At 43.1% G+C, this 72,089-nt stretch overlaps 1 protein-coding gene across 5 annotated transcripts; it reads right to left on the bottom strand.

Moving 5' to 3' along the window:
- Positions 1-13,432: 13,432 nt before the first annotated feature.
- On the bottom strand, positions 13,433-71,593 carry LOC137620236 (SAP30-binding protein-like). Of its 5 annotated transcripts, none has more exons than XM_068350475.1 (8): positions 66,149-66,308; positions 45,777-45,996; positions 43,616-43,703; positions 39,859-39,980; positions 25,731-25,883; positions 24,796-24,915; positions 22,828-22,904; positions 13,709-13,845 (listed from the first exon to the last, which is right to left on the bottom strand). In XM_068350475.1, exons 2-7 carry the CDS (start codon positions 45,972-45,974, stop codon positions 22,854-22,856), a joined length of 732 nt encoding a protein of 243 aa, XP_068206576.1. In that variant the 5' UTR covers positions 45,975-45,996; positions 66,149-66,308; the 3' UTR covers positions 13,709-13,845; positions 22,828-22,853. The 5 variants fall into 5 exon arrangements, with proteins under 5 accessions (XP_068206574.1, XP_068206573.1, XP_068206575.1 ...); XM_068350476.1 differs by having other exon boundaries at positions 24,805-24,915; XM_068350473.1 differs by lacking the exons at positions 22,828-22,904; positions 66,149-66,308 and adding an exon at positions 71,571-71,593 and having other exon boundaries at positions 13,433-13,845.
- Positions 71,594-72,089: the final 496 nt, after the last annotated feature.

The following is a 72,089-nucleotide window of genomic DNA, read 5'->3' as shown; positions in this document are numbered from 1 at the left end:
GCCGCCATATTGATTGTTCGTCACCGATGCGCGCCATTTCCTCATTCCTTCCGGCGTTTCTGTCAGCCTTCATGATACAATAAGAAAGGGAGGGGCCCAACAGGCCAGAATAGAGAATCAGGGCGGGTCCATCAGGACGTCATGGCTATCTCACCCAAAAATAGATTTTTCGCTTCGCTCAAAATCCGTTTTTGGGGCTCAAGCCATGATGTCCTGATGGAGGTGTACCAGAGAATTATTCTATCGTGGATTTTTCCCATTTTAGTAGTGCCTTCGACTTCTAAACAATATTCCTTTGGTCTGATGACCTTAGAGACCGTGACATCTCCGTTACGTCACTACCAATGGCATATACTATGACATGGCTTCCTGCCCCCCCGGCAGGGAAGTCATATTTGGACGAAAGGAACATCTTGAAGTAACCTGATGAAGAGGACTCACCTGTAGACGAAGATCTTGCCGGTCTCGCAGACAGATTAGGAAAGTTAAGTGATTGTGTTGGAACAAATATTTCACTTTTCTTTAGGCGAGTATACATCAGATAAGAGCAATATTATAACATGGATTATAATAATGTTCAAAATTAGGGGTAATAAAACTCTCTAACAGTAATCTATTTCATATAGTAGGGCGAAATAAGATGCATATGGTAGCGAAATTTCTATTTCATTCAATAAAATATTTGAGTTAATATGAAATAAGATAAATAAATTTCAATAAAATTTAGTTAACAAACATAGACTAAAGACTACATAAGAAATGGGTGTGGAATCTGAAAAGGAAGAACTTGCCATTACACACAAAAGTTCCAAGGGACTATAAGGTCTTTTAAAGTCTTAAATACACTTCATGTCCAAATAAACATGTGGCACACGTGTTCAAGTCAATGTTACTTCACCATGTAGAAGAACAGTCCGTCGTGGCACTTAAAATCACTATGTTTCGCACTAAGGTCAACACAGGCACCCATTGAGTTAGAGTCCCGAAATAACTCACTGTTCTGCGCAACACTAGGCAGCAGGCTTTAACACACTACCTGCTGCCACCACATATCGCTTCAGTTCGTGCACCTGCTTCGCTTAGTGTTTGAAAAACACTTCTGAGGATTTCCAGCCTGTGAAGGATCGAAGGCTTTTGAAATCCATTGCTTGAAAGAAATTTAGGGAAGAGGCAACTTTCCTGGGATCATGACCTGCGGGTGTACTGTCAGGATCCGCTCTGCGAATAAAGTAGGTGATCTTCGCCCTTAGTTGTTTGAGTGACAAATCAGATCCCGATGTTTTTCCTTTAAAGAGCTGTCCTCCACCAAAGTCTGAAGTTCTTCGAAGATAGACCTTTAGACTCTCCACTGGGCATAGAGAGACATCTTCCTTCAGAGGGCAGATTCTCCAGGGACCCCACCTCTTAGTGGGGAGTTCGTTCTTAGCGAGAAACGTTGGGTCAGGGAAGAGGGTAAGTTCCCCTATTTCGGCGAACTGTATCTGGCCCTCTTCTCTAGATAAAGCCACTATTTCACTGACTCGGGCTCCCGAGGCGAGAGCAAAAAGGAAAATCACTTTCTGAGTCAAGTCTTTCAGAGGGAAAGACTCATTGTCCAAACTAGAGGCAAAATGGAGCACCTTATCAAGAGACCAGGAGATGGGTCTCGGTGGAGGTGCAGGACGGAGTCTAGCACATGCCTTTGGAAGCTTGTTAAAGATGTCGTTGGACAGGTCTATCTGGAAGGCGTAAAGTAATGGTCTTGTCAAGGCCGATTTGCAAGTGGAAATCGTGTTGGCTGCTAAGCCTTGTCCATGAAGGTGAATGAAGAAGGACAGACAAAAATCTATAGAGATTTCTGTAGGATTTTTAGCCTTGACGAAGGACACCCACTTTTTCCAGGATGACTCATATTGCCTTCTGGTAGACTTAGTTTTGTATTCCTCTAGGAAGTCTAAACATTTCTTCGAAATCCCAAACCTCTTCTTCACGGCTAGGGAGAGAAAATCACGAGATGAAGGTCTCGGGTTTTCCTTGATGAAGCGAAGACAGTCGATTTCTGAACCTGCTGGGAGAGAACTGGGTCTGGCAGAGGGATCAGCTTGGGCTGTAGCTCCAAGACTAGAGGGAACCAGTTGCTCCCGGGCCACTTGGGTGCCACTAGGGCTGCTGTTCCCTTGAAGGTTCTCAGCTTGGTGAGGACTTTCAGCAGAAGGTTGGGTGGAGGGAACAAGTAAATCTTGGACCATCTGTTCCAGTCCAGGGACATGGCGTCCTCCGCTTCCGCTCTGGGGTCCTCGTATGGGGCCACGAAAAGAGGAAGTTGCTTGTTGTCGCTCGTTGCGAGGCGGTCGATCTGCAGTTCCGGGACTTGACGGGAGATGAAGGAGAATGATCTTGCGTCTAGGGACCATTCCGACTCTATTGGGCTTGTCCTTGATAGAGCGTCCGCTGTCACATTGCGGAATCCTTGTAGGTGAACTGCTGAGAGGTGCCATCTCTTCTTGTCCGCTAGGCTGAAGATAGGCAATAGCACTTGGTTGAGTTGGGGCGATCTTGAGCCCTGACGGTTGAGACATCTGACCACAACGGCGCTGTCCAGAGTTAGACGGATGTGGATCGAAGGACGTGGGGACAGTTTCTTCAGAGTAAGAAGAACCGCTATGGCCTCCAAGATGTTGATGTGAAACGTCTTGAATAGGGGAGACCATGTTCCTTGAAATTTTCGCTGATGGGAGTGACCCCCCATCCTTCCAGCGAAGCATCCGTGTGGATGGTGACCGACGGAGGTGGTGGTTGAAGAGGAACTGATCTTTTCAGGTTCTTTCCCTCTGACCATGGCTTTAGGAGTGAGCGAAGCCTGGTTGGTAGAGGTCTCTTGAGATCTCTTCGAGCGATGGATGCGTTTCTTCTCCAGACTCCCGATGCATCTTTTAGCTGTGCCCGTAACACTGGGTCTGTCACTGAGGCGAACTGGAGGGAGCCGAGCACTTGTTCCTGTTGTCACTTTGAAATCCGTTTGGATTTTAGGAGTCTCTTGACAGATCCCGCTATTTCCTTCCTTTTCTTCAGAGGGATGGAAAGACGGTGTGACTGAAGGTTCCAATGGATTCCCAGCCATTGAAACTTCTGAGCTGGAGACAGTCGAGACTTTTTGGTGTTGATTTTGAAACCCAGATGTTCCAGGAACTGGGTCACCTTTCTGCAAGCACGCGAGCATTCTTCTGAGGATGCTGCCCAAACCAGCCAATCGTCTAGGTAAGCCATCACCTGGACGCCTTGAAGGCGTAGCTGTTGGACGATCGTGTCTGCGAGCTTCGTGAAGATTCTTGGAGCTACGTTGAGTCCGAAGGGCATGGGCCTGAAAGCGTACCGCCTTCTTTGAAGCTTGACTCCTAGGTAGAAGGGCATGGGCCTGAAAGCGTACCGCCTTCTTTGAAGCTTGAATCCTAGGTAGAAGGAAGCCTGGTGATTCATTGGAATGTGCCAGTAGGCGTCCGCCAGGTCTATTGAGACCGTGTAAGCCTTGTGAGGTAGTAGGGCTCTTATATGTTGAAGAGCCAGCATCTTGAATTTGTTGTTCGCTATGAACTTGTTGAGAGGGGACAAGTCCAGAATGACTCTGAGTTTGTTGGAGTCCTTCTTGGGAAGACAGAACAGTCTTCCCTGGAACCTGGAGGACTTTACCTTCTTGTTCAAGAGTTCTAGGACGTATTCTTCCAGGACGGGGGTGGAGTGTTGGAAGAATTGGTGGAAGGTTGGAGGTGGTGTTACCCAGCTCCAACCTAGTTCCTTCTTGATGATGCTGTGGGCCCAAGGATCGAAGGTCCAACGATCCTGGAAGTGGCGTAGTCTTCCTCCCACCGGAAGCATTTCATTGCTTCTGGTTTCCCGAGGATTTACCACCTCGGCCGCCTGCTTCCCTCCCTCCTCTCCCCTCTAGATGGACGTCGAGAGGAGTCTTTGCCGGAACCTCTACCTTTGGGGCGAAAGGTAGTAGATTGCCTTTCATAGGCTGGTGTAAAGACTGGTGATTGAGCCACCACCGGCTGAGGGACCAACTGAAAGGTCTGTTGTGGCTGAGCCACCAACTGGGGAGTAGCGGGTGCCGGAAACTGGGGTTTAGCCTGACGCTGTTGGGGTCGGGGCTTGTTGGACTTCTTCTTAGGTTGGGGGCCTTCATCCAGAGAAGATTTCCTCTTTCGGGACATGCCCCACTTGTTGAGAAGGTTCCGGTTCTCAGTGGCGGCTCTGTCAACGATCTCTTTCACGAGGTCGTTAGGAAAGAGATATTTGCCCCAAATGTTGGAGGAAATCAGTTTCCGGGGTTCGTGTTGGTGGCATCCGCAAACACAAATTCTCTACAGGTTCTCCGGGCCTTGATGAAGCTATAGATGTCCTTCGTCAAGGTGGCAAGGTGGGTCTTTGCAAGAACCATGTAGAAGCCTGGGACCCGAATGTCCCCGGCCATTGTCTCAAGCTGTACCTGAAGAGACAGAGAGGCAGCCAGCCTCTCTTTTGTGTCCCGACGCAGAAGGTATTCGGTGAGCTTGGGGAGGTTTTTGTTAAACTGACGTCCCGCAACATCAGCTTCCAACTTTCCTTTCCGAAAGTTAACTGAATATCTTTCCAGCTTTTGTCATCGGGAGGGAGGGCGAGGGAGAGAGGCCTACATTCCTCCAATGTAGGGCAGGGTTTTCCTTCCTCCTCCGCCTTCAACACTGCCAGCAGGGCCTTTTTGGAGAAAGGAAAGACCATGGTGGTAGGAGCAAGAAAGGACGGGTGCTTCTTGCTTAGGGCCGGCACCTTGGAGTTGGTGTAGCCCCTGCTCTTGAGGCAGTCGGCTAGAAGAGCTTGGGCCTTAGTATGGTCAAATACTATGACCTCCTTAGGCTCGGTCTCCCCCTTGGAGACTGGTTCGGATTTGAGACGGACGTAACAGTCCGGGTAGGCTTCAAAGCTAGGCCAGAACTCCACCTCTTCAAGGGGGACGGCGCCTAGCTTAGGGTTGATGACAATTCGTATGGTTGTAATGGACATGTGTTCTGCATGCCACCAAGGGTCTGTCACTGAGCAAGAGTGAAGAGCCTTGACGCTGATCTTCTTCGACGTCTGTTTCCATACGCATAATCTCCCTCTTAAGATCCGCATGCCCCTGGCGGAATTTCTCATCCAGGAGTGCCACTAGAGCTTGGAGGGTATCCTGGGTGCCCACCACTGCAGGTACTGGAGTGGCGGAGGTAGAGGGGACTGGTTCCGAAATGGCACCGGAAGAAACAGAAGGGACGCGGGTGACCTCACCCTCGGAGTCAGGAGTCTCCACTTGGTCTTCCTCTTCTTGACCCTCAGCCATCAGAGTCCTTTCGGTATTCTCCGACACATCCGACATCTCCACTTCGTCAATATGACAGTCTTGGAGAGCGTCCGAAACGTCCGGTTCGACCGACAGTTGGACGCAGGGGATCTCAGGCTTGGGAATGACGGCATCCGCAGATGCCTTAGGAAAGATTAAGGCTCTCATCCTTTCGTTTGGGAGATAAGGCTCCGTGGCGTTCTTTTGGAAACCACGCACCCACTTGCGTAGTTTCTCTCGGGCGATGTCCCTGGCCTCCGCTGACGGAGGGTTATCGAACACCTCATCGAGCAGGTTCTTGCATACAGTGCAGACCTGCGGGTCCCAATAACGAAGGTTGCCTTTGGAGATCGAACAGCCGGCGTGGGTTCGGCACGCCAGGTGGCCGTAGAAATCGGGGCGACGAACGCTGCAGAAGGCACTCTCACACCGTATGTACTCCTCCTGTAAAAGAAAGAGGCAAATGAGTCTTTGGAAGTCAATAACAGTATGACTTACAGTAATCTTAGATTAGTATTAAAGTTATCAAACTTATAAGATTCCTTTTCATGTATAAGCTTAGGATAGATAAGCTAGAAAAGAGGCAGGAAGGACACATACTTGTGCAACCCGCCCAGCCAATTGCCGTGACCCCACACCGTAACTAATTCTAGGAGCTCTTCATGAGCCCTAGGAGGAGGAAGAAACATCCACATTGGATGAGCCAAGCTTAGGCTTCCTCCGAGGAATTAGATACAGTGAGAGGGGGAGCTGAATTCATTCAGTATAGAAGAAAAAGGAGGGATAGATCTAATCCCCCTTATTCAGGTTAGGTCCCGGCAAGAGACTGCGCATGGATGCACAGAATATGCTGGAAAATTTTTACTGTACAACTATACACCATAGTTTTCAGTCTATTGTATATATTATACCATAGATGTACTGGCCATTATCCGTAGCTGCACAATAATCACTACCGGCACTGGGCCGGCAGGGGGAAGGAGTGACTGTCCACTGTATAGCCAAAATGGATGGCGCCGGCAAATCTCCATCAAGGGGAGACCCTTCCAAGTCATCAGTCTATGTGGCAGAGAGAGGGCGACACCTTTTTGTGATGGCAGATCACCGGCAAGTCGGCGGCCCCCGGCAGCCGGCAAGTGACCGGCAAAGGTATACAGACACTGACATCATTCAATGAGACAGATAGGATACCGAAGATACTGACGGCTGTCGCCGGCAGAGTGGAGGCGGCAGTGGACCGACACTGAGAGAGAGAGAGGGATAGGATAGGAGGAGAGAGAGGGAAGGGTAGTACTCGACACCCATACCCCTTCTTCCTCCGGAAGGAGTGTTCAAATGAAAGGGAGAGGGTGGCAACCTTTCATCCAGTCGCAACAGAGCCAGCAGTCGTGCTATCCCATAGTTCGACTATATGCGGGAAGCGTAGCAGTTCGGACTAACCAACGAAAGGACCAAGCCAAACCCACAACCCGCCGGCACGCGGTGGAGTTGTAGGATAGCAGACAGGAATGTGATGGCTAAGCCAACACAAAGGGATAGAGGGGGAGGGGTAAGGGTCCTGAGGGGGAGTGTAAGGGGAAGGCGTAGCTCCCACCGGCACTCCCAGGGGTGGGGATTCTGTTCAGGGCTAGCCTATCTAGGTAGGAAGAATCCATTCTCCAGCCTAGGGTAGGTTAGCACAGAGAAGGTACAGCACTAGTGTCCTGTCCTAAACTATAAATAGCAGAATCCCCTTGGACTGCCTAACCTAGGCTAGGGGAGCTAGCCCCCCAAACCAGGAAAGACAGGGGTAGGACAAGTCGCTAGGCCACAGGGAGGAAGGGTCTTAACCCAACCAAGTGTGGACTAAGGGGAAGGGCAGAGTCCCTCCACCTTCACCCACCAGCAGGGACCAGAAGGAGAGTAAATTCTCCTAATGGGGAGCTGGGGGCAAACGACTAGTACTCTGAGGTTCTGTCCCGAACTCAAAGCGCATGTACTATGGCAAGGAGTGGGGAAAGAAAATCCTAGCCTAACCTTACCCGAATGTATTAGAGGTAAGGAGGGGTAGGATGTAGCCTAGGCTACCTCAGAGGGAGGGATTACCTTAGATAAGGTAACTGGGGAGGTGAGAAAGTATACAGTACAAGAGCCCTCGCGTTAGCTTAGGGGCAAGGGAGACGACTACCAAGATCATCGAAACCCCTTGTATACTTCCTAGAGGGCGTAAAAACATATGTGCAATCACTGAATCTTATATGTATAAATGCCTATATCTTCATTTGTAATTTAACACTAGGAACACTTATTATATCATGCATTAAAGTAAACAAGGATGCCTAGGCTATCAAGCCTAGGGGCTAGGCTAGCAATCTAGCATACTTCGGCTACCTGCATTCGCCGAAAATGAATACTGTTGGCATAATATAACTAATTCCTAGCAATGAAGACTAAATAACTAATGTTGAATATTAGTTATAAGACCGGGAAGGTTGTTCTGGCTAACTAAATAAAGCATGCGAGGCAAACAACAGCGTCGGCATCATGACGCCTCCGGTGGGGGCACAGCTCCGCCACAAAACACAGGATTTTAAGATAAAAAGATGTTACTTTACGGCTGGAGCTTATTTATACAATACAAGAATATGGTACTCAACTTTCCAGAAGAAGGCGAGGCAGAAGATTGCGACATTGCGAAAATACTTAGCGAACACTGGGAAAAACACCTAGTCAGAAACGCTACGTATGAAGGAATGAGGAAATGGCGCGCATCAGTGACGTCATTCAAGATGGCGGCCGGATGTTGACATTGCTGAGTACCGTAACAGTAATGAAGGAGAAGAGGTTAGTAACGGCTCCTCCCATACTTGCCACACTCCCCCTCGAAGCGTAAACGCTATGTGGGGTGCAGATAGGTATGTGGCGTGTCAAGCATACGTCCCCGGTTATTATACGATATCCTAAAGGGAAACCTTATGGGTACTCGCGCCAGAAGTTAGAATTCTGTGAAACCTTTAGTTTAATTCGCTGGGAATATCTACTGTAGTCAAATATACCCTTAGGAAGCTACTGAAGGAACCTTCCATCAGGACATCATGGCTTGCCCAAAAAATCCAATATACAGTAACCCGATTACCAAAGAAATATTGTTACCCTGCTCTAGGGCCAGTGTATCAATGTGCAGAGCATGGACTTCATAATGAGTTTAAGGGAGACCTGTAAGTTCAAGCTCATTTGACCTAGCAACACACCTACGTCATTCTGATGATCGTCAACTTTGTGTTAACACTGATTTTGGTGTCCTGTGTTCTCAAGCATTATTAAGTATCCATGGGTCTTAGGAAGTATTTATGGGTTAGTGCTTTCTTTATGGTGCTGGCATTCATCTAAATATTTTGTTTACTTTAGGTGATTCACTGGTTTGGCCAGTCACTTTTCAAGCATGTTTTTCCGTCAATTAAGTCCCTTATTCAGTTTTCCAAGTACCTTGGCCTGTCCCAATTTGTGTTTATTTAATTGTTTTTTAGTTTTTAACAGGCTACTTCGACATTATAATTATTGTTTTGATCATGAGGGCTTGCTTGCCGGCACCATTTTGTGACTCTTTACACGAGTGAACACATTGTAGGTGCAGTGATTTTTATATGGAAATCACTGCTCACAGATAAATGACCTATCTTTATATCCTTGGCAAGTCTGGTTGGAGATGAGATCCTCCACATTCATCTGTTATGGATCCTGGAACAAAGATTTCTTATGTGATGTTACTTAGATGAGGGCGGATGTGCCTGCCTTCCTACATTAGGGAGTGTCTTGTGATAAGCTTGTCTGGATAGGCGGTCCTTCACAGTGTAAAATGGCTAGGCTAGACCTTGAGGATTCTTCAGTTATAATTGAGCACCCCTCAGCCACTGCCATGGAAATGGATTTCTCAGAACCTACCAGAATAGCCGATGGCAGAACCGAGTGAAGAGTTGTCCTTTCTGCAAGTCCTGGGAGTTATTAGAAGATTAAATAAACTTGGTTAAGCCCCTCCAGCAACGTACGTAGGTAGGACGACTTCCATTGACGGTTTCTTTCCAGAACTTCACATTTCCTGACATAAGCTAGAACTGCCCTGGTCCCGTCAGGTGGAAGATGCAATTTTTCCTAATGTTGGAGACCAGTCATAGACGTGTCTCCCTTGAACTTGTTCATCTTCCAAACACAATTCAAGATGGAGACACCCAGCATAGTCCTCCAGGCAGTCAAAAGAAACGACTTCCTGCTGTCTATAGACCAAAAGGATACATACATTGAAATACAATACATCCCGAGTTCAGACAGTACTTACGGTTTGTTCTCTGAGAGGGGATTCCAGTTTCCAGTCTTTTGCTTTGGCCTGTCTATGGCACCACAAGTATTCACATGTCTCTTCCCTCTGGTGTCTTTCTGGGGGAACGCCATGCGCATCAGACTCCTGCAACGCCTGGATGACTGATTTTACCGACGGAATCGTAAGCTCAACTTTTCCACCCCGGCGACCTGCTTTTCGAGTTTGTTACAATCTTGGAACTGGGATCAATCTCGAGAAGTCAGTCCTCGAATCCCAGCGTCATCTATAGTAATTAGGCATGGAGATAGATACATTCTAAGTACGAGTAATGTATTTCCATTAAGAGACAGAATACTTTACTTCAAACAGGTTGCAGCAATGTTTTTCGAGTATGAAGGCCTGCCGCCACAACATGACAGAGGCTCTTGGGTCATCTCTCCGCTCTAGAGAAGCTAATTCCGTTTGGTCGGGTGTAACTTTAATCTGTCCAAATGGGCACTTGAATATCAATAGAGTAGTGCCAGACGTAGTTCCCCTCATATATGGTAAGAGTTCCCTAAGGTGTCAAGGATCTCTGCTGGTGTATTCAGGATGAGAACCTGTTAATTGGATCCCCATTGCAGGTCCTTGCTCCATGATTTCTACTGTGTTCAGACAAATCTCAGCAGGGGTGAGGAACAAATCTTTGAGACGGTTACATCACGTCTCAGGTCTACGGTCACAGGAAGACACCTTATTTCATACGAATTACATAGAACTAAAAGCAGCGTATCTAGCATTACTCCACTTTAGACACCCTTCAGGGTCACTTTGTAGTGTTGACTAACGACTATATGACCGTAGTGATTTATGTCAACAAGCAAGGAGGTTCAGTGTACCAGTTTCTTTGCCAACTTACTCTTAGTGGGCATGAGTTCACACAGGTCACCTCTCAGCTCATTTGATTCCAGGAAGCGGAATGTGATAGTAAACAATCCGAATCAATGAGGCAAGGTAGTCGACACAGAATGGTCTTAGAATCCTCTAGTGGCAAGGGAACTCCTGACATTGTGGGGTTCCCCAATTATCGATATGTTTGCCACCACTCGCCTAAACAACAAGATGGAAGCGTACTTCTCGCCGGTCACTGACACGTCTGGTGATGGAGGATGTGTTTCAGAATCTTTGGGAATGCCTAGACGTTTGCCTTTCCCCCATTCAATCTAATACAGGGAGTCTTGAACGAAGTCATGATATCCAGGGATCTTTGAGTAACTTTAGTCCTCCCAAAATGTCCTCATGCGGAGTGGTATCCAGATCTTTAAGTCTTCTTGTGGACATACCAAAAGATCTGTTTGGTCAGTGCTTCTACGTAGGTCACGCATTAAGAGATTCCACACAGAAGTGTCTCTTCACAGTTCGAGGTTTTCCAGTATCCTCCTCTGAGAGAATGGATATTTGAGACCGGCTGTAAAACAGGTATCCAGGTACAAGGCAAACTGGTCCCTCTTCTGTGATTGGTGTCGTGGAAGGGACATTGCTCCACTCGCGGCCACTACTTTTCCCTTGATTGCGGCCTTTTAGTTTTTTTTATGGGAGGATAAATGGTGTCGTGGAAGGAACATTGCTCCACTCATGGCCACTACTTTTCCCTTGATTGCGGCCTTTTAGTTTTTTCATGGGAGGATAAATGGTGTCGTGGAAGGGACATTGCTCCACTCGTGGCCACTACTTTTCCCTTGATTGCGGCCTTTCAGTTTTTTTATGGGAGGATAAACTTGTCTCTCAGCCTTGAGCCAGGGGTGTTGACTGGAGGGAGTTGATCTCTCCTCATTGTGCAAATTATCAGCTATGACGAGGAGCTTCAAGCAGGCTTGCCTGCCTCGGGAAATCAAACCCCCCGATTTGGAGTGTCATCAAGGTTCTTTGGTCCCTTATGAACCCTTAAGGCAAATCTCAAACAGGGATCTTACCCTTGAGACTGTTTTCCAACTAGCCTTGGTATCTTCTAAGAGAGTAAGTGATCTTCCAGATTTTCGTAATTGGTTTCACACTCCTATGTACCCGACTTTATCGCGAAAACACACATTCCATCCATTAATGACAGCCGCTTTGACTCCTTCTCCATATCCTCTTCAAGGGAAGTAACATTGTACAAGCAATACCTCTTTACTTAAAAGTACACGTCATTGTCATCTGGAAAAACCAGAATTGTACCCACTTCGTAGAGAACATGTAGCGGTGTGTAAGTTACCAGTTGCACCCCATAATTTTTGTGAGTAGAATGTATGGCCTTATTTTCCTCTCATTCATTGTCACCTCTCTTGGGATCATCAAGTATGAAATTACTGCTGGTCAGACACTTGGGTAAGCTCGCTAGTGACAGGTAGTTTTTTTACTGTGAGTAGAAGTGTTGTTCTCATGTTCTGAAAATCCTAGATCATATTACAGCCTTTGCAGACTAAAACATATCCTCTAACACAGTTGGACGTGACGCCGTACTATATACTATTTGTGCACAGCGTGATCAAGGGTGATGTGCGCTGTTTTTTGCCTTACAGACTGCACGTTCACCAGTGTCGTTTGCCAGCCAGAAGACCAGTGGGACTTGTACTCCTACCTAAGGAAGACTCCCATATTAAATGACAAAGGTTTGTTTTCCCATAGGAACATATCACAAACTTTAAAAATTATTAATTTGTATTTTTCCTAGCTATACCAACCTAAGCCCTTTAGGTTTTACTTCCCGCAGCATCCACCTCACAGGTTCCAGCCGCCCAGACAGAGAGTGGTTCCCCGCTTCAAGCCACAGCCTGTTTACCTGACACACGGGTGAGTAGGGCTTGCCAGGTCATCCAGGATTCTTCATTGGCCGTACCAGCTTGTATGCTGGAGTATACCCATATCGACTCGGGTTTATATAGCCAGGGCACCAGCCACCCGTTGAGATACTACTGCTAGAGAGTTATGGGGTCTTTTGACTAGCCAGACAGTACTACATTGGATCCTCCTCTCTGGTTACGGTTCATTTTCCCTTTGCCTACATACACACTGAATAGTCTGGCATATTCTTTACATATTCTCCTCTATCCTCATACACCTGACAACACAGATTACCAAACAATTCTTCATCACCCAAGGGGTTACTGCACTGTAATTGTTCAGTGCCACTTTCCTCTTGGTAAGGGTAGAAGAGACTCTTTAGCTATGGTAAGCAGCTCTTCTAGGAGAAGGACACTCCAAAATCAAACCACTGTTCTCTAGTCTTGGGTAGTGCCATAGCCTCTGTACCATGGCCTTTCACTGTCTTGGGTTAGAGTTCTCTTGCTTGAGGGTACACTCGAGCACACTCTCCTATCTTATTTCTCTTCCTCTTGTTTTGTTAAAGTTTTTATAGTTTATATAGGAGATATTTATTGTTGTTACTCTTCTTAGAATATTTTATTTTCCTTTTTTCCTTTCCGCACTGAGCTATTTTCCCTGTTGGAGCCCCTGGGCTTATAGCATACTGCTTTTCCAATTAGGGTTGTAGCTTAGTAAGTAATAATAATAATAATAATAATAATAGGAAAAATAATTTTTCATTCAGTATTTTAATTATTTTCACTGTCTTGTTGTCACCATACTTAAAATTCACCATGAATTTGTAATGGCAGTTTTTTATGCATATGCCTAACAAAATAGTACAATCTTATTCATTAAAGTCATGTTGCTCACCTTGATCAGATCTATCTGTATTACAATTCTATAAAGTTATCAACTAATAATTTGGCATCTTTAATACTTAAAATGAACTTCTGCATTTCTTAGCTGGATAATTAAAAACCTTCAATCTTAGAAATTTTTATATTCTTACAATTAACTCTTAGCAGAAAATATAAATCTCACATACACCACTGCATTTGTACCTAAGACCGAGGTTCAAGGCAGCCTTTTCTGTTATGCCAAGATTTGTACCAGTTTTTATTATACATTTCTAATCTAAACGGAGACGATTGAATTGCCAAAAATAATAAAGTGACAGCTTACACTATTCAATTACCTTAAATATGAGTCACTTAGTTTTCTTTAAGGATCCAAATGCATCTATTGTAGTTTTAGTACCGGATGGTACAGAAGTAAGAGTAGGAGGTGCTACCATTTGCTTTAATATAGTAGTAGAAGGTCCACCCTGATCAAATCTTGACTTGCGTTTCCTTTCTTCTTCAACAGGTTTTTTAGTACCAGAAACATAATCCACCTGTTAAAATAACTCTTCATTTTAACAATTAACAATGTAAATGAGAAAACTACAAACATGAAAAAATCATAAATTTTAAGTAATTTGTATTTTTCCTAACAGTACTTACTGCGAACTACTTTCTTAGGAGGATCTGGGATCTCCTCAATTACCGACCAAGAATTTTGCGTAGTTCCCCCTCTCTCAGTTACCTTGTCGGGGCGCTCCGGGGCGGAAGGATACTCGCCCTGGGGCGACCCGGGGGTCAGCGCGTGAGGCTGTGCTTGTTAGCTCGCCAGTAAGCGTATGTTTAAGTCCTCCTCGAACTCCTGTAAGATACTCGGGGTAAGATGGGAGGGCCATAACCCAAAAGTAGTTCGAGGCAAGTACTGTTAGGAAAAATACAAATTACTTAAAATTTGTGATTTGTTCCAACACGGAGTATTTACCTCGAACTACTTTCTTAGGAGACTTATACCTTAGGAGGCGGGAGTGGCTTACAGTTCGGAATATTCTAAACTTCCTGGGGCACACGACCTAGATAGGAGGCTAGGTCTAGATTGCCCAAGGAGAGGTAGGAGAGCAGGGGAAAGCACGCAAAAGTCTACCTTATGTACAACTCACCTTTAATTATAATCCAGACATGGTGTGCCTCAGCGTCCCACTCTCACATGGAAGGAGGATAGGGAAAAGGATGGGATATAGGGAAAAAGGGGTAGCAAGAAAGGGGGATAGTAAGGAGGAACCCGTGTCGCTTACGATTACTTCCCACGGGCTACCCGGGGCCCAAACTACTAAACTTGCTGCATAACTGAAATGACTGGTCCAATGGAGCAGGCATCCAGGGACTTGCTTGTACAATCGTTCAGGTAATGGGCTGTAAAGGTGGGCTAACAGGTGGACTGTTTAGCCCAAGTGCCCGCCCGTAAGATCTGGCCCACTGCCATGTTAGTGTCAAAGGCCAAGGATGTGCTAAGGCCCCTAATATCATGGGGTCTCGGGGTCCCAGGGACCATAGAGCCATCACTGTCGTAAGCCCTTTTTATAACCTGTCGGAGCCACAAGGATATAGTATTCTTGGAAACTGCCGTCTTGACTGGACCTGTCGAAACGAACAAACTCTTGATAGCTGGTCTGAGTTTGGACGTCCTACCGAGGTATTTCCTGATAGTCCCTATGGGGCACAAGAGCAGGTCTTCCGGGTCTTCCAAGCGCGGAATTGCTGGAATGGAGAATTCCTCGAACCTAGGGTCCGCAATTACAGGGTTCTGGGTTTTTGCCACAAAATCTGGCAAGGACTTAAACGACATGTCCTTCCAACCTTTCGAGTGAGAGACCTCGAAGGACAATCCGTGGAGCTCGCTCACCAGTTTGGCCGAGGCCAGAGCCAACAAGAAGACGGCTTTGAGGGCGAGGTCCTTGTCTAGAATGTCTTTAAGCGGTTCGAAGGGGGGCCTCGAGAGAGCCCTGAGGACCTTGGCTACATCCCACTGGGGGACTCTTGAGGAGCAGGGGTCACAAGACTGCTCAAAACTTCTAGTGAGCATGGAGATGTGGCAAGAGGTCCCTAGGTTGATGCCCTTGAGTTGGAAAACCTGACCCAGTGCCGCACGGACTCCTTTGATGGCTGGGATGGAGACTCCCAGGTCATCTCTCAAGTGCACTAGGAAGTCTGCGATATTGTGGACTGAAGCGTCTAAGGGCCGCAGATTCTGAGTGGCACACCATTTGACAAACGTTGCCCTTTTGCCTGGTACACAACGCATGAGGACTTCCGGAGAGACCCCGATATCCTGTCCGCAGTCTTGTCCTAGAAGCCTTCCCTCCTTAGCAGGCGCGTGTGTAGCCTCAGACCCTTGGGGTTTTCATGTAACCTTCGGAAGTGAGGCTGACTTAGCAGGTCTTCTCTTGCCGGTAGGAGCCACGGAGGAAGAGTGGCCAGGTCCTGAAGATCCACGAACCACTCCCTCTCCGGCCACTAGGGCGCTACCAAAGTCATCTTTGAGGAATTGGATTGCCTTAGCTTGTTGAGAACCTGCCTGATGATCCCGAAGGGGGGAAAGGCGTAGACATCGAGGTCGTCCCATGAGTGCTGGAAGGCACTCATGGGACGTGAAGAGCAGCATCTCCGGAGGGGCGGAGCCATATGGGATTCCCTTCAACGTGTGACTCCTGTCGGACCACCAGAGGAGAGTGTCCTTGGAGGAAGGGGACACCAGGACTATCTTCTGCGGGGACTCATCCACTGACCAGAGATCCTTCAGGTTCCACTGGATTGGTCTTAGCTTGAGCCTGCCATGTGGGACCAATTTCTCCAACAAGACCAGGTGACCCACTAACCTCTGCCAATCCTTGGCCCTCACCGGAGTGCCAGCTAGAAACGGTCGAATCACCTGGTCTAGGTTGTCCAACCTCTTCTGGGAGGGGAAGGCTCTCTTCAGCTGGGAGTCTGGGACTATCCCCAGGTACGTCATCCTGGTGGTGGGGATTAACTGTGACTTCTCGAGGTTGACCGTGATCCCGAGGTCCTTGCAGAACTGCAACAGAAGTGAGCCTTGATACCTTAAGTCTGCCTCTGAGGCTGAACGCAGCAACCAGTCGTCGAGGTACCTGATCAGCCTGATGCCCTGCTTGTGTGCCTAGACCGATACCAGGGCGAAGACCCTCGTGAACACTTGTGGAGCTGTCGACAGGCCGAAGCAGAGGGTCTTGAACTGAAGGGTCTGAGAACCCCACCTTACTCTGAGGAACTTCCTGCTGGAGGGGTGAACGGGAATCTGAAAGTAAGCATCCTTGAGATCCAGGGACATCATGAAATCCCCTTCTCTCAAGGCTGCCATCACCGACTTCGGCGTGTCCATCTTGAAGGGGGTCTTCTTGATGAACTTGTTCAGAGCCGAGAGGTTGGTGTCTGGCCTCCAACCTCCCGTCACCTTCTCCACCAGGAAGAGTCTGCTGTAGAAGCCCGGGGAAGGCTCCCTTGTTCAACATGGCTTCCACTTCTGCTTGCAGGGCTGCTTTCTTCTCCGAGTCTTTGGGTGCCAGCCATTCCGCCCAATGTTCGGGGATCAACGCGGGCGGATCTGACAGGAAGGGAATCCTGTATCCCCCGCTGAGAACTGTCACCGTCCACGGGTCCGCTCCGTTGTCCCGCCATGCTTGCCAATATCGTTTGAGGCATCCCCCCACCTGAGGCATAGGAAGGTGTAGGGGGCCTATCTCCTTCTAGGGAGACGGTTGGAGCGGCCTCTCCTTGACCCTGAGTATTTGGGCCTAAAGGAGGCCTGAGGTTGGGCACCACTCCTCCTGGAGGGCCGAGGAGATTGGTGCCAGGAAGAGGCGGAAGCCTCCTGCCTAGCTGGAGGCGTAGGGGGGTAGGCCCATTTGTAGAAGCTCTTCTCACAGGGGGTCGTCTTGATAATTGCTGCCTGGGCTCAGCTGTACCCTTCATCTTGCCGACCCTCTCTACCGTCTCAGCTACTGCTTGAAGGAGGAACACAGTCTCACACCAGACGGGAGAGTTCCTCAGGAACTTTGCTTCTCTCTCGGGGAGCCTACGGGGTAACCTGTTCAATACCATGTCCCTTCTCCTCAGGACCCAGTTGGCTGTCTGGGTAAGGGACTGAAAGGTAAGGAATTTCATAGCCTTGCCCCCCGAGCGGATTAGTTCTTGCAAGAGCGCCGATTTTCAGGGACTGACAGGTCATGCGAAAGTTGAAAGCCTGCTAGAGTGCACGCCCAACAGTCCAGCCAAGAAGTGACATTCACGATGTCCCGTGAGGTGTCTAACATCATGGCGGCCTCCGCTTGCGAGAAGACCACCAGTGCGTTTAGGCTTCGTTCATCTGTGTTGCCCTGGTTCAGGGTAGCGACCGCTTCCTCCAATGTGCGGGGCCCTGAGTGCCGCCCGTCTGGCACATTGAATTTCTTCTGGGTCCTAAGTTCTTCGGCCCTGCCACGAAACGGTCCACGTTCCATTCCCAGGACAACATCGGGTGCTAAAGGTAGGGTCAGAGATGGTTTCTGCTGGACAGGATTGTCAACCATCCTGCCCAGACCTGAGAGCCAAGCTTGTTCCCCTACTGGCTGAGGCTCGTCTAACCTATGGTGATGTCGGATAAGAGCTAACACCTTACGGTAAGACGAGACCTCGTCCGGAAAGCACTCGCCTGAGCCCAAAAGTTCGTCTACAATCTGTACCTCCGTGTCGGAGGCCTCATCGAACACGGAGGGATCCGTGGGAGCGGAGGCATCCCTCCCCTCCTGGTGGGGTGATGGAGCGGCTGCCTCCGTCGCGGGTAGAGCCACCGGGGTGGAGGTAGCCGTCATGGGTCTACCCCCTCCCAGGGTAACCCAGATGGCGCTGGTTGCTGGTCGAGGCAGCCGCTGCAACGAAAGGTCCTGGAGCTGAGCCGCTGGGTCTAACCAACGGAAGTTCCCGACGCACGGGTGGACCCGCTGACTTACTAGGTCGGGGCAACTGAAAGTGTGCTAACGGCCGCACCCGACGAGCGGGCGGAGCCGAAGAGACACTGAGCAAGGGTACGGAAGCGGCTCCAGCAGCCACCAAGGCAGGCACTGGAGCGGCAACCTTCTTGCTAGACTCACGACGGTGTCGGACTACTGTTATATACCTCCTCCTCGAGGAAATCCTCTTCAAGGACTTTGACCTCTTCATGGCCGAGCTAACGTGGGAGCTTGGTCTCCTCCTCCTGGAACGCTTCCTCTTCCTCCTGGAGTCCCGTCCACTGGAAATTTTTGAAGAATAGGAACTGTAGGAGGAGTAGTCGTCTGAAGAATAAGAGCTTGCTGAGTTGTCCGTTTCAATTACAAGCCTTCTAGGGGGCCTTGGTCTGGAAATCGAGGTCGAGGGCTCCATGAAGTCTGGCGGAAGCGTAGCTGATGGCGCCGGGGGTGAGCGGATAGCGGGCAGAGAGGCGAACCATCCTTCGAACTCTTCCTCCTGCCTCACGGGGGACCTGAAGGGCGTCCTAGGCGCCGTCCACACGATGGAGTCGGGGTCCGAAGAACACGTGGGCCGCCTTTTCTTTGTCCCGACCACCCCCGGAACCAGCTGAACCTGAAAAAAAACTGCCAGGGCGTGGGGGTAGGCGCTGTTTCCTGCTTCCCCCACACCGGGTCTGTTTCCTCGCAACGGACTTACCTCGTCCCCTACTCTGGGTAGGGGAAGGTGAAGGAGAACCTATCTCTGACTGCGCTGAGGGCGACGTTAGCGGCAAGATAAGGCCCGGCCCGTATTCTTAGGAGATCTCTTGGATGCCTTCTTCTTCTTTTTGGTCCACTGCAACTCCGGCCAAGACTCTCACTCAGGGCACGTGGAGGGAGGGGAGCACTTATTCCCCCGACACGAGGAGCACAACGTGTGCGGGTCGACCTCGGGCCTAAAGAACCACGCTCCACAAGACTTACCAGCTTGGGGCCCGGGATAGCGACACTGAGATTCCATAGTGGAAAGCGAACACGCAAACAACACAAGAACACAAGGGAAAGGTGAGGAACACAATGGGAACACGTGGTACACTAGGGAAGGAACATGTGGTACACAAGGTGATCGGACAGGATAAGTGAGAGAGAGCGGTGAGATGTTATCTACGCCGCGAGCTAACAAGCGCAGCCTCACACGCTGACCCCGGGTCGCCCCAGGGCGAGTATCCTTCTGCCCCGGAGTGCCCCGACAAGGTAACGGAGAGAGGGAGAGCTACCCAAAATTCTTGGTTGGTAATTGAGGAGATCCCAGGTCCTCCAAAGAAAGTAGTTCGAGGTAAGTACTCCGTGTTGGAACAACTAAAGGTTCATACATTATACAATTGTCTTTAGAGATGAATACAGAGCACCTCACGATGGTGATCTTGATACAGAAATGACTTAATTTTTAATTTTTTCATACAAGCCCATTATTTAAAAGACCTATCATGGGCACAAAATGCACTTACATCAGGATCTCCTACAAGATCACACAACCATTTTTTGCATGCGTTGATTTCACTGCTGTGAGGGGTTGGGGTTGGGGAAAGAAGCGGGAGTTTGTATTATGATTAATAAGTTATTTTAAAGAACTGATCAACACAAATTCGATTTTGTATTTATTACAGCCTAAATTCAGGCATTAAAATGAGGATTCTAGAATGCTGTTTGTTTGTACCAACTTCTTTTACAAGCTAAAGATCTTGTGGTTTTTATACTGTGGCCAAACTCAGTTTTCCAAGGCCAATCTGCATAGCTGAATGTATTTTGTCCTGGGGTTTGAATACCAACTGAAGTTCCTCTTACTTTCTATTTTTTTATTATCTTACTTCTGTTACAAATATATGTCTCAGACCTCTCCAATACTGCAAGAGATGGCACGAGAAAATTCCACCACAATCCTGTATGTTCAATGCACAGGGAATGTTGCTCAAGTTTCAACACTCACCATCTGTTTACTTGAACACTCTGCCCTATTTGATGAGCAGTTATTTTTTTCATCTGGGATTGTGCTAATGATGACAGAACCAGCACCTGTACCAATATTATTATGAGGGCTCTTCAAAGAGGTTAGCGATTGTACCGCTGGGAGATTGGCTACAGAACTGGACGAAAACATTGTAGTTTCCACATTTATTATGCTTAGTTTTTCTGTAAAAATAAAGCTACTGACAGTTGGAAGGAATAGTCAACTGGTCATAGAAGGCCTCAAAAGATGCTAGAACAACCACATCTCTATGAGGATGAAGTATTAGTTTTGTAAGGAAACTTTAATTTGTAGGTTAAAAAGTTTACCAACTATTTCCAGGACAAACTGCTTCTACAGGAAGACTTAAGAAAAAAACTCCAGGCAGATCATGAGGCCCAACTTCTTCCTAAATTACTGGAGCTGACAGTATATCCAAGATAATTTATTATCTTCCAGACACCAGTGACACAAATCTCTTTAGAGCCTTTCATTGGATTCCTTCATTTTGTGGTGGAATGGATAAGTTTCAGGCTGACTGTAAGACTTGGAAAACCTTTCTTGACATCTGATTGCTAATGCTGTCTCTTCTGATAGATAATGTGGTTTTCGGCAGTTCACCAGTTCTTATTAGGGCTGAAACCAACCATGAATAACTCTTCAATAAGGAGGCAGTCTTTTAGATACGCAATTATCTGGATAATCTTTATAACGATAGTGACGTGTATAAACATAACAAATTTTAAAAGTAATTTGTATTTTTCCTACCTATACAAATCTGAGTCCTTTGAAATAGTTAAAATGTCTTTAGAAGAATTGGAATAGTCATTGAATTCATTAAAACGGTGGTTAACGGCAGGTGGTGAGTGCAGGCGAGTAACCCTTCCCTCCACCTGTCAGAAGTACCTCAATTTTGACTTGGGCTCTGGCGCAAGGGGGATATTTAATGTGGGAAGTTCAACTTTAAAGGACTTGGGCTTAAATAGATAGGAAAAATACAAATTACTTTTAAAATTTGTTACTTGCTCCTATGCATATACAAGCCGTTTGTCCTTTAAAATAGGGAGACTCACTACAATAACTGTAGGGTTGAAAGTTCCCCCTAAAATTGCAACTGGTTTCTTTTTAATTCCCTGTTAGTGTCAATCTACCTGAACCCATATGGAAGCAAAGGAGATTTCTCCAGTAACCTCTTATCTATTCATTGTAAGGATGAATAGACTGATAGGGCCTGGATATTCTAAGAAGATTTGTACATGATCAAAAGAGGGATCCTTTTCCCTGAAGGGGTAGTAGTCTGATCCCTTCCCCTAAGGGGGATGGTAGTCCGGAATAATATACCTGGCGTATGATGGTCAATGGGTTGGTACAAATTTCACCATCCTTCCCTTTGTTTGGGGAGGATGGGAGAGATATTTCTAAATATCTGAAGAATGGAACTTAAAAGTGCAGTATACCAGCATCGAGTCAGATCCAGCAAGTAATGCTTTAACCTTTGTCCCCAAGAGAGTGGACAAACGATGGTAACAAGCCAGTCAATTTCCTTTTCATTCCAGACTTACATTTATACTCTACCATTGATAAGAAACTTCCTGTCTTGCGTAAGTTCTGGACTGACTACACAATTACTTGAACTGTTACCACAGGACTAAGCACAAAGGTGTCAAGGAACTTCTCAGTACACTCCTGCTAGTAGAAGACAGTGAAGGTGGTTTAGCATTTCCACTCCCTTGTCTAAAACACCTGGTCAACTGCAAGATACCTATTGAAGGGTAGGGTGGGACCTATACCCTTGATGTCGTGAGCTCTGGCCCTAGCTGGTACCTCGACCTTCTGAGCATTTGAGGAGTACGATTTAAACCATGTATCACAAAGCTATAGAGATCCTGTTCCCTGATACCTATTTCTTGGTCGTGTCAGTGCTAATAAAAAATCACTGACACTCGGAACTGAGTTGCCAGGTCCTCTTCAGATAGCACCGCAGACCCTTCATGGGAAACAAAAACATCTCTCAATCACCACCCAATGATTCACATAGAGGGATTGGAGGTCTAAAATCTGCGGTTGTGCACTGAGGGGCTCTAAGTTTTGGCTACAAAGCCTGGCACAAAACTAAAGGAGACATCATTCCACCATTCAGCAAGGGTAAAAGACACCTTGCACTCTCTTGCCAATGAGCTAGCAAAAAGAGTCTTGAGAATCAGATCTCTGTCTGACGATCTTCTAAAAGGTTTGAATTTGAACGGACCAAGGATGGGCAAAAATTTGGTTCCACTGATCTCAACTTGCAGTCTTAATTCCTTTGTTTGGGTATGCTCTCTTATTTCACATTTATCAGTTTTGGAGGAGTTACTGTTAGGTTTCAGCAAATGCTTTGCAAATATTTTTTAAGCCCTAACTGATGGCACTCACCCTCTACAAACAGTTACAAAACTAATCCATTACAGGGTTTGTTAGCCAGCCATTTTCCTTTCTTTATTTAAGTAATTTCTTTTCCTATCCAGCCTGATAAGAAGTTTTTCTAGTTTTAATTCGTATCTTTTAAAATTTACCTTATTTCACTGACGACATGCATGGTTTAATGAGACACGTTCTGGTTTAGTCCCATGTTCTTTCTTGGTTTATATGCCTGAAGTGAAAAAAAGAAAAAAAAAAATTACATGAGACTTTCATTTCTTATATCGGTTGCAATGTATCTATAGAAATTTTTCTACTTTGTGTTCTGGTCACAAATAGTGGGATTAAGTAGTTTATCATTAGTTGTAGTTACTTTTAATTCCTACCACACCCTATAGAGGGGTAGTGCCCTCAGTGCACCTCACACATTGTACTATAAGCACTACTCAATGGTCTTTACAGCACACCTTCGGCCCCAATGCACTAGTTTTATATTATTCTACCTTACCATCATTTCTGTTTCCTATCTTCCATCTTTAGGATTGTGGTAGCCTATTAGAAACGTCCCTACCCTGGACTGGGGTTCGAGACCTGTTCAAGCTTGAGAGTTTCTTGTAGTGTCTGTAATCTCACCATGCTTGTGAGGTAAGGTGTGGGGTTTGGGGGAGCCTATAGGTCTACCTGCTGAGTCATTGCCAGGCCCTCCCTGGTCCTGGCTAGGGTGGAAAGGGAGCTTGGGCACTGATCATATGGATATATGGTCAGTTGCTTGGGCATTGTTACTGTCCCTTGTCTCTGCCATTCATTAGTGACCTTTAAACCAACCTCTTCAAACTTTTACCAGATATACAGTTGGGAACTGAAATACTTTACAGGCCCCAGTGCTGGGATATAGTGTATATCCCATATCGTCTGTAGTTACATTTTTCAATTACATCAGTCCTAGTACTAAGAACAAAGCTTGATGCGAGACTTTTATTTCAATTGATGTTGTCAGTTACTTGAATTTTACAGGTGAGGTTTACGGTCTACCTTGACTTTCCTTATTTGAATTGAATATAGGATTTAGGCATTAAGCCAAGCACTACTTTCCTTAATGCTCCAAGAGTAATTTGAAGCACATTCAATGCCCCAGGTGGTTTGTAAACATAATATCAATCAAGAATGAATAAGGCGAGAAAAGATGCGGGAATAAATACTCATTAATCAACAGCAGAGGGCCTAAAAATTGAAGAGGAAAGGGTGCAAGCCAGCATGAACAGTAATTTAAATCCAAGGCACTTGAAGACTAGAGCACAAAAAACAATGTTTGAGAACATTGGTTATATAACCACCATGCAACAAAATGGGGCACATGAAATAAATCAGCAGTCACAAATAACAACACAGTTTTCCTAAATCAGGAATACTGTATCAAACCAGACAAAATCTCAGGTGGTTCTCCTAGCCTCAAGAAAATCTGATTGCAGCAACATTTATTCTCAATCAAGGTATCTAGTTAAGTCTCTTTATAAATTAGTTAGTGAAAGGGGCAATCATGAAGAATGCCACAGTAAAAACTGATTGGCCAGTGAACTTCATATTAATTCCCAAGCACTAGCTGCGAAGCTTCGGCCAGAATCTTTGCACTAAACCAGGCAATGTTAATTAATATTTATCACAGCTATATGAATTTTACTGATTACTCAATGCAAAATAATACCCAAAAGTGTGAATAAATTTTTAAAATATGTTATGTAAATATGTATTGTGGCCTATATGAGGGTAATGCCATGAGTTCACCTACCCTGGTGTATTGTAGACATTACCTAAAAAAAAGTTTTTCCATCATCCCTTTGGCCCTTGGCTGGAATTACCTTCATTTTCATATTTACCTTCATTCCTGTTCATATTCAACTTTATTCCTGTTTCCTTTTCATCAATCCTGTGTCCAACTTCTCAACTTTTGCTTCATACTGCAACTGGGGGGTTCTCCTCCCCTTGAATGGCTTTTTCAGTGCCCAGCATTATGTCCCAAATTCATATATCCAATTCAATACAATGTACTGTAGTCATGACTAACTTTGTGAAAACAATTTAGTTAGAACTACCGAACTTGAATTGCAACTGGGAAAATAACTAACCTTTGTTACCTTTGATTTTTCCTTGCGTTCCTTTTCTCTTTTGTCCATTTCCTCTTTCTGTACTCTTGCTAATTCGTCATAATAAGATTCCTTTCCCCAACAATGTGGATCGAACATATCCTAAAAGATAAAAAATTATCTTAAAATTCAATCATCAATAAACTTTGTATTTGGAAAATTCTAAAATAATGTTACAATATCTTTATTGTACTGTAACTGTCACATATTTCTATAATTTTGATAGTTTAGTTTAAAATGTTTAATGTTGCACAGACTGCAGTTATACTTGTTTAATAATTCATGTATCATTTTATCACTGTAGTTCATTATTTTGTAAGCTTTTTTTTTATATCTTTAAAGATGATTAATTCAAACACTGTTCCATTACCTATGAACATATTACAAGAAAGAGATGAATGAGTTACCAAGAAGCTTAAATTCCCCTACTTCAATCTAGCAATTATTATAGAAAGTGTTGGCTCACACTGGTTTGCTTTTAGCTTACATAATAATTTTTATATTTACCTTTGCAATATTTTTTTATAGTAAATATAAGTGGTTGTGTTGAATACGTTGTTAGTCATCAAGTATAAGTAGTGTTTTAGTGTAATAATTTATGAAAAATCAAATTGCTTATTCATATCATCTTACTTTGGATGAAAAATTAAAATTTACCCCCCCCCAAAAAAAAAATTAATGAAGTAATATAACTACCAATCTAGGGCATAAAAAGCTACCCTTAGTAACTCTCTTTAACATAGGCATACTGTATAATGTACTGTATGTTAAGTTTTCCTCCTTTCTTTTGAAAGAGAAAAGACAACAATTTATTTAGCAGTAAACAAACTACGCAATGTTTTACACAACTGAATTTAGATTGTTTACAAAATTAATATGAATTAGAAAAACATCTAAATTGATGTTCAACCACTTACCAGTGGATAATTACTTCCCATTTCATCTAGCTGTAGCAATTCAATAAGCTTCTCATAAATACCAGGATTTCTAAACTCCTTTTTATTTTGATACATTGCATTGTAGTCCTTATTACCATGTCGTACCTCATCCATGAGGAGTTTTACTTTTTCCTGAAAAATAAAAGATCATCATCATTATCAAGTACCCTACAGTATTACTAATTAAAAAAAATAAATAAAATAATAATTACTGGGCATTACTGAAAAAAAAAAAAATTATTTCTATAAACTTCCTTGATGCTAATATTGTTTCTCAAACAAAGGTGTTTAAATGTCAATGTGTACCCTAAAATATGTTATTTTGATTATAAAATAAATTTTTGAATATACTTACCCGGTGATTATATAGCTGCAACTCTGTTGCTCGACAGACAACTCTACGGTAAAAACTCGCCAGCGATCGCTACACAGGTTGCGGGTGTGCCCAACAGCGCCATCTGTCGACCAGATACCCAGTTCTCAATGTAAACAAAGACTCAATTTTCTCCTCGTCCCACTGCGTCTCTATTGGGGAGGAAGGGAGGGTCATTTAATTTATAATCACCGGGTAAGTATATTCAAAAATTTATTTTATAATCAAAATAACATTTTTCAATATTTAACTTAGCCGGTGATTATATAGCTGATTCACACCCAGGGGGGTGGGTAGAGACCAGCAATATATGTTTACACTTTTATGAGCTAAGAGTTTTTATTTCATTTTAGAAGTTATCAAAATAACAAAAACAAAATAAATAGGTACCTGGTAAGGAAGTCGACTTGAACAATTACTCTGCCTTTTAAGTACGTCTTCCTTACGGAGCCTCGCGATCCTCTTAGGATGCTGATCGACCCCTAGGATCTGAAGTATCAAGGGTTGCAACCCATACAACAGGACCTCATCAAAACCCCTAATCTAGGCGCTCTCAAGAAATGACTTTGACCACCCGCCAAATCAACCAGGATGCGAAAGGCTTCTTAGCCTTCCGGACAACCCAAAAAACAACAATAAAAACATTTCAAGAGAAAGATTAAAAGGGTATGGAATTAGGGAATTGTAGTGGTTGAGCCCTCACCCACTACTGCACTCGCTGCTACGAATGGTCCCAATGTGTAGCAGTCCTCGTAAAGAGACTGGACATCCTTTAGATAAAAAGACGCAAACACTGACTTGCTTCTCCAATAGGTTGCGTCCATTATACTTCGCAGAGATCTATTTTGCTTAAAGGCCACGGAAGTTGCGACAGCTCTAACTTCGTGTGTCCTCACCTTAAGCAATGCTTGGTCTTCCTCACTCAGATGTGAATGAGCTTCTCGTATTAACAGTCTGATAAAGTAGGATAAAGCATTCTTTGACATAGGCAAAGATGGTTTCTTAACTGAACACCATAAAGCTTCAGATTGGCCTCGTAAAGGTATAGTTCGCTTTAAATAGAACTTAAGAGCTCTCACAGGGTATAAGACTCTTTCTAGTTCATTGCCTACCATATTCGATAAGCTGGGAATATCGAACGATTTCGGCCAAGGTCGAGAAGGCAGCTCATTTTTGGCTAGAAAACCTAGTTGTAGCGAACATGTAGCTTTTTCTGACGAAAATCCGATGTTCTTGCTGAAGGCATGAATCTCACCGACTCTTTTAGCTGTGGCTAAGCATACCAGGAAAAGTGTCTTTAAAGTGAGATCTTTCAGGGAGGCTGATTGTAGCGGCTCAAACCTGTCTGACATGAGGAATCTTAGTACCACGTCTAAATTCCAACCAGGTGTAACCAAACGACGCTCCTTCGTGGTCTCAAAAGACTTAAGGAGGTCCTGAAGATCTTTATTGTTGGAAAGATCTAAGCCTCTATGCCGGAAGACCGATGCCAACATGCTTCTGTAGCCCTTGATAGTGGGAGCTGAAAGTGATCGTCCTTTTCTCAGGTATAAGAGAAAGTCAGCTATTTGAGCTACAGAGGTACTGGTCGAGGATACAGATACTGACTTGCACCAGTTTCGGAAGACTTCCCACTTCGATTGGTAGACTCTAAGGGTGGATGTTCTCCTTGCTCTAGCAATCGCACTGGCTGCCTCCTTCGAAAAGCCTCTAGCTCTCGAGAGTCTTTCGATAGTCTGAAGGCAGTCAGACGAAGAGCGTGGAGGCTATGGTGTACCTTCTTTACGTGTGGCTGACGTAGAAGGTCCACCCTTAGAGGAAGACTTCTGGGAACGTCTACTAGCCATCGAAGTACCTCGGTGAACCATTCTCTCGCGGGCCAGAGGGGAGCAACTAGCGTCAACCTTGTCCCTTCGTGAGAGGCGAACTTCTGCAGTACCTTGTTGACGAACGGTGGGAATGCGTATAGATCTAGATGCGACCAATCTAGGAGAAAGGCATCTATATGTATTGCTGCTGGGTCCGGGACTGGTGAGCAATATATTGGGAGCCTCTTGGTCATCGAGGTTGCAAAGAGATCTATGGTTGGTTGGCCCCAAGTGGCCCAAAGTCTCTTGCATACATCCTTGTGGAGGGTCCATTCTGTTGGAATTACTTGCCCTTTCCGACTGAGACAATCTGCCATGACATTCAAGTTGCCTTGGATGAACCTCGTTACTAGTGATATGTTTTGACCTTTTGACCAGATGAGCAGGTCCCTTGCGATCTCGTACAACGTCAGTGAGTGGGTCCCTCCTTGCTTGGAGATGTACGCCAAGGCAGTGGTGTTGTCCGAGTTCACTTCCACCACTTTGCCTCGAAGGAGAGACCTGAAGCTTTTCAAGGCCAGATGTACTGCCAGCAGCTCCTTGCAGTTGATATGCATGATCCTTTGACTCGAGTTCCACAGTCCCGAACATTCCCGACCGTCTAATGTCGCGCCCCAGCCTACGTCCGATGTGTCCGAGAAGAGAACGTGGTTGGGAGTCTGAACAGCCAGGGGAAGACCCTCTCTTAGGTTGATACTGTCCTTCCACCAAGTCAGGCAAGACTTCATCTTTTCGGAAATGGGGATCGAGACCGCTTCTAGCGTCTTGTCCTTTTTCCAGTGAAAAGCTAGATGGTATTGAAGAGGACGGAGGTGTAGTCTTCCTAATGACACAAATTGTTCCAGGGATGATAGCGTCCCTACCAGACTCATCCACTTCCTGACTGAGCATTGTTCCTTCTTCAGCATGTTCTGGATGCATAACTGGGCTTGGCTTATTCTGGGGGCCGACGGAAAAGCCCGAAAAGCTAGACTGTGAATCTCCATCCCTAAATACACAATAGTTTGGGATGGGACCAGTTGTGACTTTTCCATATTGACAAGGAGACCCAATTCCTTGGTCAGATCTAGAGTCCACTTTAGATCCTTCAGACAGCGACGACTGGAAGAAGCTCTGAGAAGCCAGTCGTCCAAATAGAGGGAGGCTCGGATGTCCGATAAATGAAGGAATTTGGCTACATTCCTCATCAGCCTCGTAAACACAAGAGGAGCTGTGCTTAGGCCAAAGCACAGGGCTTGAAACTGGTAGACAACCTTTTCGAAAACGAATCTCAGAAAAGGTTGGGAGTCCGGGTGGATGGGGACGTGGAAGTAGGCGTCCCTTAGGTCTAAAGAGACCATCCAGTCTTCCCTTCTGAATGCTGCTAAGACTGACTTTGTGGTCTCCATGGAGAACGTCTGCTTTGTGACAAAGACATTCAGAGCACTGACGTCTAGCACCGGCCTCCACCCTCCTGTCTTCTTTGACACCAAGAAGAGTCGGTTGTAGAATCCCGGAGATTGAAGGTCCGAGACTTTGACCACCGCTCCCTTCTCTAGTAAAAAAGACACTTCCCGTTTCAAGGCTCGTCTCTTGTCTTCCTCTCTGTACCTGGGAGAGAGATCGATGGGAGACGTTGCTAGAGGGGGTTTCCGTACAAAAGGGATCTTGTACCCCTCTCTGAGCAACTTCACAGATTGTGCATCTGCGCCTCTCTTCTCCCAGGTCTGCCAGAAGTTCTTGAGTCTGGCTCCCACTGCTGTCTGAAGATGCGGGCAGTCAGACTCTGCCCTTATAGGACTTGGATCCTTTCTTCTTTCCTCGTTTCCCTTCGGCACGAGCACCTCCTCTGCTGGAGGCTCTGCCACGAAAGGGCGGAATAAAACGGGACGCTGGAGTGTCCATCCTTGGTCTAGCTGACAAGGTAGGCAAAGGGGGAGCTTTGCGAGCGGAGGACGCAACAAGATCGTGAGTGTCCTTCTGCACCAAAGAAGCGGCTATTTCCTTAATCAGGGCTTCTGGAAAAAGGCACTTGGAAAGAGGAGCAAAGAGAAGCTCAGATCTCTGGCACTGTGTAACTCCAGCTGAAAGGAATGAGCATAGGTTTTCACGCTTTTTAAGGACTCCGGACACAAATGATGCAGCCAGCTCATTAGACCCATCACGTACGGCCTTGTCCATGCAGGACATAATGAGCAAGGAAGTCTCTTTCTCTGTCGGAGAGATCTTTCTGCTTAGGGCTCCTAGACACCAGTCTAAGAAGTTAAAAACTTCGAAGGCCCTAAAGATACCTTTCAAAAGGTGGTCCAGGTCCGAAGATGACCAACATATCTTTGAGCGTCTCATGGCAAGGCGGCGGGGAGAGTCTACAAGACTTGAGAAGTCGCCCTGGGCAGAGGCAGGAACTCCCAAGCCGAGAACTTCTCCCGTGGCATACCAGACGCTCGATCTAGAAGAGAGTCTAGCAGGGGGAAACGCAAAGGCTGTCTTCGCTACTCTCTTCTTGGACTGCAACCATTCTCCTATCACCCGCAAAGCTCTCTTGGACGAGCGTGCGAGGACGAGTCTAGTAAAGGCAGGAGTGGTAGACGGCATGCCTAACACAAACTCTGACGGCGGAGAACGAGGAGCCACAGAAACAAACTGGTCCGGAAACAACTCTTTGAAGATGGCCAAAACTTTTCTAAAGTCCAAAGAGGGTTGAGTAGACTTAGGCTCGTCCAAATCTGATAGTGGTTCATCTATGTGTGCAGCAACATCATCATCAGAAAGTTCCTCATCCGACAACTGATGAGGAAACGGCAACGGAGTGGGTAACGGCTGGTTCGCTGAGTCCGGTCGCACGGGTGCATGCGTGACTGAGCCGGACGCAACGTCATGGAACTGCTGCCCTGTCTGTGAGCTGGCAACAACCATGGCAGCGCGGGGACGCACAGCGTCTACTCCAGACTGTCTGGACTGATGTGGGTGCGCAGTGGAAACCACACTGGGTTGCGGAGGTTGACGCACCGCGTCAAAACAAAGCAACTCTGACGGTTGTTGAACCTCCAGAACGTCAACGGCAACCTCCGTGCGTCTCTTAACGTCAACATGCGGCTGGCTGATCACACTGGAACGCATGGGTGGAGGAACTCTCTCAACTGGTGTGCGTGAGAAGGTTACCTCAGCGTCCACAGGACGCACAACCGATCGTGTGGAAGGTTGTAGGCTAGGTACTGCACTAGCTGGTGCGGCAGCAACCTTCTCCGCACGAAAGTCCTGCATTAGAGACGTCAGTTTAGACTGCATGTCTTGCAGTAGAGACCACTTAGGGTCTACGGGAGCAGGTGCGGCGACAGACGGGGTTACTGTCCGAAGCGGTACCGCTTTGCCTCTCTTAGGCGGTGAGCAGTCATCGGATGACGGCAGCGAGTCCGAACTGACCCAGTGGCTACAACCGGGCCGTTGGACTTGCGCTGAAGGGACCGACTTGCGTTTTAACGGTCGTGAGACCTTGGTCCAAGGTTTCTTGCGAGAAACACCTTCCGAAGACGAGGTATAAATGGGCTCTCTCGTCTTATTTAGGTAGGAGCGATCTTGGGTAGATACGCCCGATACCACGGAGGGAACGTCTGTTCGCTGATTAAAGCCTCTCGAACCCATTTGTCGTACGACATTGCTTCTCCCCTGAACTTGGGAGCTTGCAAGAGGTCTCGGACTAGGAGGACGACAGGCACGAACAGACGAACCCTCAAGCGCAACACTATCCACAACACTATCACTCGGCACTTTAGCACTTCCCACTGCACTTTTGCACTTAAGCTCCTTCACATCTGCCATGAGCTGATTACAGTCACTAGCAAGGGACTCAACTCTCTCACCCAGAGCCTGGATGGCACGCATCATATCAGCCATCGATGGTTCCTGAGTGCCAGGAGGGGGGTTAGGAGCAACCACTACAGGGAAAGGAATAGGTTGTGGGGCATGGGGAGAGGATATATCAATAGAACGAGAAGAACTTCTCCTAACTCTATCTCTCTCTAGCCTACGTGTATACTTTTGAAATTCGATAAAATCGAATTCCGAAAGGCCAACGCACTCCTCACACCGATCTTCCAATTGACAGGTTTTATCCCGACAATTGGAACAAACAGTGTGAGGGTCGATAGAAGCCTTCGGAAGACGCCTTGAACAGTCCCTAGCATTGCACTTCCTAAATTTGGGGACTTGTGAAGGGTCAGCCATTTTGAATTGGTCAAAGGGAAATTCAAAAAACTATCAAAAAGTCATCAACAAAGAATCCGTTATCAAAAAGAGTTCAAGGATTTGTGTGAAGAGAAACCCTGCACAGCGAAAGCTCAAAACTAGAATAAAGTACTTCACCAATTAGATGTGAAAAAAAACTCCAGTTTAGCAACAGCGAGTAAGTACGTCTTGTCGACACCTCGACAGAGAGAAAATTGAGTCTTTGTTTACATTGAGAACTGGGTATCTGGTCGACAGATGGCGCTGTTGGGCACACCCGCAACCTGTGTAGCAATCGCTGGCGAGTTTTTACCGTAGAGTTGTCTGTCGAGCAACAGAGTTGCAGCTATATAATCACCGGCTAAGTTAAATATTGAAAAATCTTGTTTTGAGTAAATCTGCTCACTGACGTCAATTATCTAAGCATGGGTGGGTGCCATCATATTTCTTATCTTTTAGTTCCCTAATCACGTTAAATCATCGACAACTTTCATTATTAACACTTACTGATTATTCATAACCATATAATAAAGTGAATACCAACTACTTGCAGTAGTGGACTTGGGCATTAGTGTGCAAGCAACATGCTCTACAAGAAGAGCAGGAACTGAAGATCAGATATATACACAGGAAAAACATATCCTGTAAAATTCTTTTAGATTCCAAATGAGTTAGAGTTCATATTTTGTTTATACTGTATATAATGGATAAGTTCTAAAAAAGTTTAGCATTTAAAATCTTTTTCTATTATTTAGTATTAGTACATATATAACAATTTATACCCTTAAGAATGAAGTATCACATGCTTAGGAAGCCAGAAGCTCACAAGCACAACCAAAGCTGTCAAGGGACTGAAGCTCAATATAGATACCAAACTGTTCCAAAAGTCTTTAATTTGATCTAAGAATGTAACATTAAATTTAAGTCCTTTCACAAAATAATTACAACAAGAAAAATCAATCTTGACACCAAAAAACTGCTGAAACAAAAAATTTTGTTGAAGGAATTTGTATTTTTCCAAGTCCTTTGAAATAGGGATATGTCATCAGCAGCACTGGAACAGCCACCGAGGCATTTGGTTAATGACGAGTAGTGCAAGGGAAGCCCGAGCCCACCTGCCAGTCACAGAATAGTCAATTTTGTTCTTAGGCCTGGAACTGAGAAGGGTGGTTGAGGTGAGAAATTTAATTTAAAGAAATTTGGTTTGTAAAGCTAGGAAATATATAATTTCCTTTAAAACTTTATTTGTTCCAAAACATATACAAACTTTTCATCTTCTAAAATCAAAGACTCCCTCAAATTGGATGGTTTTCTTCCTTAGACATGTCATCCTTCCAGATCCCTTTGGGGAGCAAGGATGGGGACTCCAACAATCTCCTTACAGCTAACCATAGGGATGTAGAAGTTGCTAGGTCTTTGACCAGTACTGGTTTCAAAGGAAGCTTAAACTATACTAAGACCTGGAAACCTATCTCCCTAACAAAACGATAGTTTCGTAAGTTCCAAACCAGTCACATCAAGTGAAATGTTTTGTAAGACACCGATCTATCTACCTCTTGCAGGAAGGATGGAGATGGAGTTGCTTCTTGGCAGATTCAGTCGGTAAGGAGGGTGCTCCGTTGTGTAATTCACCCACCTCAGATGTCCGAGTAGCGTGTAATGGTTGCAGATGCTTCCTCCACTTGAAAGAGAGCAATTGGAATGAGGTAGAAGTGCCAGCCATTCTGCTTCTCAAGCCTTATGCTTTTGACAGGTTGCATATAAAGACCCACGAGGAGGCTGGGATTGCAACACAAATACTAAGCAGCCATCTCCAGACCTTTGGAAATGGAGTCCAATAGTCTGTGGGCAATATCTGTATAAGGTTCAGAGAAGCAAAGATGGTCCGACACCTCCAGTTCCAAGTATGCCGACAGATAAACAGGAAGGCTACTAACAGGGGCTTGGCAGAATTAGGCACTAACCAAAGTCACATGTGCAAACAAAGCAACTCACCAGCCAGAAATAACAAGTGTCTAGAAATGTTCTTCTCGTTTCTTCTGGGGCTAATGAGAAGGCTGCGACACTTGTACACGAGCTCTCAAATAATACTGTAGTGTCCCAACTTCTATAAAGAGATAGATCAAGAAGGTTCCAAACTACTAATTGGTCTGGGTTATACAGTCTGTGAGATGACAAAGGTGACAGAACCCCCTTCCCACTAAAGTGTGACATCATGAAAAACCTACAACCTTCCGGCAGCACTCTCTGCTTCCAATCAGCTGCAATGTTCAAGTCAACCGGCAGGGAGCACTCCCTATGAAAAGTGGCCGAAGTTCATTTCGGGCGGTCCCCTTGAAGGGATCCTCCAACTAGGACTCCCTTAGGAACCCAGTCTGCTCCTGCCCTTGTTCCTATTCCATGATGACAGAACGGTGGGGCAGAAATAGTGTGTGTTGCAGAAAAAATTGAATCACTCTCAGAAGGGATCAAACTCTCGTGAGGGAAAGGTCGAAGTCAACGTGATCAGGAGCTGCCAAAGGCATCAGAGAACAAGGTGGAGGCAGGGCAGGGCAGCAGAAAACCACGGGAAACGATTGCTCCGCCTATCTGACGTCAGCTGCTGAGGGGAAAAAAAAAAGAAGAAGAATGAAAAACAAACTCCCTCTCCCTCAGGAGGACAACCTGTCCCACAGATGGGAAAGGAGTCCCCCGAGAGAAGAGAACATACTGAGGAAAGTGCACTCCCTCTGGCGGCTGTTGTCGCCGGGCCAAAAGAAAGCGGAGTCGAAGAGCTGTATAAAGGGATAGCAATCAAATTAATTAGCTGAAGGAACATTCGGGAGAACAACCTAACCCACAAATTGGAAGGGCATTCTCCCCCGGATGATCAGCCGCTGCCCACGGCACCGAGGGGAGGGGGGAAGTTGGCAAGGCAGCAGCAAAGGTCTCCTTCTCATGAACTCAAAGTGGAGTACCACACAGCCTGCAGGAAGTACGACATTAAAGGGAGAGAGACCCAAGAAAAGGGACTGAGCCCTTCAGAAGTTGCCCACTGATAAAGATATACAGTGCTGTAAAGATAAAAGAACTCATAACAACAAGTAAAAAACACAAGTCAAAGGCTAGAAAAAACAGTTGGAGAGGAGAGAAAGACGGTTGTCTACTTTCATCGAGCCAAAAATAAAAAGTGTCTAGACAACAAAATTGTGTATGAGCGGGGTGGCCGGCTACTATGGCTACCAATCCCCCTGCTAACTAACAGTAGGATAGTCTATACCTCGCTAAAAAGTCTTATGGCTAGTTTCAGTTTTGCCGAAAATATAATCCCTAATAAATAGCGTAAGGTTTGTAGAGTTTCGGAACAAACTATAGTTGTACGTGAATAAATAAATAAATATCAACACCATATATTCATATATCAGACAATCTTTGTATAAGAGAAGGTAGAAATCATGGCAAATTTTAAATAATTTAGCTCATATCCATACTGTATGAGACATTTTGCTAAATTTGATAACTACCTGTGTGTAGGCTTCCTTTTGACTATATAAAAATATTGCAAATTTGACCTTATTTACTGTATCGTTAGAAATTAAAAATAAATTATTTAAAGTCGATTTTATATCATGTTTTTCCTACATACGAGGGCCAAATGGAAAACCATTTTGTTTACCTTTCATCATACTGATAGCATTCAGTAAATTAAATGAATACTGTGTATTTTATTATAAGATGGTTTAAATAAGTTTGGAAATTATATCAATAAGTTTTATATATATTTCCACATATCCTTGATAGTGGTACCCATAATCAGCTGACAATGTTTACATTTTCCTAGCTGTGCTCACATATGTAATTTCCAACCTTATTCAAAATACCTTATAATAAATATTGCACAAATACCAAAATGTTATAGACTACAACAGTTTACATACAGTTTACTAATTTCGTTCGTTCAATCGTTTCTTCGTTATGCTTAGTGATAAAAGTAGCATAACAATTTTTTCCTTTTGCAGGAAAAACATGATAGAAAGAATACTTTATTTTGCAGATTTTGAATTTATTTAAAGGATACAGTAAGTGAAAAAACACTTGTAATGGCATCAACTGTACATATATTAAGAATTCTATTTGTTATTCATATATGTGCATATCCTCGAGAGTGGTAGCTTGAAATCAGCAGATGACAAAATTTGCCGAGTGTGTTACATTTTCACAGATGGGTCGCAAGAAAAAAAAAGTTGATTTCACTAATATAGAATTATTCCTCGAATAGGCTATTTATTATGAAGATATGCCAATAATAAATAAGGTAGAAATTGCTTTATTACCTTAAAGTAAATAAAATTGAGTACATAAATATAAACAACTCCCAACTATATCCTTAGGGTGACCTTTGCTAACCAAACACTACTCTAGTTATCTGTACAGTAGGGTCCCGAATTATGCGAGAATTTGGTCGATGAAAGGCCTCGTGTAATTGGAAATTCGTATATTTCGAAACACATCATGGCGGCAAACAGCAACCTACCCGTCAATTTTTTTTTCACTCCATTTCTAGCTTTCTAGCTATATATATACTGTATATACACTGTGTGTGTATGTATGTGTGTGTATATATATATATATATATATATATATATATATATATATATATATATATATATATATATATATATATATATATATATATATATATAAAACATATATATATATATATATATATATATATATATATATATATATATATACTGTAGCTTTTATCTTAACAATACTGTAAGAAATCCTTCTTATAGATTTTTTTTATAAAATACTGTACAAAATTTCTTTTATGGATAAATAAAACAATAAAAAGTTGTTAAAGTTTTGATAATTTTCTATGACTGTAGTATTTACTACTGTACTATGCATAGCTTACTGTTTTCAGTATTTTCCGAATGATGTAGAATTATTTCCTATAGATACAAAAAACAAAAAAGGGTTTTCAAGGTTTGATACAGTACGTATCTAGCAATAGTTAAAAATTACAGTATAGTACTGTATATCCATGAAGACACTCCCACACGTAAACACGGCCACTAGGCGCAAGTGTGCAATAGGCTGCTGTACGATAATCACGCTTTTTTTGCCCTGAGCGGTCATTTCACTAATGATAATTTTTCAAAGTTAATATCATTTCTTTATGCTTATAATTCGTAATTATAGTTAAAAGTAGGGATATTAATTAAATGGTTGAGTAAAAAAAACAATTAATACTACTATTATTTCATTTCAAATGGCTACATAATACTGAATATTCTAATGGGTTCTTTTTATCTTCAATCGTAAATCTTACGCCTGGATAAGCAACAAAAGGAAAGGGATAGGTCTCTCTCTCTCTCTCTCTCTCTCTCTCTCTCTCTCCTCTCTCTCTCTCTCTCTCTCTCTCTCCTCTCTCTCTCTCTCTCTCTCTCTCTTCATATCGTTTCCTGTATAGTTTTCAAATATGTTCGTCATACATTTGATTTGTACATTATTTATCCACTTTATTCTCTCTCTCTCTCTCTCTCCTCTCTCTCTCTCTCTCTCTCTCTCTCTCTCTCTCTCTCTCGGCGTTTCCTTTCCCTTTATAGTTTTGTGAAATTTCGTTGTCCAGTCATTCGGTAATGAGAAGTCATTTTCGCTTTCGACATCGAAAGGAAACTTTGTTTCTTCAATATACTCATCATTGGAGGATTCAGAACTAATGCTCTCATTATCAAACAGGTTATCATTATCAAATTCCACAACAAGAATATCATTTATTTCATCTAAAGAAATAACCTTCCTCTTTAGACCTTTCATTACAAAAGGAACAACAAATAACCACTTATGCATGAACGCCCGAGCGCACTGATAGGAAACCAGTTCAAACCAGAGTTTTGTAACATCAAGCTACCTTCAGAAAAATAGTTGCCAGACATCATATAAGTTTCTATTCACAGTCCCCATATGCTGAGTGTTGCCAAGTGGTGATCCTATACTTACTATACGAGTAAAGTAACATCACGAGACTGACGGCTTGTAAAAGGCAATTAAAGTCATGAACGGAATATACAGTTGAAGGCGGTACCGAGTAGATCGTGGTGAACGGTTTATCACGTGGGTGACGCTTAACAGGTTAAAAAAACATTTTATATAGTTCGGTATTTTCTCTATCCATCCTCTCCCAGAAAACCTTCAAATGTGAATTATCGGAATGTGTGCAGATCTTGGCAGTGCGATAACTAGTTAGCGACTGAGAATAAAAAAAATAAAAAGCCCGATTGACGAATGACGATGCTGATGAAGAGGATATCGAATACCGATTTTTCCCTAATTGATTTTTTCTACGTTCTGTCTAATCCAATGTACAGTACATTCTTATGTAAAGGGCGAACCCCAACATTTCTTGATGCTGCTACACTTTAATTATAGATATTTTACCACCTATTTATAATCTTTATTTATAATAACATCTTTAGTAAAAGCTCTTCAATATCACTTTCAGGAGTAAATGCGTTTATGATCGACGATGAAACGTAAAAAAAAAAAGGTTTTCCTTTTAAGAAGGCGTTTTTTTAGGAAACAAAAAACAACACGAAACAAAATTGCTCATATTTCATATATTTTGATTTTCTAAGGATAAATAAAACATTAATTATAACATTATTATTACATAGTACCTGGTAAGATATCTTTTGCCGCAAAAGTTAACCTATAGACAGTTGTTAAAATTGGTTAGCGAGTTCGTTATGATCGGCGATGGAACGTACTAAACAAAGTAATGGGTTTGGTTGTGGTGACATGTTTGGCAGTAGCATGATATAAAATAGTCTTTATTTTGATGGTTTTCAATTTAAAGTTTAATGAATAAGGATTTTTCACCATAATCACAACGTAAGTATAAAAATTAATTAGTACAAATATGGAATATTATACATATAGGTGTTGGACAGTTAGGCTAGGCCTAGCGACAAGTTCACACAACAGATGGGCAAACCTTAACATTTTTCATCCAAAACTAGTCTTAAAATGTTTGAACAGAAATCTTTCTCTCACATTCTCCCCCCCCCCCCTTCTCAGACATCGGGGAACCATCACCACCCCCCCCCCATACAATTAAGAAAACAATAGATTTCCTACGCTTCGCGGTGCTTGACTCGCGGATTTAGAATGCTCCTCGCAAATACAGGAAATTTAATTTTTAAATCTATCGATCGCGTAATTGAGGAATCGCGTAATTAGAACACGTGTAATTCGGGACCCTACTGTATTTAGCCTGCTATATCCAAAATCTGTTATAACAATGTCCGTAACAGCAAGGTTCTACTGTATATAAAAAAAATTTATTCAGCTTTCCAATGCAATTTTCAGTTTCTACCTTTATTCCTTTGTTAGTTAAGCTACTAAACGTAAACATGAATAGGTTGACACATGACATTATTGCTCACTGGGCAAGTTCAGAGCCTGACGGTGATTTTGTCATGGACGGGATCACCAAAGGGTTACTATTTTATTACTAAAACTATTCTACGATCAAAAAGTCTGTCAAATTATCTGACGACCAGGACACAAACCACTAGATAATTAACCCACTTACACCATACAAAAAAAAAAAAAGACCAGTGAATTCTGTATAAGAATAGGAAACTTAATCAGTACTGAACCTGAAAATACATACCTGTAAATGAGGAGCACATTTTCCAGGTGGGGGTGCCGGCAGCTTAACTCCTAAATTTCTTATTTTACTTTTGTCCTCTTCACCTTCATCTGAACCAGTATCCATGGGCTCTGAATTCAATTCTGAAATAAATTGAAGGAGTTAGCATCTAAAATAAGGATATATAAATTATTTTTAAAGCAATATATATAGTTCTCAAACCTATACAAACCTAGAGTCCTTTAAATAGGGAGGAGTTTTCAGCGTGAAGTTGAGCAGCCATTAAAATCATTAACAAGGTAATTAACAACAGGTGGTAAGTGCGGGCGAGAAGCCCCACCCCTCCACCTGTCGGAACATCTTCAATTTGACCTTTTGACTTGAAACTGACAATGGAGGTTGAGGACAGAAGTTTAACTTAAAGGACTCAGGTTTGTATAGCTAAGAAAAATACAAATTACTTATTAAATTTTTCATTTATTCTTATGTGTATACAAATCTTATAATCCTTTAAATAGGGAAACTAACTGTTTGGTGGGTTGGAAGTCACCCCCCTTAGAACTGAAATCGTTGGTTCTTTTTCTTCCTTTGAAATGTAGATTTACCTGATACTGCTAGGAAGTGAAGGAGATGACTCTTGCAACCTCCAATATGTCTTTCATATGGATCAGTAAACTAATTAGGGCCTAGCCTATCGAAGTTGAATTGTACATGGCTAACTGAGTAATCCCATCCCCAAAAGGGGATATTAGTCGAGAATAATATGCTGTACCTAGCATATTATGATCAAGGAGTTGGTATACATTCCACTATCCTCCCACTTGTTAGGGAGGATGGGTGAGATACTTGTTTAGATTAAAGATTGGGGTTAAAAAATTAACTTACTGTACTAGTATCAAGTCAGATACATAGTGTAACGTTTTCAACTGCCTCACCCGTAAGAAAGAGGACAAAAATATGAAGATGAGCCAGTCCTTCTATCTTTCATTTCAAACGTACATCTATACGTTACCAAAGACGTTTCCTGTCCCATGTGGAAACTAGGCTGGATACATAACTACTTGAGCAGCCACCACACGACCAAGCACAAAGGGGTCGGGGGACTTGTGGGTATAGCCCTAAAGGAAAAAGACCATGAAGGTGGTCTAGAAAGAGATAGTTACTTGACACTGCTTTTCTGGTCCTGCAAGTGTTAATGAAGATTCACTGACACTTTGACCTGGAGAATCTGGTTCTATTCAGATAACACTGCAGAGCCCTCTTTGGACACAAAAGCATCTCCTCTTGATTCCCATCCAACGCTTCACTTACAGAGAAGATGTAAGTTTTGAACCCGGAGTCATGCACAAATGGGTTCTGCATTTTGGCATAAAACCGATGATAAGACTAGCAAAAAGAAAAGTCTCATGACCTTCTGCGTAAGAGCCTTGAGAACGAGAATCAAGCCTCATTCCGAGGGCCTGATGTCCTTGGTTGGGCAAGACTGCTCGAAGCTCCTAAAGACCATAAACAACTCACACGAGAAGGAGAGGTCTATACCCTTCAGTCCCAAGACCATGCTTTAGGCTGAGCTATAGCCTTTGATAGCTGCGACTGAAAAGCACTTCTCTGGGTGAAAGAAGACAAGGAAATATACAATCCACATTAAACTTGCTCAAATCGGTGCAGTATAATTTCTACGAGATCAATTGCAGATGGCCAACTTCCCCCGGTAGATAGTAGCAGACAACCATCGCCGTTACCTAGATATTTCCTGTTCAATGCCTCGCAAAACTCCTCTTGTTCGGAGATGTTGAATAGCTTCCAAACTTGAAGTTCTAGCGACTTCATGAATTGGTGGTACTTCTGAGAATGCAGCTGAGCCACCAGGGTCATCCTGAGTTCTAGCATAATCAGGCTGAATGGAGGAAAGGTGTACACATCCAGGTAATCCCATGGATGTTGAAAGGTATCTTCAAACAAGGCCAATAGATCCGAAACAGGGGAGGAAAACACGGGGGGGGGGGGGGGGGGGTTTCCCGTTTAGAAACGTGGCAACAGGTTGATCTCTGGAGAACCCAACAGGGGAAGATCTTACATTTTCCACTATGATCCTACAACCTACCCTTGGCAACTGAGTGTGTCTGCTAGTACACTCCTCTTGCCCAGAATGTACATGGCTTACAACTCTATGGCATGGAATGCCACCCACATGTGCATTTGATTCATCAGCTTGCAGAGAGGGCACAAGACTGAGACCCCTTGCATGTTGATGTTAGCCACTACAGTACAATGGAGTTGTTGCTCATCAACTCGAGAATGCTTGCAGCGCAGAAAGACACATTGACATGCAAATGCATTTCTTCACAGGAACACACCCATGAGATGACTAGGTCGTTCAGGTGTTCCCCCTCCCTTCCTTCAATGCACCTGAGAACAGTTGTATACCTAGAGACAACCGAACTCCATCCGAGCCAAAAGCAAAGTGAGGCTCAGTCACAGGTGTGTGAGCGAGGGGTGTAGCTAGCTAAACCCCTACCCCTCACTAAATAGCGGATGGGTAGTTAACTCTCACTAAATTCTAATGGCTCATCCTTTCAACTTCACCGAAAGTAATAACCCTATAAATAGCATTGGTTTGTATTGCAGTTACGGAACAACCATCAATTTATTAAAAGATCAGATGGACTGTATACTTGTAGGAATAAATCAATAATAAGTACATAACCATAAGATAATTAATTCCTACCATAGTAGTGGACTACCTAAAAAGCTACTTAGGGGTGTATTATTTTGCTTAATTTTATACAATACATAACAAAATAAAGTACCGTTGTAGTCTTGGGAGATAAATGGTGACTACTGTGTATGAAAATGAATTTTTTAAGTTTTTTTTATAAACTTTAAAGACTTTATTTAACACGCGATTGGCTTCAGAAAAATACAAAATGGTCACTGCAACAATCCTTATATGTCTGATGAATTGAGGAAGCAAATTGTGTTGGGATATATAGATAGGAGAATGCCTGGTTCAGTGTAAAGGGGGTATGAGACAGGTGTTTGTAAAGTGTGCTTTATGTGCTGTGGCTATCCAATATCTCACAGATGTAGTGATGAAAGAAATAAAAGAAAAAATAGTAGATGTAGGTGCAAGGCTTTGGGATAAGAAAATGAGTTCTGACTGGAGTGAGAAATGGTTGATAATTGCATGATACAAAACTGATTGAGGATGTTATGGAGATTACAGAAATTTGTATGAAATTAATGTTAAACCAACACTTCTTCATGGGCATGAAATGGAGATGATTTTTGTGAATAAAATAAAAATTGTTGAAGCTGTTTGAGCAGTATATATGACATAAGAATTGTAAGGATGATAAATGTGGGGCTAAAAATAGTAGTAACATGTTTAGTGAAGGTGAAAAAAATGGATTAAATTGTTTTAGGAGGTTTCTCCAAGGAAGAGAATGTATGACAAAAAGGTTGGTAGCATGAGTGAATAATTCATAAGTAATAAAAGAGGGGGGAAAGGAAGAGCTAGAATGGGTGGGGTAGATGGTGCACAAAAAGAGTGAGTGCACATGAAGGGCCTCAATTTCAAAAAGTGGAAGAGTATATGAGAGATTTGAGTGGCGTAGTGTGTGTAGGGGGCATTCCATATATTGCTAACAAGCCTTCTGTGTAGGTATATGAAGCAGACAATGTTTTATGTGGTAGTAGCCATTTTGTTGTTTATTTTCTGGAGCCATAACATTGCAGCAAATGGCCAGTTCTTGACAAAATATATTTAAATCAATACCTTCATCTGGCTCCTCTTCTTCCTGTCTCTCAGGATCCTCTCCTTCATCATCATCATCTTCATTGGCATAGGAAACCAATCCATTCAGCTGTAATGGCAAAACAGAAATAACAAAAAGATTTGTTCACATCAATAAAACAATAAAAAGACCCTTTTAAAACATTCATCCATTTCTCTTAATAAACTATTGGATCCAAAAAACACTTGATGTACCGTATGTTAAAAAACAATGGCAAATATTAGCTCACAGGATGCCTCTTTAATATCAACCCAAGAATACTGGATTGCCTGACAACACTACACAACATGTATAAATACAGATACAGCACCAAAGTCTACATATGCCTCTACTCGCCTTTTGCTGGTTTTCCCATTCGTTGGGTTTTCTATCAAATTTGCATCAATACCATTTACCTATATTCCTGTAAAGCAGCAGTGGGTGCTGTGATTGTTATTACAGTGTCCTTGTTGAGGTTTATATTTTTTTGGAAATGTCATCTACTATTCTTTATGTTGTTACAGAGCACCAGAGAATCTATGAACAGTTATGTAAAAGAATAAAAGTTTATAATGTAAATATATATGGTATGTGCACATATTCAACATATTGAAATGACCAATACTGTAAACAATCTGAATTAGAAAAAGATGATAAAACATGAAACCTTTTGACAAAAGACAGAATATCAAAAGATACTTAAACCTTGTAGATCTTAAGTAAAAACAGTAGTTATAAGGAAATGTAACACTAGGAACTACTCTAAAGATCATCACTGCAAAAAAACCTTTCCGAATATAATCTTTCAAAAACATTATCATCACATTTAGAATATTTTAGTATATTTTCCCCCTTCTACTTGTGATTTGTATAGCTCTAATGAAATATGTTAATTGTAAGAAAATTTATTATATTACTGGAGGCTATTCTGATTATATAATTTCCCACGCGCCGAAGCAGTATGGGTAAAAGCACTCTTACTCGTCATAGCTTCAACCAGAAGTTGGCGAGGAGCCTTACACGCTTCTACAGGAGGAGGCGCACGCTTAGATGGTGGTGAGTAAGGCCAGGCCGAGATAAACACGAGCTGGCGCTTAGTTTGAACAGCAGGTTCTCCCTTGTGAAAGGGGAGAAGCCTGAGGCGCAGGCCCTAAGGGACCTGGCCTCACAAAACGAGAGACATTCTATTATGCCTTACCAACACAACGGTGAGGAGCGGGGACCACAAACAGCCTCCACACCTCATTGTCGTCTTGCTTCGAAAAGCTGGAACAAGGCATAGACAAATCTAGTACTCGTTTCCTGAAGCCTAGCGGGGGCGACCATTAAGGCAAGAAGGACTTCGGTCGTGAACAAGATGGGTAGTCACCACCTAGTGGCAAAGCTCAGTGCTTCAGACTTTGCAAACCCTCATTGCAGTGAGCAAGCTCAGTCCATCATAATCCACAAGCTGAGAAACATAATTGAAGTCAGTTTCTGGGTTTTCTTCAAAAGGATCCCTCCTCTGGTAACTCTGAGGGGTATTACTCTGCAAACCACTCTCGTTTCTCTGCCAAAGCAGGGCAAACTAAAGGTGGAAGAGCAGAAGCTGAGGTTGCTACAGCTAGAGGCACGAGAAACGTTTGGTACATTGCCTTAAGGGAGAAGACCATAGTCAACCCCTGGGGTGGCTGATGTGCATGCTTGCTGTACCTCTAACAGTGGAACTTTTAAGAACCATTCCTTAGAGGGCTACCCGGGTTCCCCAAGGAAGGCCAAAGATGATGCACAGCATCAACAGAGTGAGATTCCCCTACAGCCAAGGGCGCCACTGCACTACTCCGCTAGGGTAAGTGGCGGTGGCCTCAGAACCTAAGGGTTGTTCGGGGGTGAAATGACCATCACTCTCACTCGAATGTTACTCAGAGGAGACAGATCGAGCAGAGTCAACAAGCTTTCATCGAAATATATACCCACTGTAAAGAGCGAAATGGTTTGTATTAGGTGTTGAAACAAATATCTGATAAGAGGAATAATAACCTATCAACTTCTCATAATAGAAACTTTGGATATGCTTGACTTTACATAGCCTTGGATCATGTTTAATTTCCTTTTTCTTGATAAAGTTCTCTTGCGAGATTTTTAGAAAATCTTTGAGAAAGTAAGTGAACAGCTATACGGTACCTTTTTTTGTGGTGTATTAGTGCCAGACTCGGCTGAACGGACACTCAACGGTGTTTCCTTTCGACTTCCATCATCCCTCAACTCTGAAACTCTTGAGACTACTGGAGAGGATTTATGTGAGCTATCCCCAACACTTGTCTGCTCATCATCTTCTCCTTCTGAATCTGTGTAATTTGCAGTCAACTGACCCAAAGACATGATGGGCCTTTGCTCCCAAGTTCTGAAAGAGTAAGACAACTGTGAATAAAAAAATAGTCAAAAGATAATAGGTCTTCTAATAAATAATGGTTGTGATACTGTAAATACAGTACAGGACTAGCTAGAAAAAAAGGGTTAATTTCAAAATACAGTACAGTGAACCCTCGTTTATCGCGGTAGATAGGTTCCAGACCCGACCGCGATAGGTGAAAATCCGCGAAGTAGTGACATCATATTTACCTATTTATTTAACATGTATATTCAGACTTTTAAAACCTTCCCTTGTACGTAGTACTGTTAACAAACTACCCTTTAATGTACAGAACACTTAGGCTAATGCATGTACTACAGTACCCTAAACTAAAACAGGCACAAATATTAAAGGCGACTTTATATCATGCATTTCCTAAACACGCCAAAAAGCACGATAAAAAATGGCAACCAATGTTTTGTTTACGTTTATCTCTGATCATAATGAAGAAACAAACGCATTTACACATCTGTGTATATGTTAGTTTTTGCATCGATTATATTGATTATTCAGTACAGTATGTTGATTTTGTTATTACCAATGTTTTACTTAATTTTTCTTAGGACTTCCAAATGAAATGTTTTTCTTTATGGCGCCGCCTGAAACAACGGCGTCATAAAGTACGCTCAGTAAACAAACGAAGGCATTTAACGCGCATGATGAAAGTGATAAATAATGATATTACAGTAAAATCTTTTATAAAATATGTTATTACAAATATTATTTACCGTATCTATATAAAATCATACATACGTAGCAAAGCAGGAAAACAATTTATGAGAGAGAGAGAGAGAGAGAGAGAGAGAGAGAGAGAGAGAGAGAGAGAGAGAGAGAGAGAGAGAGAGAGAGAGAGTTGTTTAACATACGTAAATGTAAATTCTAAAAAAAAGAAAAAAAATAGCCCCATTTCATATAAGATAGATTACAAATATTTTACTTTATCATATTACAGTAGTCTGTATAATACTGTAAAGTTCAGTACAGTATGTTGTTATAGTCGTGGCGATGAAATTCTAACGAAACAAAAACACGCCATTTGATTACAACAGCTGATTCATTCTCTCTCTCTCTCTCTCTCTCTCTCTCTCTCTCTCTCTCTCTCTCTCTCTCTCTCTCTGTGTTATACAATACTTACATTTAGATGAAGAAAATAAAATTAGTTTTCTTAGTGTCAATTAAATACGAAATGAAAAAATTATGCCGAGTCTACATCCATTTCAATCATAGCTAAAAATACGGCATCCGATTTCATCAGCAAACCACTATTTTTTGGGAAACATCATTTTATTCTAGAAAATTGCTACTCTTTACATAGTTAATTGCACATTAAGAAAGCGTGTACTTTTGTTTTTAAATTTTGGGTGTGTTTTAAAAATCGAGTATTGTTGACTTCTTTTTGTTTTACTTTTGGCTGTGATTAGATCAGCTGACATCTACCTGCCGCTCTTGAGAGTGTACGAATACACTAACAAAGTATCGTTTATACCATTTCTTAACTTATTCAAACCGTCTACAGTATACAGTTGATATTACATAAGCACCAATGTGTTATAACTTATCAAATTTTTTTTGTTTATTACATTTAAACCCCCCTCTATCTCTCTCTCTTTCTCTCTCTACCTCTCTCTCTCTCTCTCTCTCTCTCTCTCTCTCTCTCTCTCTCTCTCTCTCTCTCTCTCTCTCTCTCTCTCTCTCTCTCTGTGGGCTACTTTTCACTACCTCCCATTCCTTACCTCTCTCTATCTCTCTAACAAATTATATCTTTGTTGCTCCTCAAAGTTTCATTTATATTGAAAATCAATCATGATTCAATTTTCCTTACTTTCTCCAATCTCGCACCATCAGTCACATCGCGGTATTTTCGAAATTTCCGGAAAATCCGCGATATATGTATATACATGGGTTATGAAAAAAATCCGCGATGGTCGAACCGCGAAGTAGCGAGGGCTCACTGTAACTTCTTTTGAGGCATAAAGACTCTTTGTCCAAGATAGTATGATGGCCATGTCATAATCACCTTATGATAGTTCCCTTTCAAAATGAAATCACAAATTTAGTTAAGTAGAGTAAATTGTATTTTTCCAAAAATACAAACCTGAGTCCTTTCAAAGGAATATGCTTTTAGATAAGCTGGATACAGCCGTTAAAACTTTGACAAAGTGGCGGGGAAGCAAACAGTAGCAATATAGAGGACACCTGAATCATGGACATCAAGTGCAAGGCAATCGGGTCTATAGCAATCATGTCGTGGGATTGGTCAGCTGGGACGAGGCAATCTGTCAACATCGATATGTTTCCATTGCTTCCCGATTGTACTCTCCACCCCACTCCTTCTGCTGGAATTATTGTCTCTGGAACCTTCAGAAGAGGGAAGGGGATGAGGGCAGCACCTATCATCTTGTAAAAGGGTGCGCATCGAGTCTCTTATGAGACCGCACAGTGCTGGCAGGTGTGAGAACAACTGTAGCACGTATCGAAACGTACAGAGATATTCTGCCTAAGGGGAAATGAATGTCCTGGGAATACCCCAGGATAAGCAAAGATGAGGGGGCTGCCAAAATTCTGACTAGTACCGCACGCTGAAACGTATTATCAAGGATGAAAGCGTTCCCAATACGAACCTTTCGGGAGCCGAGAGGGTACTAGGGTCAACTTCCCATGTATGCTGTCAGTACGTACCATGGGTTTATGGGTTTAGTGTTACCGAAGTGTCCCGGTGTAGGAGAGGGACTAGGCCAGCTGCTAACGTTCTAAAGTTGTTAATGTCCTAACCCACAGTGCTTGTGCTTGGTCACACAAGAAAAAAAATACTGAAAGTTGGATCTTGATCTGTATCTTGTACCACAAACTCATTCCCAGGAAGGGGAGTATTGGTACAAAGCTGGTCCTCACATGAAACTATGCATATGAATCATCTCTGTCTTCGAGACTTAGCCCGACAAATCATCCTGTACCCCTGGTAACTAATTACTCTTCCTCTGATGGCACAGCAAAATGTGAGGAAGAAAAACAGGAACAGGTGAGGCGACAGGAGATAGTGACTGCGCATGCCTTAGTTCCTTCTGTTGATCTTCCTGGATAGCGAAAAAGGGTGGTGTTCTTCTTTCACATTGCCAGTAAGCATGCTTGGTCCCAGGCACAGGAAGTGTTGAAACTTTTTCCCGTAGAGAAAGCACATAAACAATGAGGCATTTTGATGAACATAAGCAAATACAGAGCGTCGGTACAGGTTAACTGCTTCGACTGAAAATAGGCAGAGTAGGAAGGTCCATTGTTGTTATCCAGTCCTGAAGAGAATGACAATTTTGTCCAGATCAACCTTGGAGCACTGAAAGTTCTGTGAGCCCAGAAAATCTCGCTACATCAGCATAGCGTTGATCAGACCTGTCACAAGAGCCCCGTAACTTTAACGTTCCATTCTATGAAGCCTAGAGGGATTTTGCGAATCAATGTTATTTAACTTCACTGATAAAACAAAAATATAAGTTTCAACATGGTATAGCTGTTGACTGGTCAACTTGAACTAGGAGATAAGAATATTTTGCTCACTACTAATTGGACGTCTGCTTACAATCCTGCTGCTGGGATATCGTCTACCAATAAGATTTCACAAAGTCTCGGACAAAGGATCAAGAAGAGAGGGGTGCCCGTTATCCTGGTAAAGGAGCAAGAGTGTAACCACGAACAGGACTGAGTACTAGAAGCTACGTACCGATAAAGCTGTATTAGGTACATTCTTAGTATACTGCTCTTCAACTGAAAACAGGCCGAGTAGAATGTACCAAGAGGAGGTACATCCCATTATCTGAGCATTAAATATTACCCTCATGTGAGCAGGTAAAGAACATTTAGGGACAGTCAACTTTGATTGATCACTCCGGCCTCAGCAATGTATTTTTCTTAGGGAGATAAGTAACAGCATTAAGTCATGGGGAAACCTAAGTGTAGACAAAACAATAACATGAAAAGCATGAAGACCAATCCATGAAATCAAGGGAATGAAGTTCAAGAATGTGGAGCTCGCATATGTCAAGTATTCACAAGAAAGCTCGTATTCATGAAGTCGGTACAAGTGGCAAACATTGGTTATCCCCGGGATCAAGGTTCTGGTTTGTGAAGATCTAGCACGTAAGGATCCAATGCATGGATATCTAGCATGTAGGGATATACCATGTGGATATCCAACACTTGTAGTTATGGCTTGAGATTCAGGGTGGGGAGATCTAGGTTGTAGAAGTCTATTACTTGGGGACATATTGGTAGAGATCTACCATGTCAAGACTTAAGGTCCCAGGTTTCCAAATGTGAATCTCTAGCTCGTGACAGAGCTACACTTTGAGACCTCATGCATATGTGTGAAAAGTAGTGCGATCAGAGATTGTACATGCAGAGATCTTGCACGAATGTGAGAAATGTAGTACTGTCAGAGACCAGACCTGTGGAGAGAGAAAACGTCAAGGAAGGGTAGCGCTCATCATCCCAACCGGTAACGCGAATGCTCATTTGTACGAGTTTCAAGTGCCGATGCTTCTTCCCAAAATGGGACAACTCTCGGCACTCACAGGGAGAATGTACCACACTCCCTCGCATGGGGAGAGAAATGGTAGGAGTCGCACAAACATAACTCAAATCTATCGGACTTCCTGGACTTCTCGAACATCTTCGTTGTTGTTCTTCTGGAAGTTGCTTCAAAGACTTCCGTAACGAAGAGGCAGAGGAAGTTAAAACTCTAAGTTTGACTTCACAGGATCACATAGGACGATGAAAACACTTGTCGGGAAAGGACAGCAACCTAGTGTTATGTCCTTAGTATCTTTTCAGGATCAAGAAGGCACTGAAAGAAAGGGCAGATTCCTTCCTCAGAATTCACTGTTGTCCTAGGGCCATACTAGAGAGGTAGAGATAACCAATAGTAATGCTGTCCAACAGGAACAAGGACACGGTAGGTTGCACAGACAACTGGCCACACAGGACAGCTCAAGTTATCAGAAATAGGCTGTAAAACATATGCCTTCCTTAAAATACCCTGCACACAACCATCTGTCACATCCATTACCTAAGAGAAAAAGCAAAAAATAAAAAAAATACGGACAAGGACACCCGCAGTACTAAGTCTGTACTCTCTGGTGGCTGAAAAGTCCACAAGGAGAGGAGTCTTCTTCCTCACTGGTCCTTGGTTCTTACATCCTCGGAGGGGATGGGAGGAGGAGCTGGAATCTCTGCCACTAAGGCAGGCAGTTTCTGTCGATCCCACTCTATCGGCGAAAGAAGACCTCTCTAGGAGATCTCAAGCCAGGTCCTGGGATGGATAGAGTCCCTGAGGGGAGGAGTAGCCACCTAGTGATCTCATTTCTTCTTCTGCAGCTTGATCAGAATGATGCCAAGCCTCTCCCATTCAGGGTAACGGCCAGTGTTATAGGCCTTTGTACTAAGGTACTGTAAGTACTTAGACAACTGGTGGGGGGAAGGCAGAAGAGATGCTGCCGAAGGAAGAATCTGCTTAACAGCGGTGCTACTGTGTCTAGGGTTGGCTGGAGGACTACTCCTCCCAGAGGACTTCAAAACCTCTAAAGGGATGGTCGGCGTACCCTGCAGGGATACTGCTGGAGGATCGTAGGTCAGCCCTGAAACCACCTGCAAACAATGGTGCGTCCTTCAAAAGGGGGACGGTCTCCAAAGGGCCGCCATGGGAGTGCTTCCTAGGTGTAGGTGGAGGGCCTAGTAAAGGGCGAGCATGACCGGGTGGAACACTATGTTCCTCTCCAAGCTCTGCTTACCTAAGGAAGAGAGAGCGGGAACCCAGGGTTTTGAGTGGGGAAAATATACTGGGAAAATGGTAAATACTGTAATGGTAAAACATGACAAACTTATAACCGAGTTTGTATTTTTCCTAACATACAAACCCGAATTCTTTACTATAGGAGATATTCTAGCGCAAGCTGGAAAATACGGCAGAAAAACCTTAACAAGGTCGTTAACGACCGGACAGGTAATTACCCACCTGTCAGTGGTGGGGGACCGCCGGTCGGTAGCTGCTGTTGACCTTCAATCGGATTCTAGTTAGGACTATCCTAGGGGGGCGGTGATGGAGGGAAGATTTGTGTAAAGAATTCGGGTTTGTATGTTAGGAAAAATACAAACTCTGTTATAAGTTTGTCATTTGTTCCTAGACTAAATACAAACCCTCATTCTTTACTATAGGAGACTTAGTCTTGAGGCCAGGGTGGCCAAGGAGTTCCCTATCTTTAGGGAAGATAGTCCTCATCTCAGACGGACTCTTTTGAACCAACAATCTTCCGTTATCTTCTTTCTTTGTAGATCCCCAGAATCTCATTACGACTGAAGGTTTGCAACTTCATGGAAACAAATGTTTCAGGATGAAGTGGGTCAGGAACATTCGACTCGGACCACTTCAAACTTAGGATTCCCCCGACCTTGCCAAGGGGAAACCTCGTGACCACGAGTATAACTTATACTCTGTGAGAGGAATCAGATGAGTATCATACCTTATTTCCATTGGCGAGTCCAGCTGAAACTGGATACAGGCTAGGATCCCCAGATGTGGGGGAGAAGGAGACGAAGAAGATTGATGGATGTCCTTCTTAAAACCTAGTGTAACCCAGAATCCTCAACCAATGGTTACTGTCCCCTGAAAGGGCGTAAGGTAGTAACAGCATCTGTTGACCTGTCACAATAGGCCCTATATAAAGGGTGTCTAGAGACCTATGTGTCAAGTCGCTCAAATAGTGAGCAGTGAATGTAGATTGGCGTTTCCAGACCCCAACATTTAAGACTTGGGAGACTGAGAAAATTCTCTTAAACGGCAGAGAGGCAGCCACTCCCATAACTTGATGGGCTCTGGGTTGTGCTGCCTCTGGGTCTCCGTGAAAAGACCTTCGTGAGGGGATCTAAGATCAGAGGAGAAGGTTGACGTCTCTGAACTCGGAGAACAGACCAGGTTTAAAGGTCGCTCAAGAAAGGCAGAGGCGAGGGACAGTGACATAGCACTAGCCGTTAGGACAATGTCCTAGAGACTGACCATATACAGTCAACGACCAAGCCTCCTCTCCATCCCAGCTAGGACCAGGGAAGGCCAGGCAGAGGCTGCTGAAGATTCAGCAGATAGATCTATAGGCTCTCCCCAACCTTAGCTTACAAGGATGGTAAGGTTGTAGGCACTGAAGGCTCTTATGAGTCTGGACGGGACTCGAACCCCAGACTGTCAATACATAGCCTGTCTAAGGCTGGAGAGTCAAAGGGTCGAGGAGACAGATGCAGATCGCCGAGGCATGAGATATAACAGTTCTTAGAGTCCTTAAATAGGAGGATTCTAAGTCCCTCGACGGCAACTCTCACGAGGAATCCTCAGGCTGCGATAATTCCCCGCGTGTTATTACAGGAAAAAGTGGAGAAGCGAGTCGCAGACAAACCTTATATCTTTCTTATCGAAAGGGGAAGAATGGTAGAAGTCGGAGTATCTGGAGGTAATGGTGAAGACAGCTGACGAGAGTGCGTCATAAGAGTAAACTCTTAATGACGATGATCGCGTGCATAGCGCTAATTGCGCGCGTGCACGGACACTCTGTGCTAATCGTTACAAGAGCCCGACTACTCCACATAATTGAAACTCGAAGGTTCCAAGTCACGTGAACTCGAAAGTCCAACGCGACAGAGGCCCGAAGGACTTCTAAGGTCATGAGAACCCGTAGGATAAACATGACGAAAGTTTAAAGGCTCCCAATCACGCCCGGAGAAAGGGTGATCGTCATGAGACCCCAAGAGGTCAACGTGAGGGGAACCAGTAGGATCAAAAAGACGTCTCCTACCAGCACGCGGGGGAGAACGTCAGGGATGGAAATAACTCCTCCGCAGGGTAGATTTGTTCTCCCGAAGGAGAATGTCGCTTAATACAAGGCTCTCGCTCCGCCCCTGGAAGAGAACCAAAAAGCATAAGAGGGAGGAGCATAGATCAGTAAACTCCTACAAGTTTCTTTTCGTGATTGGTAGGAAGGTTCTCCCTAAGGAGATTGCCTAAAACAAGCTTTCTCCCTGCCCTATGGGGAAAAGCGTAGGCGTATTAACTTTTCTCTCTCAACGAGGGAAAAGTCCTCCCAAAGGAAGGATTGCCAAAGGCAAGATTTCTCCCCTCTCTATGGGGAAAAGCGTAGGTTTAAAAATTTCTCTCTCGCGAACGAGGGAGAAGTCCTCCCGAAGGAGAACATCGCCTAAGGCAAACTTTCTCCCAGATCTATGGGAAAAAAGCATAGGCGTAATAATCTCTCTCTGGCGGACGAGAGAGAAGTTCTCCCGAAGGAGGACGTCGCTTAAGACAAGTTTTCTCCTAGTTCTAGGGAAAAAACGTGGGCGAAAAATCTTCCTCTCATGTAAAAATCTCCCTCTCGTGAACGAGAAAGGGGTCCTCCCGAAGGGGGACTTGGCCTAAGACAAGCTTTCTCCCAATTCATGGGAAAAAAGCATAGGCTTAATAATCTCTCTCACGAACGAGAGAGAAGTTCTCCCGAAGGAGAACATTGCCTAAGACAAGCTTTCCCCCAGTTCTATGAGAAAAAAGCGAAGGCGTAATAATCTCTCTCTCGAGAACAAGAGAGAAGTTCTCCGGAAGGAGAACATTGCCTAAGACAAGCTTTCCCCCAGTTCTATGGGAAAAAAGCAAAGGCGTAATAATCTCTCTCTCGCGAATGAGAGAGATGATCTTCTGAACGAGGGCATCGCCTAAGACAAGTTTTCTCCCAGTTTAGGGAAAAAACGTAGGCGTAAAAATCTCCTCTCATGAACGAGAGAGTCCTCCCGATGAAGGACATTGCCTGAGCCAAGCATACTCCCAAGGAAAAGTTCCCCCCAAAGAAGGCATAAGCCGTAGACTTGCTTTTCCCCAGCTCCAGGGGAGAAAGCACAGTCTTCGGGGACGAGATAGCAGAGGTAAAACTCATTGAGCTGTTCGCAACTCCTTACGAAGGAGGGAAGGTTGCTGACTGTCTGAAGTGGGGAAGCTTTCCATCGGAAGGGGGATGGATCTTTCACGCAGCCCAATTCCGAGGAAGGTTATCACTCACTCGTAAGGGAAGGATATCTAATCGCTGGAGGCAAACCTCCTGTCAGCAATCTAAGTTTCCCAATAGTTGACCAAGTTGCAGGTTGACAACGAGTGTTACCTCGTAACATGGGCAGCTCATAAGCTGCCACATGAAGCGCAGGATAACGAACAGAGCGGCCGAAACCTTCGTCATCGCGTTCTACGTCGTTGCTATCTGTGTTTTCTTTTAGCCTCTCTAACATGTTTCCCTTCTGTTCTCAACCGACGAGGAGAAGGGCCGAACCCCTGCATCTTCTTTCGAGGTTTCCGAGAGACTCGAAATCCTTAACTCATTAGGGAGGTTGTCCTTTCTGAAACAGGGAGCAAGGGATTGACCCCGCGAGTGTATGATCAGAGATTTGCGTGTGTAGCGCTAACTGTGTGCGAACACCTGCGTGACTGGGGTCTGAAGACTCTGCCATAAGAGTAAAACTCCTGATTGTTATGGGCGTAGTGTTGGATGGGCGTACGTGAACACTCCGCGTGACAAGAGTCCGAAGACTCTCTGATCTAAGAGTATCTGATCTAAGAGTAACACTCTTGATGACTTGTGTCCCGAGAACCCGAAGGTTCAGCGTGATCGTGCGTGCCCGTAGAGGTTGTGTTGCGAGAACCCGAAGGTTCGGCGTGAACGTGCGTGCCCCTAGAGTTTGTGTTGCGAGAACTCGAAGGGCTAGAGCAACGGGAAAACGGAAGTCTCCCTTGTCACAAGACACCGAAGTGTCAGCGAGACTAAATGCATGAAAACCCGAGGTCAGCAACTTGCTGTGAGAAAACGAAGGATAGCGCACCGGGAAACCGAGGTTTCCTTGTCACGAGACCCCAAAGGGTCAGAGATCGAGAATTCAAAGGCGAGAGCGATCTCTGAAGATAGAGAGTAAAGCAAGGAGAAGCACTCTATCTGACTTTTTCTAGAGCGGACGGAGACCCTCAAACTAATATGCGAAGAAGAGGGTTCGAGGTTAGGACGTGCTTTGCCCTTAGCCGCGCTCATAATTTCTTAGATGATCCCTCGGACGACGACGACAGCGAGGCAGAACGATGACGAGAGGGATCGTTCTTCTCAAGTTTGTGACACAAGTGTATGTAATCTCGAGGCAGGAATTCTCGGGGAGAGAGAGAGAAGGCGAGAAAGAGCGAGAATGATAACGTCTCTTTCTATTTCGCCTGTCTCTTCGGTGAGAATATCTAGGTGAAGGCGTAAACGGGCGTGCGGGAGAGTGATCTCGCATGTCTATGCCAGCCGTAGGGCGCGCGCGGGAGAAAATTCCCTAGCGTGCGCACATAGAGGAATCATATGGGGCGCGCGGGCGTGCGCGCATATCCTTGCGGATGCAGGAGAAGGCTGACGCATTGATAAGCGCTGGCGTGTTGGAAAGTGCTAGCGCATTGGTAAGCGCTGGCGCTGCGGGAGAAGGCAGCATGTTCACGCGCAGGTTTTACTTGTCGCGTAAGATGGTGTTGGGCGCGTATGCGCACGTGCAGGAGAATGTTGGCGTGCGGAAACGCATAGGGGAGCACTGGCGCGCAGGAGAGTGCCATTGCGCAGAAGATTGGTGGCGTGCAGGTGTTTGTGCGCAGGTGAGCGCATGGCGCGTGATGGAGTTATGCTCTTGTTGGCGCATACGCTCTTGGTGCCCTATGTTAGGGTAAGAAGGAAGCGCTCTTAAGTTTGTGACGAGAGCGCTTAGTCTAGCGTCGAGACATCTCGTGAAGAGACAGAAGGCGAGGAAGAGCAAGAACGATTATGTCTCCTCCTATGTCGCCTGAGACTCCGGAGAGAACGACTGGGCAAAGGAGTGCGAGCTCTCCTTTTCCTCTTCTCTCTCTCCCTCCGAAGAGGGGAGGACAATGAAGTGGAGGAGGAGGAGGAGAAGGTACTGTGAGGACCACTTCTACATACTTGGCAGGGGAACCCATCCTCCGCAGGGTAGCAGAACACCCATGACCTCCGTAACAGGGCATAGGGAAAGAGGATACACATCCAGCGGTGACATAAAGGCGTCATGAACACTTCCTCAAAATAGAGGACATCATCTACAAAGAAAAAGAAAAAGGATTAATCAAAACTCAAAAAAAAGAAAGGCTAGTCTGCCAGCAAATAAAGCAGGAGCAGTGGTGTTACCACTGCGACGGCTAGAATTCGATTGAAGGTAAACAGCAGCTACCGACCGGCGGTCCCCCACCACTGACAGGTGGGTAATTACCTGTCCGGTCGTTAACGACCTTGTTAAGGTTTTCTGCCATATTTTCCAGCTCGCGCTAGAATATCTCCTATAGTAAAGAATGGGGGTTTGTATTTAGTGTAGGAACAAACAATTTTTCTTCACTATACATTATTTTCTGGGACGCACAAAAAATCAATGGAAAACTGCACAAATTATCTATACAGTATCCTATACTACTGGTATATTTTCTATTTGATTGTTAACATTCTATGAAGCGGTGGTATTCACTCCTGTTCATTCGTAGCTACATGTGTGCTAACCAGTATTAGAACTTCTGCGCAAAATCTCGCCACCTTTATTTTCACCAATAGGATTACTCATTTTCTTATAAGCCCCCTCATTATTACCTGCGACATTCAAGAATTTAAACCTTCTAATCCTGCATGGTTTTATTATAATTAAAATGAAGTTAGGACAGGATTAGTAATGAAACCTCGAGATATTACTTGAGTGCCATATGTGGATGAGATCATGATGAGGGGTAGATGGAGATAGTTTGGGCATGCTCTTCGCACTCCCCAAAAGAGATTAGTTCACCTAAGCTTCATAAGGCACTAGAAGAGCTGGAAGTCCCAGGTCTACAAGGCTGAGGGCTACAAAGTGTGAAGTACGAGATGATAAAAAAGGAGAAGTATTAAATTAAAAAAAGCTCAATATAAAGGCGACTGGCAAAATTTAATTAAGGTCCTTTGCGTCAATAGGCGTGGGAGGAGATGATCATGAATACCATATGTATGTATTCGTTGTTGCAATACCCACGTGTACATATTTATTTTTACTCACGACATTCAAGTATACTATGAGACTTGACCCTCCTAATATCGTTTGTACGTATTTGTTGAAACACCCATGTGTATATTTCCCCTTTTCTCAAGTCTAAAATTGTTGCCAGTCCTTTTCAGTCATTTCCTCCATTATTACATTTTAATGTACTCTCATAAAATGATATTTTAATTATAAAATAAATTTTTGAATATACTTACCCGGTGAATATATAGCTGCAACTCTGTTGCTCGACAGACAAAAAACTGTACAAAAAAACTCGCCAGCGATCGCTATACAGGTTGCGGGTGTGCCCATCAGCGCCAACTGTCGGCCAGATACCAAACTCCATGTAAACAAAGACTCAATTTTCTCCTCATCCCACTGCGTCTCTATTGGGGAGGAAGGGAGGGTCGTTTAATTTATATTCACCGGGTAAGTATATTCAAAAATTTATTTTATAATTAAAATATCATTTTTAAATATTTAACTTAGCCGGTGAATATATAGCTGATTCACACCCAGGGTGGTGGGTAGAGACCAGTTAAATATGTTTACATCTTATGAGCTAAGAGTTTTTATTTCATTTTAGAAGTTATCAAAATAACAAAAACAAAATAAATAGGTACCTGGTAAGGAAGTCGACTTAGACGATTACTCTGCCTTATAAGTACGTCTTCCTTACGGAGCCTCGCGATCCTCTTAGGATGCTGACAGACCCCTAGGAGCTGAAGCATCAAGGGCTGCAACCCATACAACAGGACCTCATCAAACCCCTAATCTGGGCGCTCTCAAGAAATGACTTTGACCACCCGCCAAATCAACCAGGATGCGAAAGGCTTCTTAGCCTTCCGGACAACCCATAAAAAACAACATTTCAAGAGACAGATTAAAAGGATATGGAATTAGGGAATTGTAGTGGTTGAGCCCTCACCCACTACTGCACTCGCTGCTACGAATGGTCCCAGTGTGTAGCAGTTCTCGTAAAGAGACTGGACATCTTTCAAGTAAAATGACGCGAACACTGACTTGCTTCTCCAATAGGTTGCGTCCATTATACTTTGCAGAGATATATTTTGCTTAAAGGCCACGGAAGTTGTTACAGCTCTAACTTCGTGCGTCTTCACCTTAAGCAAAGTTCGGTCTTCCTCACTCAGATGCGAATGAGCTTCTCGTATTAACAATCTGATAAAGTCTGACCAAGCATTCTTTGACATAGGCAAGGATGGTTTCTTAACTGAACACCATAAAGCTTCAGATTGGCCTCGTAAAGGTTTAGTACGCTTTAAATAGAACTTAAGAGCTCTAACAGGGCATAAGACTCTTTCTAGTTCATTGCCTACGATCTCTGATAAGCTGGGAATATCGAAAGATTTAGGCCAAGGCCGAGAAGGCAGCTCATTTTTGGCTAGAAAACCAAGTTGCAGCGAACTAGTGGCTTTTTCCGACGAAAATCCGATGTTCTTGCTGAAGGCATGAATCTCACTGACTCTTTTAGCCGAGGCTAAGCATACCAGGAAAAGAGTCTTAAGAGTGAGATCTTTCAGGGAGGCTGATTGTAACGGCTCCAACCTGTCTGACATGAGGAATCTTAGTACCACGTCTAAATTCCATCCAGGGGTAGCCAAACGACGCTCCTTGGTGGTCTCAAAAGACTTAAGGAGGTCTTGCAGATCTTTATGTTGGAAAGATCTAAGCCTCTATGCCGGAAGACCGATGCCAACATGCTTCTGTAGCCCTTGATAGTGGGAGCTGAAAGGGATCGTCCTTTTCTCAGGTATAAGAGAAAATCAGCTATTTGAGCTACAGAAGTACTGGTCGAGGATACAGAAACTGACTTGCACCAGTCTCGGAAGACTTCCCACTTCGATTGGTAGACTCTAATGGAAGACGCTCTCCTTGCTCTAGCAATCGCACTGGCTGCCTCCTTCGAAAAGCTTCTAGCTCTCGAGAGTCTTTCGATAGTCTGAAGGCAGTCAGACGAAGAGCGTGGAGGCTTTGGAGTACCTTCTTTACGTGTGGCTGACGTAGAAGGTCTACCCTTAGAGGAAGACTTCTGGGAACGTCTACTAACCATCGAAGTATCTCGGTGAACCATTCTCTCGCGGGCCAGAGGGGAGCAACTAACGTCAACCTTGTCCCTTCGTGAGAGGCGAACTTCTGCAGTACCTTGTTGACAATCTTGAACGGTGGGAATGCGTAGAGATCCAGATGTGACCAATCTAGGAGGAAAGCATCTATATGTATTGCTGATGGGTCCGGGACTGGAGAGCAATAGATTGGAAGCCTCTTGGTCAGCGAGGTTGCAAAGAGATCTATGGATGGTTTACCCCAAGTGGCCCAAAGTCTCTTGCACACATCCTTGTGGAGGGTCTATTCGGTTGGAATTACTTGCCCTTTCCGACTGAGACAATCTGCTATGACGTTCAAGTCGCCTTGGATGAACCTCGTTACTAGGGAGATGTCTTGACCTTTTGACCAGATGAGCAGGTCCCTTGTGATCTCGTACAACGTCAGTGAGTGGGTACCTCCTTGTTTGGAGATGTACGCCAAGGCCGTGGTGTTGTCCGAGTTTACTTCCACCACTTTGCCTCGAAGGAGATACTCGAAGCTTTTCAAGGCCAGATGAACTGCCAACAGCTCCTTGCAGTTGATATGCATGCTCCTCTGACTCGAGTTCCACAGACCTGAGCATTCCCGACCGTCCAGTGTCGCGCACCAGCCCAAGTCCGATGCGTCCGAGAAGAGAACGTGGTGGGGAGTCTGAACAGCCAGGGGAAGACCCTCTCTTAGGTTGATATTGTCCTTCCACCAAGTCAGACAAGACTTTATCTTTCCGGAAATCGGGATCGAGACCGCTTCTAGCGTCTTGTCCTTTTTCCAGTGAAAAGCCAGATGATATTGAAGAGGACGGAGGTGTAGTCTTCCTAGTGATACAAACTGTTCCAGGGATGACAGCGTCCCCACCAGACTCATCCACAGCCTGACTGAGCAGCGTTCCTTCTTCAGCATCTTCTGGATGGATAGCAGGGCTTGATCTATTCTGGGGGCTGATCGTCTTGTTGTTCAGCAACGTCCTCATCAGATAGTTCCTCATCCGAAAACTGATGAGGAAACGGCAACGGAGTGGGCAACGTCTGGCTCGCTGAGTCCGGTCGCACTGGTGCATGCGTGACGGAGCCGGACGCAACGTCATGGAATTGCTGCACAGTCTGTGAACTGTCAACAACCATGGGTGCGCGAGGAAGCACAGCGTCCACCTGAGACTGTCTAGACCGTCTGGGTTGTGCAGTCAACACCATATCGGGTTGCTGAGGTTGACGCACCGCGTCAAAACAAGTCACCTCTGATGGTTGTTGAACGTCCTGAACGTCAACAACCACCTCCGAGCGTCGCTTAACGTCAACGTGCGGCTGGCAACCCACACTGGGTCGCATCGGTGGAGGAACCACCTCAACTGGTAGACGCGAGAAGGTTACCTCAGCGTCAACAGGACGCACAACCGACCGGTTGGAAGGTTGTTGGCCAGAAGGTTCGGCAGCAACCTTCTCCGCATTAAAGTCCTCTATCAAGGACGCAAGCTTGGACTGCATGTCTTGCAGCAAAGCCCATTTATGGTCTACGGGAGCAGGTGCGGCAACAGACGGGGTTAGCGACTGAGGCTGTACCGCTTTCCATCCCTGAAAGCCTTGTTTATGCATGACATAATTGTACAGCAAAACTTCAAAGGCTCGAAAACAGCTGTGAAGTTGACCTGTAAAAAACTTGGAGCGTCTCCTGGCCAGGCGCCAGGGAGAGTCTACGAGATTTGAGAAGTCTATCTGGGCAGAGGCAGGAACTCCCAAGCCGAGAACTTCTCTCGTGTCATATCAGACTCTCGCTCTATAAGCCAGTTTAAGAGAAGGGAAAGCAAAGGCTGTATCCCCCAAACTCCTCCTGGTGATAAACCAGTCGCCTAGCAGACGAAAAGCTCTCTAGGAGAGCGAGAGAGCACTAGCTTATAAACAACGGCTTCGAAGTAGCTAGGCCTAGTGTAAGCTCTGACGTTTAGGCGAACGAGGAGCAGCAGTTACAAAAAGATCCGGACAAAGATCCTTAAAAATCAGCATGATTTAATTAAAGTCCATAGAGGGCTAAGCAGCTTTAGGCTCCTCTCCGCCTGACAGAGTCCTCAAGGGAATATCAGTAGGAGGGGGAACAGCAACTTCCTCATCTAAAGGAACCTTGTCCGATAAAAGCTGAGTCTCAAGCAAGGGAGAGACCTACCGTGGTGGCAATGCTTTACAAGCAGAGTCCACACACACTGGTGCATTAGTAGCGGACCAAGACGCAACGTCATGTAACTGCTTGACAGTCTGTGAACTGTCAACAACTGAACTGTCAACAACAACAGGTGCGTGAGGACGCACAGCGTCCACTCGAGACTGCTTTGACTGCCTAGACTGAGCAGTCAAAACAACTCTAGAATGCGGAGGCTGACGCACAGCGTCAAAACAAGTCAACTCCGATTGTTAGCGAACGTCCTGAACGTCAACAGGAGCATCAGCAAGTGGCCTAACGTCCAAATGTGGCTGAAAATCCACACGAGACCGCATCGAGTGTGGTTCTAAACAACCTGACTGACGTGACTTAGCTACGCCAACGTCAACAGGATGCACAAAGGAACGTTAGGTTGGCTGAAAGCCAGGATATCGATGAGATAAACGGCTAGACTCAACGGACTAATCGGCAGAATATTCTTCCATAAGGGAGGCAAGCATATTCTGCATGTCTTGCCGTACAACCCATTAAGGATCAACGGAAATGGTTGCGGTAAGAGACGAGGGTAACATCTGTGACCGCAACACTTTGCCAACAAAAAAGACTCTCGGAGTCTGTGTTACGCTTTTGTTAGGCGGCGAGCAGTTTTCCGATGACTGCATAGGGTCAGAGCTGTCCTAATGGCTGCAACCAGGACGCTGGACCTGTCCTGAAAGGACTGACTTTCGCTTAAGGGTCTCGAAACCTTGTTACAGGTTTCTTATGCGAAAAGCTTTCGGATGACGAGGAGAAAAACGTCTCTCTCGCCTTATGGTAGGGGAGATCTTGGTAAGATACACCCGATACCATAGAGGGAAACGTCTGTTCGCTGATCAAGGCCTCTCGAACCCATAAGTCGTACGACATTACTTCTCCCCTGGGCTTGGGAGCTTGCAAGAGGTCCCGGACTAGGTGAACGACAGGCACGAACAGACGAACCCTCGGACGCAACACTGTAACACTTTGCGTAATATCACTTTATCACTACGATTTTCTGTTTTGCACTTATTTCACTGAAATCGAAACTTTACTGATTTCTACCTGAAGCACGCAATTCTACCCTCATCAAAAGGTAGTAAATGCGAAATCAGGCGTATAATGCAAGCACATTAATACCAGCAAAAAAACAGTAAACATCTTTTAAGATAAAAAATTCAGTGGTTGGGGAAGAGAATAAACACTAGTTCATTCAAAACTACGTTTTCAATCTCTCACCGTACATTGCCTGGGGACGAGAATAAAACTAAAAACGTTTTATCCTTTCTCCCCGTACAGAGACTAGGGACGAGAGTAACTCGAGAACAACGTTACCCGCTTGAACGGAACGTTTTCTCTCCTCTCTCTCCCTCCGTCTCTATCTCTCTCTCTCTTTCTCTCTTGATTTCGCACCTAAGAGAAGAGCCAAATTACGTTTCGTCAAAAAAACATGTTATTTGACCAAAGGAAAAAACTGAAAGGTTTTTCAATTAAAAAGTTCCTTTAAAATAGAATTTAAAACATTTAAGCTTTGAAAGAAGAATGAACAAAACGTCAGAATCGATTTACTCTTTCTGCAAAGTGAAACCGTGATACACTCTCTCTCTATCGTAACGATAGAGCGCAAACTGCGTAGCATAAATAAACTAAACGTTAGTTCATCTTTGAAAACAGTACGAAGACTATTCAAAGAAATTCTTTCATAAAATCTTTCATTTAAAAAGTTTTAAATCCTTAGCTCTTTAAAAGCTATTACGATTTAAAGGGCTCAACGTTGATTAACTTCGGTTTCCAAGTTAGGACCGCCTACTCTCAGGAAAGGTCGCATATAAACAAAACATTAAAATTTATTTTTTATGTTTATTAATTACTAAAAGCCTAAACACACTTCCGTCTAAGGGAAGGGTCGGCCATTTAAAAGTCAAAGAAAGTCCATACTCTCTTTGTCACCAAAAATTAAATCTATCCAAAACGAGTTCAAGATTTAAGATGAAGATAAAACACCTGCACTGCGAAAGCTCAAACCAGAATATAGTACTTCACCAAAGATGATGGGAAAAACTCCAGGTTTCAACAGCGAGTAAAGTACGTCTTGTCGACACGTCGACAGAGAGAAAATTGAGTCTTTGTTTACATGGAGTTTGGTGGCCGACAGTTGGCGCTGATGGGCACACCCGCAACCTGTATAGCGATCGCTGGCGAGTTTTTTTGTACAGTTTTTTGTCTGTCGAGCAACAGAGTTGCAGCTATATATTCACCGGCTAAGTTAAATATTTAAAAATAATATTTACTCTTTATTTCACTTTATTGTACTAATTATTCATCATTTTTTTTTTTCTGTTATTGCCGTATTACATTCAGTTTTTACATAACAAATACTTGCTCTGAACGAATTTACCATTCAAGTTTACTTTACAGATGCCGAACTGTTACACAGATGTTTTCCGTTAACCAATCACATACCCATGCGTATGGAAACTTACATGGGGAGGCTATATTTCCCACTTCCTTTGTTTTCACTCCAAGGGGTTTGCTTCAGTCCTTTCCCATGCTTTTAACGTATGTTACTATTACCGTCTACTATTTGGAACTTCCTATAGAAACATGTAATGGTTGCAGTTATTCGTACCTGGAAGCCGTGGGAAAAGTTCTGTGGAAAATTCCATGGTACACCAAGTGTAATTAATAAGTTTCTAAAAGCGCATAATGTCATACCACAAAAATTACAGTTGCCAAAGTGTTGTTCTTGGATATTTTACAGGGAAGACAAACTCCTTCAATGGCCCGATCATAGTCATTAATTATTTTTCTATTGAATTTTAGGGCCTGTACTTTTCAGATTTACAAAAACCTGTTGAACAATAACCAAGAAATAAGAACCAATGGGGGGGGGCCTTAGCTCAACATGTACAGCTTGCCAGTACATAGGAGCTTAATGTTTTTCTTTTTTCGCGAGAGAAGCAAGAACCATTAGATTTTATAAGAAAAAATATATCTGGAACAATTATCTAAAAAATAATAATCAATCTATGATGATGGAGTGAGCAGCTCAGCATTACCGCTTGCCAAAACATGGGAGCTTGATGTTTTTCTTTTTCCGCGGGCGAAGCGAACGTACGGCAGAGCAAAAACCATTAGATTTAGGGTAATGCTTTTTGAACAGAAAATATGTTTTCCTGTAGTAAATAATGTGACTTCACCAAATTTAACTGCATTTCAATTATAATAAAACCAGATTTAGTGAGTGTAGTGGGGAAGTAGTCGAACTGGTTATTCTGTTTGTTTGCCAATGAAATAAAGGTCAAATTCGGTAAAAGTACATTGTTTACTACAGGAAAACACATTTTCTGTATGAAATGTTCTCCCGTCCGTAACTATAATTTTACCAGTAAAACCTATAAAGCTTAGTTTTAGCAGTAGATAAGGTTTAGGCTAGGCTATATATAAGGCTTAAGCTCATTTATATGTAAAGCACAGGCTAGGCTATCTAAAAAAAGTTAGAATAGGCTATCTACTGTATAAGAGTTTAGGCTAGGCAATATATAAGATTTAGGCAAGGCTATATATAAGGTTTAGGCTAATTTATATGTAAGACACAGGATAAGCTATTTATAAACATTAGACTAGGCTATTTATAAGGCTTAGGCTAAGCTATATGCAAAGCTTAAACTACGTTATACGTACGGCTTAGGCTAGGCTATCTAAACGACTTACACTAGGCTACCTGTACAACTTACACCACGCTATACTATACAAACACAGTAAATTTACCGACGATACAAACCTGTGAAACACAGAGGGAGGTGTCAGTCTAAAGCCTTATAGACTTGGGTGTCACTGTGGTTTAGAATTACCGTGTTTACAAATACGATGAGCAAAGTGGAAAGGTTGTGTTTACAAATATCACTAGACGTCTCACTTAATCAGGTGGAATTGACTCCCTTTCCTAGAATCGCATGATACCTTTGCAGCTGGTTAAGAAGCTTTACAGTATTACCTCTCAGTTTTGTATCATTAAAAAATATAATGTACGTACATCAAAACAAGATTAGCTCCAAGTTTTGTATTTAATAAAATATATACTTTTCGTATATCAAATTAGAATTAACTCTCAGTTTCATATATAATAAAATATATAATTTTCGTATATCAAATTAGAATTAACTCTCAGTTTCATATATAATAAAATATATAATTTTCGTATATCAAATTAGAATTAACTCTGTTTCATATATAATAAAATATATAATTTTCGTATATCAAATCAGAATTAACTCTCAGTTTCATATATAATAAAATATATACTAAACGTACATATAAAACCACATCTGAAATCATTACAATTTAAGCTTTTAAAGTGAAACCTCTGATGTTATTACTTCCTTATCTGTGTTATATCCTAAATACGATGAAATACAATATTCAATTTCAGTGACAATAAACAAGCATCGGTATTGAGTACATAAAAAGATTAAAAATAGAGAAAACTTTGAAATTGACTTGTGGGCTATAGAGCATTTTAAGAATCAATACTAAAGATTTTATTTTCCATATTACACATGAAGTTTACAAAGATGTTCAATAGTTTTATATGTGAATTAAGCCTACATAAGTTCGGTTAAGATAGCACTGTACCTTAGTTGTCTTTCAATTGTACTAAATAAATTATAAAACATCATCCACTCTATTTATTATAGTCTATCAAGCAGACAAAATGTTTTTGTCTTAAAATGGTTAAATAAAACTTACGATCCATACGATTTTAATTTGAGAAAAAAAAATCAATCAATCTGACAATTTTAATTTTGTTTTTTGTTTACTTTAGAATTTGAACAGTAGACTTATTACCATGAAGTTAATAACGACTTGTTACGACAGTTAGATAAATAATTCAGTATTCTGGGCATCCTGCAAATTGGGAAAACGTATATGTTGACTACCATCTTTAAAGTGTTTTGAAAAAGTAGGTAAAATAATATTTAACAACAACTGGACGGACTATAAGGTTGGTAGTCTCTAAAAATTATTCATAATTAAATTCATATTGAAAAAATGGACACAAGCTAATGTTTAATCTAATGGCATCAAAGATGGAAATTTGCGACATTTTTTTAGTAATTGTTTTGGATAGATATTTGAAGCAATAACTGACGGTAACAAAATAATGTTGACTTACCTACTTGGACTTTGTTGATTAAAACATGCACGCTCATCAGGGGTCAAACTCACATATATAATATATATATATATATATATATATATATATATATATATATATATATATATATATATATATATATATATATATACACATACATACATACATACATACATACATACATGCATATATATTTGGAGAAGCAGGAGGCTTATCACCTTTGGAAGGGTAACAGATCAGATTTGACCTGGAACAACTATACTCAGCTTCGAGCTTTTGCTCAGAGAGTTTATGCCTCAACTGAAAAGGAGTACCATTTAACCATAAAAGAACCCCTTTCTGGTACAACTCAGGAACATAAATGGTGGTCTACCCTTAAATCTGCACTCTTTGGTGTAGATGCAACAGTTCCTCCTTTACTTAAACCAGATGGCTCAGTCACTCACTGTCCAAAGGAAAAGGCAACCCTTTTGGCTGATGTTTTTGACAGTAAACAGAGTAATGAAAACTTGAACTTCCTCATTCCTGTTTTCCTGAGGCTAAACTAACTAGTTTAGCTTTTCGATCTCGTGAGATTAAAGCTCTGTTGATGGATGATGCTTATGGAGGTGTAGGCTCAAACGGTATTTTTCCTTTGTTTTTTATAAAGACAGCAGATTTCTTAGCTCCAAAGTTATCTGTTATTTTGCGCAAGTTAGCAAGAAGAGGAGCTTTTAGTACTTGTTGGAGAATTGGTAATGCTACTCCTCTATGTAAATGTGTTTGTGGTAGCTCAAGTCCCACCGATTACCGCCCAATTTCCATAACTCCCATATTATCTAAAGTTTTTGAACGTCTTCTGGCAAACGTCTTAATAGGTTTGCTGAAGGTAATCATCTATTCGCTAGTTTGCAATTTGGTTTTCGTAATGGCCTTGGAGCATGTGATGCCCTTCTTACAATCTCCAATGCTGTACAGAAATCCCTTGATTGTGGTCAGGAAGTTCGTATGATTGGCCTTGATTTTAGTGCTGCCTTTGACCGTGTTAATCATGAGGCCCTTGTTTTCAAACTGAAACAGTTGGGAGTGGGTGGGTCGTTTCTTAGCATTATTATTGATTTTTTAAGTAATAGATCTCAAAGAGTTGTTGTTGATGGACACCATAGTGAGTATAGGAATGTGATATCTGGTGTTCCACAGGGTAGTGTTCTTGGCCCATTACTTTTCATACTATATACACATGACATGTGGTTTGGCTTAGAAAACAAGCTTGTTGCATATGCAGATTATGCTACTCTCTTTACATAAATTCCATCCCCTGAATGTAGATCTGGGGTTGGTGAATCCCTTAATAGAGATTTAGCTAAAATTAGTGCATGGTGCAAATTATGGGGTATGAAGTTGAATCCTAACAAAACTCAAAGTATGATTGTAAGTAGGTCAAGGACGGTGGCTCCTCAACATCCGGATCTCAGTATTGATAATGTTTCTTTAAATTTATATGACTTTTAAAATTTTAGGTGTGATTCTCGGCAGCAAATTTACTTTTGATAAACACATTAGGTCTATGTCTTCTTCAATTGCACAAAAAATTGGCTTATTGAGAAAGTCTTTTAAGGTTTTCGGTGATCAATCTATTCTGAAGAAGTGTTTTAATTTTTTCATTCTACCATGTTTTGAGTATTGTTCTCCTGTCTGGTGTTTAGCAGCTGATTCTCATCTTAATTTGTTGGACAGAAACTTACTGTCTATTAAATTTCTTATTCCTGATCTAGATATTAATCTTTGGCACCGTCGTTCAATTAGTTCATTATGCATGTTGCATAAGATTTTTCATAACTCAGACCATCCTTTACATTCAGATCTTCCTGGATAATTCTATCCTGTTCGTAATACTAGGCAAGCAGTTAATTCTAATAGCCAGGCCTTCTCCATCATGAGGCTCAATACTACACAGTATTCTAGAAGTTTTATTCCAGCTGTTACCAAGTTGAGGAATGATCTTCCTAATCGGGTAGTTGAATCAGTAGAACTTCAAAAGTTCAAAGTTGGAGCAAATGTTTTTAAGTTGACCAGGCTGACATGAGTCTTTTTATAGTTTATATAGGACATACCTGTTTTGACGCTGTTACTGTTTTTAGAATGATATATTGTTAATTTATTCTCATCATTTATTTATTTCCTTATTTCCTTTCCTCATTGGGCTATTTTTCCCTGTTGGAGCCCCTGGGCTTATAGCATCATGCTTTTCCAACTAGGGTTGTAGCTTGGCTAGTAATAATAATAATAATAATAATAATAATAATAATAATAATAATAATAATAATAATAATAATAATATGTGTGTGTGACTGTACACCGAAATCGGGAGCCCTTTAGAGTGTAACAAACTATAATAAAAAAATTTTATCGTGACTCATGAGCGATCGTGGTTATTGTTCAGGAGTTCACACCAGCTTATTAGATGAAAACACTCTCATACTCAAGTTCTAACTTATGCATCAGCCACTTGGAGCCGTTGTAAAGCCTTAGAACATAAGAGAGCTATTGAAAAAAATAATGATGGGAATAACACTAAGAGACAGAAATAGAGCAACATGGATACGAGAGCAAACTGAAGTAGAGGATATTCTAACAACATGTAAGAAAAAGCAATGGACATGAGCAGGACATATTATAAGAAAGACAGATGATAGATTGACATTAAGAATAACAGAATGGGTCACTAGAGATTGCAAAAGAAGCAGGGAAAGGAAGCGAAGACTATGGATTGACGAGCTAAGAAAGTTTATGAGTATGGGCTGGCAAGAGAGACCCTAAACAGACGCGAGTGGAAGGACATGTCTGAGACCTTTGTTCTTCAGTGGACTATCAACGGCGGGTTATATATATATATATATATATATATATATATATATATATATATATATATATATATATATATATATATATATATATATATATATATATATATATATATATACGTGTGTGTGTGTGTGTGTATAAAAATTCCCATCAGTCTTACGGTAGTGGCTTAAAATTGCTCCTGGTAGACTCCACATGAAAGTAGTTTATTGTTAATCACCCCACATCCAACATTTATTCTTAAAAAATAACTCGGTATATTTGCTCTGCTTGCCTCAAACGGAGCAATGTTGCTGCAACGAATAGCAAAACTGAGAAGCGTGAAGCACTGCATAACTGAGAAGTGTGCAGCACTACATAACTTTGAAGTATGTAGCGCTACATAACTAAGTAGCGTGAATCGTTACATATTTCAGCTAACAAAGAATTATAGCAAATATCCCAGAAGATGAGAAAACAGGATACACTCAAATTTATAAAAGATGAAGTTAAGAACTTGTAGGTAAGTTGATAATGACTAAAAAGATGGTGAAACTAAATTCTAACTCCTAAGCGATTAATATTAAATAATAAAATGCTCAAAATGATAAAGAATGTATAGGAATACGCGGAAATAAGCTGTACGTAACCAGTAAGCATTGCAATGTCTATGGCACATCCCATAATGCAATGATTTAAAATGGCCGAATTATAGACTTGAACAGGACAAAATTACTAGATAAAATGCATGCCCAAGGTGAGAAAATTACTACAGGTTAATGACTGTAATTCAAATAAGACAATGGGGGCACAGTTCACCCAGGACAGATACCATGCCAGTACTACAAAGAAGAAGCAAGAGTATAATGAAAACTCCTGTTGTAGATCGCCATCGGGAGCCCTTTAGTATGAGGAAGTTAAATGACTATTTTCTACAGTGACCAATGATCGCTCGAGGTTATCGTTCAGGGGTTCATACCAGGTTCTTGGAAATACTCTCATACTCCCTCTGAAAAGAATGTACTGCATATATAAACAGAGCTTGTGTCTGACTACAACGGTGCCTTTGAACATCCTATCAATGAGAAATACATCTATTGAACTATGACAGGTGCATGAGGTTTTACTAGGTGGCCCTCTGCACTGATGTACTTTCTGCATTCCCCCCCCCAAATCAATGGCACTTTCTAAGGCAGTAATGTCTAGTATACATAACAAAACTTACTGTCATCCAAACAGAACTACCAGTAAAGAGAATGATCGGTCACACGCGACTACCAATATCTCAAGAGATGAAAGCTAACTCACTATTTAAGGAACTTTTCTTACTCCAGGAGATTCACAACTTTCATTAGAAGTACACCCAGCAACAAAACCGGTGTCGCCTCGCCAGACCTGACTTGGAGAGATCATGCCCTTCTTGCCCTGAAAGGTGGCCGACGTTTAAACAACCAAGACATCGCTTGATAGTTCGAATGTGAGGGGTAGAGAAATTACCAATTGCACTCAAAGAAATGCGATCATTAATTTTATATATATTTATATATATATATATATATATATATATATATATATATATATATATATATATACATACATACATATATATATATATAAATAAATAAAAATAAATATATACATATATATATATATATATATATATATATATATATATATATATATATATATATATTAGAGAGATAAAGAGGTCTTATCTCTTATTCCTATAAGCAATGCAATCTTT

The sequence above is a fragment of the Palaemon carinicauda genome, chromosome 26 (assembly GCF_036898095.1).
Source record: "Palaemon carinicauda isolate YSFRI2023 chromosome 26, ASM3689809v2, whole genome shotgun sequence".
Lineage (NCBI taxonomy): Eukaryota > Metazoa > Arthropoda > Malacostraca > Decapoda > Palaemonidae > Palaemon > Palaemon carinicauda.
This window is presented reverse-complemented; position numbering and strand designations above follow the sequence as displayed.

Coding starts and splice junctions, on each gene's coding strand:
- LOC137620236 (XM_068350473.1), bottom strand. CDS start 45,974: ATGTCTTTGGGTCAGTTGACTGCAAATTACACAGATTCAGAAGGAGAA. Junction 39,981..43,615: donor AGAAGAGGAGCCAGATGAAG/GTATTGATTTAA, acceptor AATTTATTTCAG/AATTGAATTCAGAGCCCATG. Junction 25,884..39,858: donor AATGTGCTCCTCATTTACAG/GTATGTATTTTC, acceptor TTTATTTTTCAG/GAAAAAGTAAAACTCCTCAT.